This window comes from Primulina tabacum, chromosome 2 (genome assembly GCF_025594145.1).
Source record: "Primulina tabacum isolate GXHZ01 chromosome 2, ASM2559414v2, whole genome shotgun sequence".
NCBI lineage: Eukaryota > Viridiplantae > Streptophyta > Magnoliopsida > Lamiales > Gesneriaceae > Primulina > Primulina tabacum.
Window position 1 is genome coordinate 26,261,824 of NC_134551.1, and position 61,572 is coordinate 26,323,395.

The window sequence follows — 61,572 nt, forward strand, 5'->3', positions numbered from 1 at the left end:
AGCCAGGGCAGGTTCCTTTGCTGCAATCACACTCGAGAAATTTCAGATAATGGCTTCTTTGGTGAATGGACGCAAGCTAAACAGGTCAACCATACTGTTCAATATTTTGAAGAACATGCTTCAATTATAAAAACAGTCCAAAGGATTTGTTGTACCGATCTGTTTTATTTTAAAGCACAACGGTTTGGTGGATGACTCTTTTGAGAATTCATCCAAGTACAAAGTCTTCTCTGCCAAAAATGTTCAGTCTCCGAATACCAAGCTGGACATATCTCCTGAGCAATTTGTCCAAATCAAGAAGGAGATTGGGACGCAGGCACCTCCCACATCAGTCAATGAGACCAATAACTTGGCTAAGAAGAAGACAATCAAGAAAAAACTGATTGTCAGTGAGGCTGAATCGGAGAAAACCCCTTCTCCAAAAATTTTGAAGAAGCAAAGGACTCAAAAAAACCATAACCGCAACTATTTTGAAAATCATCTCTACAGATAGATTGAGGGAAACTGGAGCTCAACAGCCAATCAGCGCAATACCAATCACGGTAGTTCCAGCTGCTTCCTCAACTGAACAGCAATTACTACCTCCAACTGCTAACTTAGAAAAGACCATCACCGAATCTGGTGATAAAAAGAAAATAGTTGGAATAAAAGCACCACTGATCACCATCACCGGCCCCACTACTCTTCCTTTTGCCAGACCAAAGGGAGTGGTGATCCGAGAAAACGTGGATGCAACTATTTTAGGGTTGGGCATTTCTCATGTCCTATCTGACCCGAAAGTTAAGGGCAAGATGATTGAAGAGCCCAGACCAACCAAATCGATTCTGACTCATATTGATTTAATATGGGAAGAAGTAAATAAGTTTTCTGAATCAAAGTTGAAAACTTACAATGAATGGGTCAGATACAGGACTGAAGTGTTTGCCAAGCGACTGCAGAAAAAATTGATTTTGAATAAATTCGTCGCTTTGGAAACCATAATCTTGAGAATAGTCAAAGCTGCAACAATTGTCCAGGCACTGGAGAGAAGGTATTACTTCTTTGATTTAATTCGTGCTAAGAAGCTGGATCAAGTAATAGCCGAGCTACACAAGAACTATAATCCCACCAGTCCAACTACCTTCAATGACAAAATAGTTTTTGATCAGTTGGACACGGATCTATTATCATTGCAGATGAAGATCAAAGATTGATAAATGGGTCAAGAGATGAATATTCCACCGAATTCCAAAAATTTTTCCTCAAAAGAGCAGGCCGAACAATCAACTCATCAGCTAGAACCATCCTAAGAATCAGTTGCTGAACCGACTGAACAAGTAACTGTTACTTCTTCAAAGGATGCTCAACTGTCACCTTTTGCTCTTCAATCATCTCCTAAAGGTCTTCAACTCTACACTGATGCTGAGTTATCACTGGCCAATATCGATGAAGTCAAACAATCAGTCGCCGCTGATATCCAGTTGAATGTTCTTAACGAGAGAAGCGGTTGAAGGACCAAGCCTAACTGAACAACCAGCCTCAGAGGCTATTTCGCAAGAAACTGAAGAACCAGTTCAGTCTCCTGCCATGACTGAACAGGTAGTTCTAGCTGAAGCTGAACTGGCTCAGTTGCACTCGAATCCAACTGAAGAAGTTCCAACTGAAGTATTAGTTGTTAGACCAAGTGAAGAGCCTTCGAGCTCAACTGGTGTTCCGACTTCCACTCCTCCTGCATAACTTCAACGGGAAGTAGTTACAGACATGGTTACCGTTGTGACTGAATCAACTGATCAGGCCTTGGTGATTTTTAATGAAGAAGAAAAGGAGCAAGAACCAGAATTCTTTGAAACTATGTCTCCTGAGATAACAATGGCTACTGATTCAATGATAGAAGAGATTCAGTCAAATTTTCTCCATTTAGTTTCTTCTATTTACGATATCAAGTCAACCCAACTGTTGCACACCTTGAAGATTGATTATGAAGGAGAACACGATGAAGAACCTGCACCAGGTCACAAAGGATTATCACTTCTTTATTTCTCCAGCTAGATCAATTAAAAAAAGACCGAGTGACAGTTCAAGCACATTTCCAAACCCAAGACATTTTCAAGAATTGCATTGAATTCTTGGAAACTGTAGTGACAAAGAGAATGAATCTGATGCAAGAACAAATAATGAATACCATATCTAATGTCACCTCGAAAGTTCGCGCTTTATCCAACAGATATGTAAGTTTGACAAATACGGGGAAGAGGTAGAAGAACAACAAAAGATATCCAAGAAAAGACCTAGTCAACTGACTGATCAAGAACCAGCCGATAAACGAGCTAAGAATTAAAGAAATCCAGATCAGTTAGAAGACAGTGTTCATATTCAATTGAGAAATTTGGCAGATTTTGAGGATTTTTAGTCAGTAGAAGATTCTTTTATTCTTTCATTCTTTGGACAAATCTGTACATTAAAAGAGTTTTCAATAAAAGATTATTTTATCTACGAGGAGTTCAGTTTGATCAGTTCATATATTGTAAGTTTTGTCAAACACCTAAAAGAGAGAAATTGCTGGAAACTTAATTTCGAAGTTTGACAAATTGAGCGTGAAAAGGATGAACAACTGATCAAGAAGACTGAGAGTAACTGAACTAAAAAATCGTAAACTGATAGTTGCCCGAACTGAAGATTAGTGTGTATATAATCAAAGGCAACTGAACTAAGCTAACTGAACTACGTAGTCAACTGATCGATCAGTTGGAACTGATCAGTTAAACTACAATCAGTTGAGAGCAATTAGTTAATCATATTGGCTTTGTCAACTGATAAATCAGTTTGACACGTCATCAGTTATGAAACGTAGCTATCAACCGACAAATGTACAAGAGCAGACTGCAACGCATAGTGGGAACTCCGCATTACAGAAAAGCTACAGTGTACGATTGTCAGAAGAATGTTGACGTGGCTATACAACGGATATAAAGATTCAAATGGATTTATTGTTACTGTTGAAAGCAAAGATTATAAATAGCTGAGAAAATCAGGTGAACAAGTGCAATCCAAAAATCGAGCAATCAATTTATCAAGAAAAACAATGTGCATACTCTTTCAGTTATAAATCTCTCAAAATCTCACGCTTAATATACATATTCTTAGCATTCAAGGCTATACTTCGAGTTTAAAAGCACAAACATTCACTAGTGTATTATTCGATCTTGTAGAGATCAGTTGTGCTAAGTAGTTACGTATCAGTTGAGTACTGATAAATTGTATTGGAACTAAGAATTTCAGTTTTGAAATTGTTAAGTCCAAAAATAAAGTGTGTTTATACAAATCGTTGTATAGATCAAAGTCTTTTAGTAAATATCATATCTTCAAGATAGAAGGGGTTACGTAGGAGTGTTTAAAATCTCTGAACATCCAGAATCTTGTGTCCCTCAATTTCAGTTTTTATTCTATCTGTCATTCAGTTTATTTCCGCACTTTCATTAGTTAACTGATTGATATTGACAAACAAGATTCCTTAATTCAGTTTATCACTAAACTGATTCATTATTCGAAGAATTTGTGAAAATTGTTAAGTGTTTATTCAATCCCCTTCTTCTAAACACTTCTTCATTCCCAATCGATACTAAAAACGAAGTTCTGATACAACATTCAACTAGGGTGTGGCAGACGGAGTCCAATGTGAGAGAATCTCATTCTCTTTAAGGTAGTCTTGAAACTCAGTACTCAAGTCTTCTCCATCTCGATCTGATCGTAGTGTTTTAATACTCTTTCCTAAAGTTTTCTCTAATTCTGCTCTAAATTCCTTGAACTTTTCAAAGGCTCCAGACTTGTATTTCATTAAATACACATACCCAAACCTCGAATTGTCATCGGTAAATGTAATGAAGTAGGAATGGCCAAATTTTGTGCTAACACTTAGCGAGCCACACATATCTGTAAAGATCAAATCAAATAGTTCATGAGCACGTTCCACTTTCCCTAAGAAAGGGACCTTGGTCATTTTTTCTTTCAGACAGGACTCGCATGTCTCTAGAGAGTTTAAGTCTGACAAGTCAAACATGCCCTCTCCCACTAGCTTGTGCATCCTTCTTTGGGAAATATGTCCTAGCCTAACGTGCGACAAATGTGTTTATTTAGACTATCTTGTTTTGTTTTGTTTGTTGTTGAAATTGTGTTTACCTGGACATTCACTAATCATTTCCAAAACATTTCTGGCCCAGATAATTTCTTATGTCCAGACTTCTTGCAGTGAAGTAACATGTTCTGACTTATCGGGCTTTGTCAAATTCCAGGCCCACCACCTTCTCAATAGACCCAATAATACTTACACCATACTCACGGACGAGAGCCCCATCTTAAATGTGCGCAATCATGTGTTCCTTGAAATTGGTGTGCATCATTGTATGAGTTTCATGCACCATGCAACTTTTGCATGTGTTATTCGAATGTCAACATCATTCAACATATGTGTGTATGCTATTTTTTTTAATTTAGAAAAATTTTCCCAGCCAATCTTGAAAATTAGTGTTCGGTTAGCTTGTTTTAATAATATAAATGAATTACGTGACGAAATCATAAATATACTGATATGGAAACAGAATAAACGTTATCGAATATTTTAAAATATTTTGTAAGACGTAAAATATGGACTTTTGTATTTACAAATTGCCTCCCACTATCTTGACATTTTCACCACCCTCTGATGAAAAACGAGAAATCCAATTTCTTATGTGAGTTTGCAAGGCACAATTGCGAAATTATGATCCCAAATAATATCAGCCAATCATAACTTTCAAAAGGTAGAAGCAAATTGCAACTCTTTGCAAACCTTATGTAATTTTGCCTCACGTTTGATGAAGGTCCAATAATATGATCCTTTTTCTCTTCATGTGTCGAGCCCAACCAATCAATGTTGAACCTTAGGGGATGGTCGACATGAGATCTCCCAATAATATGAGCCGAAGTCATGGAGTTCCACGTAGTTCACATCGAATATGTCAGTGGAAGTCAAAGCTTCCGGCGTCTATGCCTCCCCAATAATACGAGCCAGACACTAACTGCGGGTAGCGTTCATCATGCAATAACCATTGGTGGAAGGCAAAGAATTATTAAACTTTCTTTTAATTATCTTTTTAATGGGCTTGATTGAAATTTTGGATCTCATCCAAAATGAGAGAATTTTAATTTTAAAAATTTGTCTCATCATTAATTTTAAAACTTGAGCCATGATTGTTTGTACGATTGTCGGATTCATACAACTCTTATTATTATATTAATAACTGTGAGCCCAAATTCAGTACACATAAAACACATGCATCTATTTAAATTGTTAAATTATTTAATTAAATTTAAAATGATTTTAGAGATGCATGATTTATGAATTTGTATTATTTTAAATTATTTATGTTTTTTTGATGCATGTTAAAATGTTTTCTTGAGTTTCATGTTTTAGGCGATTATTCGATGTGGGATCGAGGAAAAGAGAATGGCGACGATTTTGACAATTTTAAAATATGGTATTTTATTTTAAGTTAAGATTGTGGAATTTTAAATAATTTATTTAGTTTTTAACATTTTAAAAGCATAATTTAATTTTTAGGTGATTTTATGATTTTAAAGTTTAGCAATTGTGTATTTTATTTTGTTAATTAGGAGATTTTGTAAAAATAGTGGGGATTAACTTTTTAATAAACATTTTAATTCTTAATTAAGCAATTTTATTACCCCTAATTACACTCACACACACACGTTAACTATTTATCACACGCACACACATTTCATCACCTTCTCATTTCATTTTTTTAAGAAAAATTTAGGGTTCTATAGCTTACAGCAGCAGCCCCTTTCTCTTCAAATTTCCCAGCAATTCACGTTGATTGTTTTTCAATAAATCGAGCCACAAATCATTCCAGATCAACCCTCGCAATCGTTCCGCTTTAGTAACGTCGTTTAACGCATTTTGAAAGATCAAGGCATGTATATTCTATTGTTTTTACATCAATCTCATCATATTACGTGTTGTGATGTTTATTATGCGTGAAAATCCATGTATGTTGTAAAAAGTTTGAGCAAAAACATTTAAAATGAATTTTTTATCAAAATTTTTAGATCTAAAAACTTGTCTGCTGTCATTTAGATTTCTGTGAAAATTCGGTCGATTTTCTGGAAAGGTTTTCAACATATAAAACGTAGTAATTTTTGAAACCTTCGATTTGATAATAAATTCGTAAATTTTGGACAAGAAAAAAGTGAGTTATAATCATTTTCAAATAATTAAATTTCTTGTAAAAAAATTTTTACCATAAATAATTAAAATCATATTTCAATTATTTATTTTGTAAGAAATTGATTTTATCAAAATTATTGTCGGGGTAAAATCGTCTGTATTTCAAAAATATCAATTTAATCCAAGATTTTGAAAAATCAGTAAATCGCCCCATAGGCCAGAACAATTCAAGCCCACGACCCAACATGATTCTCGAGACTTTTCCGAGCATCTGCCCGTGCCGCCCACCCATAGCCCGATCCAATCGAGCGTTGGACGCTGGATGCGTGCACGCATGCCGTGTGGCACCGAGCGCGGGCCGCGCGCGTCTGCCCGGAACAGTTCCTTTTAACCTAATTTTCTGGTTTTTGAAAAATAATTTTGAGGGGCATTTTTCTTAAAAATTCTTACACGGTTAGAATTAATAAACTCAACACAATTTAATTTAAAACACACGATTGAGAAAACTGGCTTTGTTACCAATGTTGGGTCATCGTATTTTCTCACCCAAGATGCAGTGGAAGTTTAAAATTTTTTTCTTAGGTGTTGTGCGTTCAAAACATTCATAGGGCATTTAGATTTATACCTTTTCCTTCTCAACGCTGGACTCCAAAAAATTCCCATATTTAGGGGGAAATAGTCCTTCTTGTAATTTCCTACGAACAGCTTTTCTCCTTTGATCGCCTAATTAGGTCTACGATCGAAAGCTCTGTTCCTCTATTGGATCGCACTAAAAATCGCAAATGATTTATGCGTTGAGATTGTAGCCTCCGAATTTTCGAAATACGAGACGAAGCTAAAAGGGGATCGGTTACGGTGCCCAGATGCGCAACAGAAATTTCGAAAATCATATTTTCAATAACAAAAATCTAACACCGCACTTAGTGTGTTGCAAATACAAAAATAAACACAAACACATGGTGTTTTTAGAGATTTACCTATCAATCACAAAGATTGATGTTGGCTCTAACTAAGTTGTTAAACAACTTTACCTATTGAATGGTAGACAAATCTACAAGCCTCCCTTGAGTACTCCTTGCTCAAAATCAAGCCCACCACCAACTAGGAAGATCCACTCTACTTTTGCACTAGAAAAAGTAAAGTACTTTTCATTGAGAAATCTATGCTTTCATCATCAAAATGAAGAATAAAAATTTAAGAATAATATGTGAGAGAATTTCGGCCCATTCATGTATAGAGGATAGAAGTAAGAGTTTTCTTGGTGTATGAAAAAGTAAAAAGTGCTTTTTCAAGGCATGCTTGCATTTAACTCAAAAGTTCGCTTCCAACATTTCACCTCCTCATGCATGCAATTTGGGTTTGTAACATTTACCAATCGCATGGACTAATTTTTAATATCTCAAACACATTTGAGATAAAAAAAATCTTACTTGAATTTACTCAAGCCCAATAGTTGAATTATTATTTTCATTTGGGCTCTACAAGACCTAATGTTATTTATTTAATTCAACATTTGAATTAATTTAATTTAATTAGGTGCATAACAATGTCTATGAAAATTACAATTTTTCAAATACATTTTTATTTGGCCAACTTTTAACTTAGGAACACCTCCACAAATTAAAAGTTTCATTCCCCATAATCCTCTTATAGAAGTCATACTTCTATTTTTCTTTACTCTTATAAACTCTTTTTATAATCCGTTCAACACATTCAACTATTTTACTTCTCAACGAGATCTAGAAAGCTAGTACTTGTGTGACCTTCGATGGTTCATTGATACGACTAGCAGTGGGTTCACATCTCAATGTGATTCAGGACTAAACATGTCCTTATATGAGCATACCTCAGTTGCTCCATTCTCTATTATCAACTCCTTGATAATAAGAACGTCATAACTCAAGTTTGATAGTCCCTAACCAATAATGTTAAACACCTAGCAGCATCGCTTACATGATTCCCTATGTATCAAATGATAGTGTCTGCAAGAACTATTTCATTATGGTTAGCGTACAATACGGTTCCTTCAACTCATATATCCCGATCGATTCAACAACTACTGGTATATCGAAAGTTAACAAAGAATCGATACTATGTGCCATGTCGTAGTTGCATCGATGGTGTAATCCAAGAAACTTCTTTCTTAATTTCCATCAACACTCTGATCAGAGATTTCAAACTACATATACATGAGATCACATAGGATATCCATACCCGAAAGTAAGCGGTGAATCCCCGACTACAATGCATCGACACCTATATGTTTCGACAAAACACCCAACCTTGCCATCTGATGACCCCATAAGAGTCGGTAAACAAGTCAAAGTACAATGCTAGCATATAGAGTCTCAATGTTGTCCCGGGTCATAAGAACTAATGGTGTACAACCATTAACTAGGACATTTCCACTCGATAAGTGAGAACCACTTAGAAAGTCCTTTATGGAGGGTTGTTCAGTGCACTCTACAAGAATCACCTATCTGCATGCTCGGACATAACAATTTCCACTACCATTGAAACATGGTACTCACATCGCAGATACTAGTCTCGAACTCGAGCGGCTTTTATCCTTCTTAATGGCGGTTGAATCGACTAGGAACTGTTTAGAATATAAAGTATTCCAAATATGAGTTTTATGATCCTCATCATATGAGCATCTCATATTCTTTCTACTATTTGTATATTCAAGGACATTATATGTGCATCTAGCATGAGTATACAGATAAAGATGTACCAAAGCAATAATTTCAAATATTATTAAAATAAAGATTGTTTATACATAGAGTTTAAACATGAACACTCGGCCAACACTTGGCTCGATGGACACATACTCTAACAATTTCCCACTTGCACTAGAGGCAACAACCCATATGATTCAAACCCATCGATTCGCGATGCTTCTCGAATAATGGTCCACGTAAAGGCTTAGTTAGTGGATCCGCAACATTATCTGCGGAGCCGACTTTGTCAATTGACAGTTCTCCTATTTACACAATCTCTCGGAAAATGTGGTACTTTCTCAATACATGTTTGGATTTCTAATGAGACCTTGACTCCTTCGCCTGAGCAATGGCTCCTGTGTTTTCACAAAACACCGGGACTTGAGCAACTCCATTAGGAATGACGCCCAACTCTTGGACGAAATTTCTTAGCCAAACAGCCTCCTTTGCTACAGCTGATGCAGCAATGTATTCGGCCTCGGTGATGGAATCCGTAGTACTGTCTTGCTTGGAACTCTTCCAAGAGACAGCAGCACCATTGTGCATGAATACGAACCTAGAGGTTGACCTTTAGTCATCGATATTGCTATGGAAGCTAGAGTCGGTATAGCCTGCCAATTTTTAGTTCTCCACCCCCATAGACCAAGAACAACTTATTGGTCCTTGTCAAATACTTGAGGATGTCTTTCATAGCTTTTCAATGCGGAAGACCAGGGTTTGATTGATATCTACTCAATAAACTTAGTGCAAAAGCCACGTCGGGACGTATAGATATCATCTCATACATGATACTAACAATTGCATATGCATAAGGAATGCTTGTCATCGCCGCTATCTCTGCATCATTCTTGGGAGACACTATATTATATAGGGACACGCCATGACACATTTGTAGATGTCCTCTCTGGGACTCATCAATCGAGAACCGCTTAACGATGGTATCAATGTATGTGGATTGGGTGAGACGAAGCAATCTTCTTGATCAATCTCTATAGATCTGTATTCCCAATACAAAAGATGCCTCACTCAAGTCCTACATCAAGAACTTACTCGCTAACCATATTTTAGTTGATTGCAACATCTCTACATCATTCCCAATGAGTAGAATGTCATCCACATAAAGCACCAGGAATGTCACAACACTCCCATTGACCTTCTTATACACACAGGGTTCCTAGGGATTCTTAGAAAAACCAAAATCTTTGATTGTACTATCGAATCTGAGGTTCCAACTCCTAGATGCACGCTTTAGACCATAAATAGATATCTGAAGTTTTCATACCATATGCTCACTTCTAATAGATGTAAACCCTTCAGGTTGAAACATGTAAATCTCTTCCTTAACATCCCCATTAAGAAACGTTGTCTTTATATCCATCTGTCATATCTCATAGTCATACCATGCAGCTATGGCTAGCAATATCCTTATAGATTTGAACAATTCAACTAGAGAAAAGGTTTCCTCAAAGTCAACTCCTTGTCTTTGATTATAGCCTTTTGCTACCAATCGCGCCTTGAAGGTCAATACCTTCCCATCCGCCCCAAGTTTTCTCTTGTAAATCCATTTACACCCTATGGGAATAGTTTCCCTCAGGTGGATCCACAAGATTTCACACTTAGTTCGAATGCATGGAATTCATCTCAGATTCCATATCTTCATGCCATTTGGATGAATCGGCATCAGATAATGTTTCCTTGAAGGTCATTGGATCACATCCATGGTTAGACTCATCATGGCCCTCTTCAAGAAGTAGACCCTACCTTATAGGTGGTCTCGAGACTCTCTCAGTTTCTAGTAGTTTGTATCTCATCTCATGGCTCTTTGGGTGTGGGTTCACTACAAGAAATTCAACATTTAACAACACTCAAAAGACAACGGTTTTAGCAGATAACGTTGTCTTTTTACTTTTAACAACGGTTTTAACGAAAACCGTTGTCTTTGTGAATTTTTTCCTTGTCAAAGACAACAGTTTTTTTAAAAACCGTTGTCTTCTATGGTTCAACGACAACGGTTTTAGTAAACCTGTAACGCCCCAGATTTGACGACTGTCCTCACTGTACCAAGACGAGTCTTTCCAGCGTGCTTATGTCCTCACTCACACGCACCCTGGGAACATGAATGAACCGACCCACACGCGAATGAGAGGGATTCGACGACTGTTCAATGTAGTGGACTGTACAGTTGAAGAGGGCTTAAAAGATTTGATTGGTACTACTCATATCGCGAAGGTGCATCTTCTTTTCGGTAGCTCATCACATAAGAACTCCAAAGTTAAGCGTGCTTGACTTGGGGTAATTTTGGGATGGGTATTTCGTATTCATAATTTTGCGGAATTATTAAAATTTTTCTAAATAAATAAATAACTTGCCCAATTTATAAAATAAACATGTAAATAATTTTAACTTTAAAATAACAGCGGAAGTCAACATTGTATTTCAAACAACAATTTAAAAATAATCCAACATGTTAAAATCGATTTTGAACGATAAAAGGTGCATAAACTAAATCATGAGGTCCTCAGGTTTACTACTGCTGCCCAAGATAGCTCACTAGTCTCCGCCCGCAGTCTCGACCTCATCAATACCTAAAACAATCAAGTCTAGTGAGTCTAAAGACTCAACATGTATATATCATGAATAACAAATAAATATATCATAAAATCGCATGCAACGTAAAAATATGGTATAGTAAAACGCATGGGGAAAATCGTATCATGAATAATTATAACTACGTGCATATCTGAAAATCATACGTAAAAGCTTTGCTCAATAGAGCTCTGTCATGTCATATCATAATTTTCTGGTAGAGATAATGTTTCTAAGCAAGTGGCCCATAACATAACGTGAGCGCCTGATCAGACTAAACCACAGTATACTAGGCGGTAGAGATCAATCACAGCCCTTGGACTGGATGTCCGTACCCATACATAATCATAAATCGGTCGTAAATCATCGGGTGGAGAGGTCCTCGGTTGCGCCTACCGACTTCCAAACCCATAAACATAAGGTGGCCACAAGACATATTGCATATATCTCAAAAATAAACATTTTATAATTTTATGCACGTAATATAATTATAACCTTATTTTTACCGGATGAGTTGGATCATTCCCAGGCTTCCTGCGACTTATTTATAATATGTGACACATGCAATAAATCTTAACTTGACAAAAATTTAACAATAGAACCAAAAACGAGACGATTCGGACCAACAACTTGATTTTTAACCATAGCTTCGTACCAACCTGAACCAACATTAAACCGACGTTTAACCATGATTAAAAATACCCCAAACGTACTGAAAAATATGCATAATAACTGTAAAACACGAAAATGGGTGAAAAAAATCCAAAAACATAAAACACTCTTTTGAGAGTCATTTTGGCACCTTTCACCGTAAATTCTCGTACGACCTCTAAACTCAACCAAATCACAAACGGCCAAAAACTTGACTTTCCTAACTCATTGGGGTACTGTCCAGTCCAAGTTCATGGGCTAAAAGCCAACCAAGAACTCAAACAAGCACTAAAACCGAACAACAAGTTGCTGTCAAATTACAGCAGTAGCAACTTGTGTGTTTGTGAGGTGAACTCTGAAATTTAATGACCAATGGCTTGAACCACCGCCCAAGGACTCTTACCAACATCCTAAGGTATGGCTTGGACCATGGCTAAGGGCTAAAAGCCAACCACAACCCAAGCAAATACCTAGGACACCGAAACATACCAGCCGAGAACTCAATCTTGTGCAATGAGATGTATCGAGTTGTTCTATTGTCTTGTGTCGTTCCAATGGCCATTTGATTGACCATGACTCGATCTAGACATGATGGAGTGTTGTATGAACCATGGCTATGGGCTAAAAGCCAACCACAGCCCATCCCAACACCTCAAAACTGAAGTTAATCACACAAACTAGAAACAGAAATTTTCGAGTGATGTTTGTGTTGCTGTTTTAAAATCTGATGGAACCATGAACTATTCTTTGAAAGGACACTTTGGTCACGTCCTAGACATGATAAGGAAGGGTTATAACCATGGCTAGAGTCCCTAGGACAGCCATGATTCGAACTCACTCCTTAACCAACCAAGAGAGAAAAACGTGATTCAATTCTGCACTTATGAAGAACTTGCTGTCATTTCTTTGTTCTTGAGTGTATGGACCGAAACAATTGAACAAAAAACACTATAACACATTCTAAATTATGCCTAGAAGCAGCCTTGGTTGCCTGGAAACGAACCACATCCTGAAACCACAAGAAACATCTCAAACAAAGACATAAGCCAATGGAGAGAACCTGTGCAGATTTTATTTTTTCGAAATTGTTGCTGTCAAATTTTGTTTTGCCTCATGAATCTTGAACATATAATGTTTTAAAATATCTATAGGACTTGATTGAAGAGAAAAGAAACAACATATACATGCCTGGAATTTGTTTTGAAGAAAAACAAATGAAAACGACAATACGACGCGACAGAACGAAGTTAGATTTCTTTCTTTGTTTCTGCTGCTGAATTCACGATCCTAAGCTTCTGGTTTCCTGCTAATTTCGAAGATAAGGGTATAGGAAATGTAGGTGATGTAGGTGAATGTTCAAGGGGTGTTAAAGGTGTCATTATATGCCTTTAGTTTGAGAGTTAAAAGTCAACAAGTGGGATGGTTTGAAATGGCTTCTCATTTCCTTTGCTGCCGTTGATTTACGCTTTTTTTTGCTGCATGTTCTCGTTGGTTTACTAGGTAATTAGTTGAAGGAAATTATGTGAATTATAATATTTGAATTTACTAATAGCTATTGAATTAAAGGTGAGGCAGTTTATTCATTTTAAAGGCCATTGAGGTGGCTTGAATGAGGAGTTATCACACCTTCAAAATGGCTTGACCGAAACTTATTACTACTTTTTGACATGGTATAATATTGTTTTAGTCTCATATTTTAAATGATTAAGGTTTAATACCCCCCATTATATTTTCTAGTGAATTAACAATTCCATTTAGGATAAAATCTAGCATAGCATACATGACCTCAAATTTAAATGTTTAAATGCTATATTTAAATTTTTTGAATATATTTGACCTTTATTAATTCACCCCCATTTGTTTACATATTTTATTTAATCTTTAATTAAATATTAACCTAAAGAATTCATTTAGTAACTAAGCTCTAATTAATTTAATAAATCCTAAAACATTCTTTTTCTTTAAATTAAATTATTCCTTGACTTACATTAAATTTAGGAATATTTTCTTATTATTAATCTTATCTCTAATCTCCAAACTCCGGTCCGGTCTCGCGTAAACATCTATCTTTAAAATAAATAATCATGACTTAAAATTATTAAAATAATTCAAACACTTCATATTTATATAAAATATTCATTTTTTTAATTTAAATAGTAGCAACTATGCATGGCTTATACGTAAAGTTAATTATTTTATGCAGTAGTTTAATTTTTATCTTTTCAGTTAATTCAGTGAGGCCGGACTGGAGTTGGAGTTTTGAGATAAAATTTAAGATTTAAGAAATCATTCCCAGAGTTTATTTTAGCTAGCTAGTAAGTTGATTTAAGTTAAAAAAGAGGTTTAAGGAATTATTTTAGTAACTTGAGGTGAGTAGGAAATAAGTTCATTTAGGTTCCTTAATTGAGGTGTTAATTCACTAAATTATTTAAAGGATAGGTAAGGCTCTTAAGGTTTAAAAATTTACTAACCAAACAATATTTTCCTTCCATTTATTGAATAAATTTCGGCCACCCCTTAGTGAGACAACAATTCTATGCCTACTCACCTTTTGACCATTTCCTTGTCACTCCTTAGCATGATAATCTTTTCACCCTTAATTAATTAATATTAGAACATTATCCTAGTCTAGATTAGCATGAGAAATCGGCCACACCCCATTCATTTATCCCTCCAAAAAATCATTTGATATCAACCAATTCAAAATTCAAAAGAGGGAGACTTGGTCATACCATTTGTATCCCTTTATTATTGGATCTCCCTCACTCTCCTAACCATCACCTCCCGTCCCCCATGACCGAGATTGAGAGCATTTCAGAGTGAAAAAAACGTGAGCATCATAGAAAGAATTAGGAGAGAAAACCGAGAAAGAAAACAAGGAAGGAAGAACGCTCCGTCTCCTCCGCGCCGCGTCGTTGCGTTTCGTTCATTTTCTTTTCAAAACGAAACCAGACATGTTTATATTTTTTTAACTCTTCAATCAAGCCATAGTAGTATTTTGAAACATCATAATCATGATTTATTTAAGCTCAAAAACCGAAATCTTTTCATACCATTTTCGAAAATGAAGTGCAGAATTTTGTTCTTCTTACATGCTTCACGGTTTACTTGTTTTTGTGAGTACAGGTGGATGGTTTGATTCCAGGCTCCCAATGCTACATCTAGACATGTTCTAGGATGGATTAGGACCACGTTGATCCATTAGTTCAGTCCCCATGCTTGTTGGAAATCGAAATGACAGCAACTCCCCAAACATGTCCCAATTGCATTCGATTTTCTTGTTTGAAGTCAAAAGGAAATGGATCTGATCTTGGCTGCCCTAAGGGCTATATGTTAGAGTAGGTGCCCATCGAGCCAAGTGTTGGCCGAGTGTTCACAATGAAACTCTATGTATAAACAATCTTTATTTTAATAATATTTGAAATTATTATTGGCACATCTTTATCTGAATACCCATGCTAGTTGCATAGATAAAGCCCTTTAATATACAAATAGTAGAAAGAATATGAGATGCTCATATGATAAGTATCATGAAAATCATATTTGGAATACTGTATATTCTAAACAGTTCCTAGTCGATTCAGCCGCCGCTAAAAAGGATATAGGATGCTCGAGTTCGGGACTAGTATCTGCGATGTGAGTACCATGTTTCATTAGTAGGGGACATTGTGATGTACGAACATGCAGATAAGTGCTCCTGGTAGAGTGCAATGAACAACCCTCCATAAAGAACTTTCCAAGTGGTTCTCACTTATCGAGTGGAAAAGTCCTAGTTTATGGTTGTACACCATTAGTCCTTATGACCCGGGACAACATTGAGACTCTATGTGCTAGAATTATACTTTGAATTGTTTACCGACTCTCATGGGGTCATCAGGTGGCAAGGTTGGGTGTTCTGTCGAAACATATAGGAGTCGATGCATTGTAGTCGGAGATTCACCGCTTAACTTCGGGTATGGATATCCTATGTGTTCTTATGTGTATGTAGGTTGAAATCTCTTATCAGAGTATGATGGTAATTATGAAAGGGGTTTCATAGATTACACCATCGATGCAACTACGACATGATACATAGTATCGATTCATTAACAACTCTCGATAAACCAATGGTTGTCGAATCGGTTGGGATATATGAGTTGAAGGGACCGTACTGTACGTTAACCATAATTGAATGGTTCTTGCAGGCACTATCATTTGATACCTAGGAAATCATGTAAGCGATGCTGCTAGGCGTTTAACATGATTGGTTGGGTACTATCAGACTTGAGTTCTGACGTTCTTGTCATCAAGGAGTTGAGTAAGAATGGAGCAATTGTGGTTTGCTCATAGAAAGACATGTTTAGTCCGAATCGCATGGAGATGTGAACCCACGGTTAGTTGTATCAATGAACCATTGAGGGCCACAGAAGTGCTAACTTTCTAGATCCCGTTGAGAAGTTAAAATAGTTCAATGTGTTGAACGACTTATAAATGAGTTTATAAGCGTAAGGAAAAATAGAAGTATGACTTCTATGAGAGAAATGTAACTTTTAATTTATGAATGTGTTCCTAAATTAAAAGTAGGCCAAGTGAATAATGTATTTGAAAATTGTGATTTTCATAAACATTATTATGGACTAAATTAAATTAATTCAAGTGTTGAATTAATTAAATACTAGTGGGCCTAGTAGAGTACAAATAATTAAATTAATTCAAGTGTTGAATTAATTAAATAATATTGGGCCTTGTAGGGCCCAATCGGAAATAATTATTTAACTAGTGGGCTTGAGTAAAATCAAGTAAAGTTTAATTGGGCTCAAATATGTTTGAGACAATTAAATTAAAAAGTCCATGGGCCCTTTGTAAATGTTACAAGCCCAATAGATTTTGCATGCTTGGGAGGTGAAGAGTTATGGATTACTTTTTGATTAAAAAATTGCATGTCATGCAAAAAGGTGTTTCTACTTTTCCCACAACCTAGACAACTCAATCCTCTCTCCCATAAAAAATCACAATGGACGAAATATTGAGGAGTTCTACCTTCCAATTTTTCTCTCGTTTTGTTCTTCAAGTTGTTGAGGAATTGATCTCTTCTCTTTGAAAAATCTTCTTATTTTTCTAGTGCAAAATAAGAAGGGTTCTAGCTAGTTGGTGGTGGGCCTAATTTTGGAGAAATGTGGAGGCTTGTAGATTTGTCATCCCATCAAGAGCTAAGGTGTTTACACCTTAGTTGGAGCCATCATCAACCTCAAGAGGTTGATAGGTATAATTTTTTTAATACCCTATGTATGACAAAGGTGTTTAGTATATGTTACACACTAGTACTAAGGTGCTCGATTTTTCTCTTGCAAAAACCGAAAATTTTGTACTTTCCGTTGCTCATTCGGGCACCTAAAATCAATCCCTTTCAAGTGGCATCATGAGCTAAGGGTACTAGTTTTTGTAGCATATACATAATATTATATTGAGATCGATTTCTAACCGCATGAGAAATATTTTTGCAACAAAAGCAAGGCTGAATTTTGGGGAAAATTCGGGCAGCTTGTTGCTGCCCATTTCGGGCAGCTCAAGCTGCCCGTGGGGCTGCCCATTTCGGGAAGCAAGGGCAGCCTGAGGGGCTGCCCGAACACCCCCTTTAAAAATAAAAAAAAAAAATTTGTTGTTGGCCAGAATCCGGCGATGGAGCTCCGGCGACGGCGATGACGACTAGGGTTTTCAAAAGGTGTTTTGAAATATCAAAGTGTCATGGGCCTTGAGTTGTTGGGCCATTGGATGGCTAACATATTTGTGAATTTTAAATGGGCCAAAATGTTTTTGGTGAAAAATGAGTTTTTTGGGCCCTTAAGTTAAAAATTACAAAAGTTGCAAATATTTTCTCATAAAATAAATAATTGAATTTGGACTTTAATTATTTATAGTAAATTGTGATTTACAAGAAATTCAGTTATAAATAAATTAATTGGAAAGTAGACAAAGGTGTTTGTATACTTTGTTAATTTAGTTTATAATCGTGGCGGTTAGTGATTGGTTCAAGATATATAATATTGGATCAATTAATTATTGTGATAATTAATTGATGGTGTATGATATGTGATATTATACATGAAGGATGATCAAAAGCCCAATCCCAATTTGCTAGGTGTATGCTGGGATATTTTGTGTTGAATGATTGTAATAATTATAAAATTTAAAGTGGGCTTGGTTTATGGCTCGTTCCCACCCCCATGAGATGTATCCCTATTTGCCATCGATATTTATTTGTAAATATTAGTATAGTGGATGATCAAGATTGGAAGATGGTGGCCGTGATGATTATGAAGACGAAGACATGTAAATATTGGAAGCTAATGTAATAGTTACATTTGCATCCCATGCATTTCCCTAGGATTGGACCTAGGCCCGTGTTTAGCTCACACGGGTCATTAGTATTGGGGCGATTGATCATCCTTGTTTGTTTACTGTTTATAATATATGCATGATATGTTATAAATAATGAGTATGTGCGTTATTATTATGATAATAACAAAGTTGCATGAATCCGGCAAACATACGATCAAACATGGCGAGCTTTTAAATAAAATTAATGATGAGACCTTTCAAAATTAAAAAACCCTCATTTTGAATAAGATTCAAAATTAATATCAAGCCCGAATAGGGGAATTATAAATTTGTTTATAATTTTCATGTCTTCCATCGACAATGGGTGCATGATGAATGCTACCCGTGCTCGGGGCTCGGCTCATATTATTGGGGGGGCCCTGGGTGCCGGAAAGCTGTGACATCCATTGACATGGTGATGTGAACTACGTGGAACTCCCATGATTTCGGCTCATATTAACTCATGGAGACCATCCATTAAGGTTCAACATCGATGGGTAAGGCTCGACACGTGAAGATGAACGACGTCATATTATTGGGTTCTAATCAAACGTGAGACAAAAGTTTACGTAAAGGGTTGCATGGTGATGCAATTGGAAACTACCTTTTAGGTATTATGATTGGCTGATATTATTCGGGATCATAATTCGCTAATTGGACCTTACGTACCTACTGAGGAAAGGAGTTTTCCGTTTTCACTAGAGGGTAGTGAAAATGTCAAAATAGTAGGAGCGAAAATTTATAAAGTAAAAGTCCATACTTTATATCTTACTAAATATTTTAAAATAGTTATTAACATTTATCTGTTTACTTTTCAGTACAATTTATTGACAATGTCTTCGATTCGCAATCCGCTATCTACAATACTCGACAAACACGTATTAACCGGACCTAATTACCTCACTTGGCTAAGAAACCTAAAGATCGTCTTGAACTCGGAAAAGGTTGCATATACACTGACTGAGTCGCCCCTTGTTGAGGCTCCGACTAGCTGCACTCTTGAGGAATTGTAGACCTACAAGGATTGGTGTGACCAAGACTTGAAGGCCAGGTGTTATATGCAGGCTTCTATGAATGATGAGCTGCAGAGGCGTTTTGAGGATGCAAAGAATGCTGCTGACATTCATATGCATGCTATCATCAAGGAGCTGATCACTATGCGCATGCGAGATGGGGCCTCGGTCCATGAGCATGGCCTGAAGATGATTGGGCTCGTGGACAAGCTCGTTGGCATGGATTTGATATTGCCTTCGGAGCTGACCACCGACGTGTTGCTATTGTCATTGCCTAGCTCATTTGATCCTTTTGTGGTGAACTTCAACATGAACAAGATGGAGCCGACCCTTGAGGAGTTGGTGAATATGCTTGTGAATTTTGAGTCCACTATCAAGAAAGAGAAGCCGGTTCTTTTTGTGGGCTCTTCATCTGGTACGAAGACCGGTCCACCTGGGAAGGAAAGAAGCGTTCTTTCCAACGTCCCAAGAAGAATGTGCCCTTGGAGAGGCAGACTCCGGGTCCCGTTGTGGCAGCCACACCAGTGAAGGCTGACAAGACTGTTGACATCTGTCATCAATGCAAGAAGCCTGGACATTGGAGTCGTAACTGCAGGGAATATCTTGCCTAGAAGAGTTCTGGAAACTGTATGTTCTAAATTGAAGTAAACATTTCAATTAACTCTACTTCTTGCGTATTAGATACCGGTTGTGGCTCACATTTCTGTAATGATTTATAGGTGATGGGAAGATGTAGGAAGTTTAGGGAAGGTGTGACCTTCTTGAGGATGGGCAATGGAGCAAGAGTTGCTGCCAAGGCTGTTGAAGATGTTTACTTATTGTAGAACAATAGTTTTAAGTTAATTTTATGAGATGTTTTTTTTTAACTAATTTTGTGAAAAACATTGTTTCCATTTCTATGCTGATAAAAATGGATATTCTTGTTTATTTAGCAAAGATGTTTGCAACATTTACAGGAATGAATGTTTGATTGGTACTGGTGAACTTGAAAACGATCTCTATAACTTAAAATTGAAAGATATTCCACTAAATGTCCATTCAAAGACAGACACCATATGAGATATGGATGGGTATGCCTCCCAAATATTCTTATCTTAGAATAAAAGGGTGCCTTGCTTATGTGAAGCAGGTAGTGGGAGATAAATTGGATAGTCGATCCATTTTATGTTACTTTGTGGGATATCCAAAGAATTCTGTTGGATATTACTTCTATCATCCCAAAGAAACAAAGGTGTTTGTTTCTAGGAATGTAACCTTTTTGGAAAAGAAATTTCTATTGGATAGAAAAGGGGAGATGATAGAACTCGAAGAGGTTCGAGAGACACTCACCGTTATAGAACCCACACCCGAAGAGCCAAGAGAGGAGAAACAAGCTCCTAGAAGATCCGAGAGAGTCTCGAGACCACCTATGAGGTATGATCTGCTTCTTGAAGAGGGCCATGATGAGCCTAACCATGGATGTGATCCAAGGACCTTCAAGGAAGCGTTATCTGATGCCGATTCATCCAAGTGGCTTGAAGCGATGGAATCTGAGATGAATTCCATGCATTCGAACCAAGTGTGGAATCTCGTGGATCCACCTGAGAGAATTGTTCCCATAGGGTGTAAATGGATTTACAAGAGGAAACTTGGGGCGGATGGGAAGGCATTGACCTTCAAGGTACGATTGGTGGCAAAAGGATATACTCAAAGACAAGGAGTTGACTTTGAGGAAACCTTTTCTCCAGTTGCAATGTTCGAGTCCATAAGGAATTTGCTAACCATAGCTGCATGGTATAACTATGAGATATGGTAGATGGATGTCAAGACAGCCTTTCTTAATGGGGATATTAAGGAAGAGATTTACATGTCTCAACCCGAAGGGTTTACATCTGTCGGAAATGAGCATATGGTATGCAAACTTCAGAGATTTATTTATGGTATAAAGCAAGCATCTAGGAGTTGGAACCTTAGATTCGATAGTACAATCAAAGAGTTTGGTTTTACTAAGAATCCTGAGGAACCCTGTGTGTATGAGAAGGTCAGTGGGAGTGTTGTGACATTCCTGGTGCTGTATGTTGATGACATTCTACTCATTGGGAATGATGTAGGAATGTTGCAACCAACTAAGATATGGTTAGCGAGTAAGTTCTCGATGCAGGAATTGGGTGAAGCATCTTTTGTATTGGGAATACAGATCTATAGAGATAGATCAAGAAGATTACTTGGTCTCACCCAGTCCACATACATTGATACCATCGTGAAGAGGTTCTCGATGGATGAGTCCAAGAGAGGACATCTACCAATGTGTCATGGCGTGTCCCTATCCAAGTCTATGTCTCCCAAGACTGATGCAGAGATAGCGGCGATGACACGCATTCCATATGCATCTGTGATTGGTAGCATCATGTATGGGATTATATCTACACGTCCTGACGTGGCTTTCGCATTAAGTGTAGTGAGTAGATATCAATCGAACCCCGGTCTTCCACATTTGAAAGCTGTGAAAGGCATCCTCAAGTATTTGAGAAGGACCAATGAATTGTTCTTGGTCTATGGGGGTGGGGTACTGAAATTGGAAGGCTATACTGACTCTAGCTTCCAAAGAGATATCGATGACTCGAAGTCAACCTCTAGGTTCGTATTCATGCTCAATGGTGTTGCTGTCTCTTGGAAGAGTTCCAAGCAAGACAGTACAGCGGATTCCACCACTGAGGCCGAATATATTGCTGCATCAGATGCAGCAAAGGAGGCTGTTTGGATAAGGAATTTCGTCCAAGAGTTGGACGTCGTTCCTATGGAAGTTGCTCCTGTCTCGGTGTTGTGTGACAACACGGGAGCTATAGCTCAAGCAAAGGAGCCAAGGTCTCATAAGAAGTCCAAACATGTATTGAGAAAGTATCACATCCTCCGAGAGATTGTGGAAAGAGGAGATGTCTCGATTGACAAAGTCGGCTCCGCAGATAATGTTGCTGATCCACTAACTAAGCCTTTACCTGGACCATTATTCGAGTAGCATCGCGAATTGATGGGTTTGAAGCATATGGGTAGTTGGCAGTGCAAGTGGGAGATTGTTAGAGTAGGTGCCCGTCGAGCCAAGTGTTGGCCGAGTGTTCACAATGAAACTCTATGTATAAACAATCTTTATTTTAATAATATTTGAAATTATTATTGGCACATCTTTATCTGAATACCCATGCTAGTTGCATAGATAAAGCCCTTGAATATACAAATAGTAGAAAGAATATGAGATGCTCATATGATGAGTATCATGAAAATCATATTTGGAATACTGTATATTCTAAACAGTTCCTAGTTGATTCAGCCGCCGCTAAGAAGGATATAGGCCACTCGAGTTCGAGACTAGTATCTGCGATGTGAGTACCATGTTTCATTGGTAGGGGACATTGTGATGTCCGAGCATGCAGATAGGTGCTCCTGGTAGAGTGCACTGAACAACCCTCCATAAAGGACTTTCCAAGTGGTTCTCACTTATCGAGTGGAAAATTCCTAGTTTATGGTTGTGCATCATTAGTCCTTAGGACCCAGGACAACATTGAGACTCTATGTGCTAGAATTACACTTTGACTTGTTTACCGACTCTCATGGGGTCATCAATTGGCAAGGTTGGGTGTTCTGTCGAAACATATAGGAGTCGATGCATTGTAGTCGGGGATTCACCGCTTACCTTCGTGTATGGATATCCTATGTGTTCTCATGTGTATGTAGGTTGAAATCTCTGATCAGAGTATGGTGGTAATTATGAAAGGGGTTTCATAGATTACACCATCGATGCAACTACGACATGACACATAGTATCGATTCATTGACAACTCTCGATAAACCAATGGTTGTCGAATCGGTCGGGATATATGAGTTGAAGGGACCGTACTGTACGCTAACCATAATTGAATGGTTCTTGCAGGCACTATCATTTGATACCTAGGGAATCATATAAGCGATGCTGTTAGGCGTTTAACATGATTGATTGGGTACTATCAGACTTGAGTTCTGATGTTCTTGTTATCAAGAAGTTGATAAGTAAGAATGGAGCAATTGGGGTATGCTCATATAAGGACATGTTTAGTCCGAATCGCATGGAGATGTGAACCCACGGCTAGTTGTATCAATGAACCATTGAGGGCCACACAAGTGCTAACTTTCTAGATCCCGTTGAGAAGTTAAAATAGTTCAATGTGTTGAACGACTTATAAATGAGTTTATAAGCGTAAGGAAAAATAGAAGTATGACTTATATGAGAGAAATGTAACTTTTAATTTATGAATGTGTTCCTAAATTAAAAGTAGGCCAAGTGAATAATGTATTTGAAAATTGTGATTTTCATAAACATTATTATGGTCTAAATTAAATTAATTCAAGTGTTGAATTAATTAAACACTAGTGGGCCTAGTAGAGTCCAAATAATTAAATTAATTCAAGTGTTGAATTAATTAAATAATATTGGGCCTTGTAGAGCCCAATCGGAAATAATTATTTAACTAGTGGGCTTGAGTAAAATCAAGTAAAGTTTAATTGAGCTCAAATATGTTTGAGACAATTAAATTAAAAAGTCCATGGGCCCTTTGTAAATGTTACAAGCCCACTAAGTTTTGCATGCTTGGGAGGTGAAGAGTTATGGATTACTTTTTGATTAAAAAATTACATGGCATGCAAAAAGGTGTTTCTACTTTTCCCACAACCTAGACAACTCAATCCTCTCTCCCATAAAAAATCACAATGGACGAAATATTGAGGAGTTCTACCTTCCAATTTTTCTCTCGTTTTGTTCTTCAAGTTGTTGAGGAATTGATCTCTTCTCTTTGAAAAATCTTCTTATTTTTCTAGTGCAAAATAAGAAGGGTTCTAGCTAGTTGGTGGTGGGCCAAATTTTGGAGAAAGAAGGAGGCTTGTAGATTTGTCATCCCATCAAGAGCTAAGGTGTTTACACCTTAGTTGGAGCCATCATCAACCTCAAGAGGTTGATAGGTATAATTTTTTTAATACCCTATGTATGACAAATGTGTTTAGTATATGTTACACACTAGTACTAAGGTGCTCGATTTTTCTCTTGCAAAAACCGAAAATTTTGTACCTTCCGTTGCGCATTCGGGCACCTAAAATCGATCCCTTTCACTATAACCATGATTAGAACCTCTCCTTGGGATGTCTAAGACGTGATAAAGTCGCCCTTTTGAGGCTTGGTCCATGGTGGAATCAGTTTATAAATCAAACAACAAGAATAGCCCCTTCGACCCTTCTAAATTCTGCATGTGTCCTCTCAGTTTTGGGTGTTGGTGTGGATCTTGGTTGGCTCTTTAGCCCTTAGCCATGGTTCATACCATACCCCATGATGTCTAGATCAAGCCATGGCCAACCATAAGACCATTGGTATGATGCATGACAGCAACAAAACAAAATTTCAGAAACATCACCGTACAGATTTTTGTGTTCTCGGTTGAAGCTTGGTGTTGTCCTAGGTGTTGGATTGGATTGTGGTTGGCCTAGGGCCCTTAGTCATGGTTCAAGCCACCCCTTAGAATGTTGGGAAGAGACTCTAGTCAGTGGTTCAAGCCCCAATGACAAATTGTCTCGCAAACGAAGCAATGCAAGCGCAAGTGCAGTTGCTGGAATTTTCTGGCAGCAACTTGGTGCTTCGGTTCGGAGGCTCGTTTGAGTTCTTGGTTGGCTTTTAGCCTATGGCCTTGGACTGGAAAGTGCCTCATCAAGTTAGTAAGGTCATGTTTTTGGCCGTTTGTGATTCGGATCATTTTTGAAGTCGTACAAGAAATTGCGGTGCGATGTGCCAAATTTACTCTCGAAAGAGCGTTTCATATTTTGGCCTCCATTCACCAAAATTTCGTCCCTTATCATTTTTGGAGCAATATTTCATCATTTAAAGTGTATTTTAATCATGACTAAATGATGGTTTGGTGTTGGTTCGGGTCGGCACGGAGTCATGATTAAATACGGAGTCGTTGGGCGTAATTGTCTCGTTTTTGGATTTAATTACAAAGTTTTGTCAAGAAAATCATTTGCATATTTTTCATGTTAGATTTAAGTCGCAACGAGCCTGGGAATGATCCAATCTATGTGGTAAAATAATACAGAATATTTCATTATGCCATTTAATTATATTACTTGCATAGAAAATATTCATTTTTGAGATTTATGCGATATTGTTTATGGCCATTTCACTATCATGGGAGCATTTTATTATCCGGTCGCCAGTTACCGGTCATTTCAGTTCAGTTCAGTTGCACCCAGTATATTGTGGCATTAGTCTGATCAGACAAACAATAGTAAACCCGGTCGCCAGTTACCAGTCCGGTCGCCAGTTACCGGTCAGTTCAGTTCAGTGTAGGGGCCACTTGCGTAGACCATAATCTCAACATAAAATTATTACATGCTATTTCAGTACAGGGCTCCAAGGAGCAAACATTTTCACTATGATTTTCGGTTCAGTTATGCACGTATTATAATTGCTCATGACAAGTTATTTTCACATTATGCCTCATGACATGATATTTTTATCCCATGCAAATTTTACTATATTATTTACTCGTTATTTACGATATATGCATGCCGAGTCTTTAGGCTCACTAGACTTGATTGTTGTAGGTACTGATGATGTCGGGGCCGAGGGCGGGGACCAGTGAGCTAGCTTGGGTCGGCAGTAGTGGCACCCGAGGACCTCATTTACAGCACTTGCCATTTTTTTTATGCTCAAACATTTTTATCAGTTGTTGGATACTTTAACTTGTTATTTTGCGAAAAATAAATTCTTTCGCTGCTATTTGTAAACATTGAACTTGATTCATCAATTTACTTTGTGAATGAGGCATTTTAATTATTTTAAAAAGAAATTTTTTAATTTTTTCGCAAATTTTCAAACATGAATTTTCGGGCCATTATAGCTGGTATCAGAGCCAGGTTCTGTAAAGGGTTGTGCTACTACTGACCACGAGAAGCTCATGAAGTCACGTCTTCGGTCTGTAAGTTTTACATTTACGCATTTTATTCAAAGCATGAATTATTTGACAGCATGTTTTCATGAAATATTTTACTTCCAGATTTATTTTATTGTTCGGTATTTAAATTTAAATAAATTATGGAATTATGCATGTTGGTTACACATGGGTTATGTATGGAACAATATGCCCCCTAGACGCATTCTCGAGCGCACTAGAAATGAGGAGCCTCGCCAAGAGGACAGGGAGGAGCAGAGTCAGGAGAGAGACTTACCACATCGACCACCCTCTCCACCTGACATGAGGGCCCAGATGCTAGGTGGGATGACTCAGTTCTTCGCACAGTTTGCGGGGAACCATGCTGTGGCGACCAGGCCGACAGGGCCCGAGACTGTCTACGAGAGATTCATGAAGATGCGTCCTAAGGAGTTTTTAGGGACGACGAACCCCATGATTTCCGAGGGCTGGATCAAGTCCCTCGAGGTTATCTTCGAGTTCATGGAGCTTGGAGATGCAGATAGAGTCCGATGTGCCACCTACTTATTCGGAGGAGATGCCCGCTTATGGTGGGAAGGAGCATCAGTAGCCCTGAACTTGGCTACACTGAGTTGGGCGCGTTTCATGAAGGTATTCTACTCCAAATATTTCACTGAGGAAGTGCGCACCAGGTTGACCACTGAATTCATGAGCCTGAGGCAGGGAGATCTGACTGTTACGGCGTTCATCCGTAAATTTGAGAGGGGTTGTCATTTTGTGCCCCTGATCGCGAACGATGCTTGAGCCAAGTTGATGCATTTCTTGGTGGGTCTACGGCCGATCTTGCGCCGTGATGTTAGGGTGTCTGACCCTACTACTTATGAGGTCGCTGTCTCCAAAGCTCTAGCCGTAGAGCAGGATCAGCGTGATATTGAGAGAGACTGCCAGGGCAAGCGCCCAGTCCAGGTACCACACCACCCTCCTCCTCAGCAGCATCAGCAGCAGAACAAGAGGCTTTTTCACGGGCCGCCTAGAAACAGGGGTCAGCAGCAGCAGCAGCAGCGGGGACGCCCAGCCCCGAGGACTTTAAAGCACCCAGTTTGCCCTAGGTGCTCACGCCGCCATCCTGGAGCATCTATGTTTGGCTCAGGAAAGTGTTACAAGTGTGGTAGTCCAGACCACTTACTTCTGCAGTGCCCTCAGAGGAATCTGCCTACCCAAGGCACAGTGTTTGCTCTCCATGCTAGGGAGACAAACCTAGATACGATGCTCATGACAGGTACATTTAAACTTTAAATTTACATTTGGGATTTAATGTTTTTGGAATCGGGATTGAGATCTTGAACTTAGAATTGCGATAGGATTGCATGCTCTACTCAGTATTATTTTCGGGAAATTTAAGTTAGAAGAACTTTTACCTTTGCATGTCTATAAGTTAGTTCTTGTGATTATTGGGTTCAACTTAGAGTTCCGATCTTTCAGGGAGAATATTTATATTTCGTTCCGCTACAAAGGCCTTGATAGATTCAGGGGCCACTCACTCATTTATTTCGGAGGTCTTTGCTAATTTCCTCAAGGTCAAGACCGTTGGGCTACTTGTAGCCTATTCAGTAGTATTGCCTTTTGGTGAGGAGATAGCAGCTACCAATGTGATCCGAGACATAGATCTTGAGCTCCATGGCAACCTTATTCATGCGGATTTGATCGTGTTTCCGATGCCAGAGTTTGACATCATCCTAGGGATGGACTGGCTATTGCGGAACAGAGTTTTGATTGACTTCCAGCGGAGATCTGTTCTAGTCCGACCGCCTGGAATGACGCAGTTCTTATTCGATCTGGACAGGTACTTTCCCTTACCGCGCATTATTCCTTATGTCAAGGCTAGGAAGCTCATGCATAGAGGGTGTCGAGCGTTTTTAGCAACTTTTATATCTGTCCCCGAGGCACCCAGTCAGTCAGCTTCAGATGTCCCAGTTGTCAGTGATTTTCTAGACGTTTTTCCGGAAGACGTCTCTGGTATGCTACCCGAGAGAGAGGTGGAGTTTTCTATTGAGCTTATGCCAGGTACGGTCCTGATCTCCAAAGCACCGTACCGACTAGCACCGACAGAGATAGCAGAGCTTAAGAAGCAGATTCAGGAACTTTTAGATAAGGAGTTCATTCACCCGAGTTTTTCACCATGGGGCGCGCCAATCTTATTTGTGAAGAAGAAGGATGGCTCTATGAGGCTTTGCATTGATTACCGGGAGTTGAACAGGGTCACAGTGAAGAACAAGTACCCACTCCCGAGGATCGAGGATTTGTTTGACCAGTTGCAGGGAGCTTCGATATTCTCCAAGATAGATCTGCGTTCCGGTTATCACCAATTGAGGGTGAGAGATGCTGATGTTTCCAAGACTGCCTTCAGGACTCGTTATGGCCACTATGATTTCCTTGTGATGCCGTTCGGTCTGACGAATGCGCCAGCAACCTTCATGGATCTCATGAATCGCGTATTTCAGCCGTATCTTGACCAGTTTGTGATAGTATTCATAGACGACATTCTCGTCTACTCGAAGAATAAGGAGGATCACAGCAGACATCTGACCACAGTGCTGTAGACCTTGCAGAAGCACAAGTTATTCGCAAAGTTCAGTAAGTGCGAATTTTGGTTAGAGAAGGTGGCGTTCTTAGGCCACATTGTTTCTAGAAGTGGTATTGAGGTAGACCCATCGAAAGTTGCAGCAGTCAGAGATTGGGTTGTGCCGAAGAGAATGCATCAGAGATCCGCAGTTTTCTTGGGCTAGCAGGATATTATCGAAAGTTCATTAAGGGATTCTCCTCTATTGCCGTTCCACTCACATCATTGCCAAAGAAGAATGCTAAATTTGTGAGGAGCGAGGAGTGTCAGAAGAGCTTCGATACTTTGAAGCAAGCTCTTATCTCAGCACCAGTTTTGGCCATGCCGTTAGGGCCCGGAGATTTTGTTTTCTATATCGATGCTTCGAAGCTCGGTTTGGGCGCAGTATTGATGCAGCATGGGAAGGTGATAGCGTATGCTTCTCGACAGTTGAAAGTCCATGAGAAGAACTACCCTACCCACGATCTAGAGTTTGCTGCCCTAGTATTTGCCCTGAAGATTTGGAGGCATTATTTGTATGGGGAGAAGTGCCAGATCTTTACCGAGCACAAGAGCCTCAAGTATTTCTTTATGCAGAAGGAGCTGAACATGCGTCAGAGGCGTTGGTTGGAGCTTATGAAAGATTATGACTGTGACATTAGCTACCACCCGGGTAAAGCTAATGTAGTTGCGGATGCATTGAGCAGAAAAAGTCGCAGTGATGGCTCATTTGACGATTCAGAGACCTTTTCAGACTGAGATGCAGAGGTTTGATCTAGAGTCATATCCTCAAGGTAGAGTTCCCCGTCTATCTACCTTGATTATTCAGTCCTCTCTTCTTGACCGTATTCGCAGTGGTCAGTCAGCAGATGAGCAGTTAGCAAAGTGGAAGCAGAGAGATGAGGACAAGGGCAGTGTCTTGTATTCGGTTAGCGACGGTATTGTGAGATACCGAGACAGGATGTGGGTTTCCAGCAGTGGTTCTATCCGAGCAGATATTTTATCAGAGGCCCACATGTCGCCGTACTCTATTCATCCAAGGAGTACGAAGATGTACAAAGATCTGCAGTCATTGTATTGGTGGCCAGGGATGAAGAAAGACATCAGACGATTTGTATCCGAGTGTCTGACTTGCCAGTTAGTGAAGGCGGAGCATCAGAGACCAGCAGGTTTGCTCAAGCCTCTTCCTATACCCGAGTGGAAGTGGGAGAATGTTACCATTTACTTCCTGACCGGATTGCCGAAGTCAGTCAGAGGATCAAATGCTATCTGAGTGATTGTAGATCGTCTTACCAAATCAGTGCACTTCTTGCCTATTAAGATGACTTTCACCATGATTCAGTATGCAGAGTTGTATATCCGGGAGATAGTCCGACTTCATGGTATTCCAGTTTCTATCGTATCTGACAGAGATCCCAGATTCACTTCCTCATTTTGGAAGAGTTTGCATTCGACTATGGGTACGAAGTTGCTGTTTAGCACAGCCTTCTATCCGCAGACAGATGGGCAGTCAGAGCGAGTTATTCAGATCTTGGAGGATCTTCTCCGTGCTTGTGTGATGGATTTCTCAGGGAGTTGGGAGTCGAACTTGCCATTAGTAGAGTTCACCTATAACAACAGTTTTCAGTCGTCTATATGTATGGCTCCGTATGAAGCATTGTATGGCCGTAAGTGTAGATCTCTTATTCATTGGGATGAAGTAGGAGAGAGAGCAGAGTTGGGTCCAGAGATTATTCAGCAGACTGCCGATGTAGTAGTCAAGATCCGGGATAGGATGAGGACTGCTCAGAGTCGACAGAAGAGTTATGCAGATCAGCGGAGGAGAGATTTAGAGTTTGCCGTTGGCAACCATGTCCTTGGGAAGGTAGCACCTATGAAGGGTGTCATGCGGTTCGGGAAGAAAGGAAAGCTCAGTCCGAGATTTATTGGACCATTTGAGATCCTTGACAGAGTTGGGACGCTAGCTTATCGTGTGGCTCTTCCGCCGAATCTGGCCGGAGTACACAATGTGTTCCACGTCTCTATGATGAGAAAGTATATGGCGAATCCTTCGCATGTCTTGAATTTTGAGCCGTTGCAGCTTACTCCGAACCTATCTTATGAGAAGAGACCAGTGCAGATCTTAGACAGACAGGAGAAGAAGCTTCGGAACAAGCTGGTTAAGCGAGTGAAGGTCAAATGGCTCAACCATTCAGAGGAGGAAGCTACGTGGGAATTTGAGCAAGAGATGAGGAGTCGTTATCCCGAGTTATTCAGCAAGTTTTAATTTCGAGGACAAAATTTCTTTTAAAGGGGGAAGGGTTGTAGAACCCGTAAATTAGACTACGTATAAGCCATGCATAATTTTAGTATTTTAAATTAAAATGATTTTATTGCATGAGTATTTAAATGCTTTTCTTTAAAGTTAATTATTTTATGCAGTATTTTAATTTTTATCTTTTCAGTTAATTCAGTGAGGCCGGACTGGAGTTGGAGTTTTGAGATAAAATTTAAGATTTAAGAAATCATTCCCAGAGTTTATTTTAGCTAGCTAGTAAGTTGATTTAAGTTAAAAATGAGGTTTAAGGAATTATTTTAGTAACTTGAGGTGAGTAGGAAATAAGTTCATTTAGGTTCCTTAACTGAAGTGTTAATTCACTAAATTATTTAAAGGATAGGTAAGGCTCTTAAGGTTTAAAAATTTACTAACCAAACAATATTTTCCTTCCATTTATTGAATAAATTTCGGCCACCCCTTAGTGAGACAACAATTCTATGCCTACTCACCCTTTGACCATTTCCTTGTCACTCCTTAGCATGGTAATCTTTTCACCCTTAATTAATTAATATTAGAACATTATCCTAGTCTAGATTAGCATGAGAAATCGGCCACACCCCATTCATTTATCCCTCCAAAAAATCATTTGATATCAACCAATTCAAAATTCAAAAGAGGGAGACTTGGTCATACCATTTGTATCCCTTTATTATTGGATCTCCCTCACTCTCCTAACCATAACCTCCCCTCCCCCATGACCGAAATTGAGAGCATTTCAGAGTGAAAAAAACGTGAGCATCATAGCAAGAATTAGGAGAGAAAACCGAGAAAGAAAACAAGGAAGGAAGAACGCTCCGTCTCCTCCGCGCCGCGTCGTTGCGTTTCGTTCGTTTTCTTTTCAAAACGAAACCAGGCATGCTTATATTTTTTTAACTCTTCAATCAAGCCATAGTAGTATTTTGAAACATCATAATCATGATTTATTTAAGCTCAAAAACCGAAATCTTTTCATACCATTTTCGAAAATGAAGTGCAGAATTTTGTTCTTCTTACATGCTTCAAGGTTTTCTTGTTTTTGTGAGTACAGGTGGATGATTCGATTACAGGATCCCAAGGCTACATCTAGACATGTTCTAGGATGGATTATGACCACGTTGATCCATTAGTTCAGCCCCCATGCTTGCTGTAAATCGAAATGACAGCAACTCCCCAAACATGTCCCAATTGCATTCGATTTTCTTGTTTGATGTCAAAAGGAAATGGATCTGATCTTGGCTGCCCTAAGGGCTATAGCCATGATTATAACCTCTCCTTGGAATGTCTAAGATGTGATCAAGTCGCCCTTTCGAGGCTTGGTCCATGGTGGAATCGGTTTTTAAATCAAACAACAAGAACAGCCCCTTCGACCCTTTTATATTCTGCATGTGTCCTCTCGGTTTTGGGTGTTGGTGTGGATCTTGGTTGGCTCTTTAGCCCTTAGCCACGGTTCATACAATACCCCATGATATCTAGATCAAGCCATGGCCAACCATATGGCCACTGGTATGATGCATGACAGCAACAAAACAAAATTTCAGAAACATCACCGTACAGATTTTTGTGTTCTTGGTTGAAGCTTGGTGTTGTCCTAGGTGTTGGATTGGATTGTGGTTGGCCTAGGGCCCTTAGCCATGGTTCAAGCCACTCCTTAGGATGTTGGGAAGAGACTCTGGTCGGTGGTTCAAGCCCCAATGACCAATCGTCTCGCAAACGAAGCAATGCAAGCGCAAGTGCAGTTGCTGGAATTTTCTGGCAGCAACTTGGTGCTTCGGTTCGGAGGCTCGTTTGAGTCCTTGGTTCGCTTTTAGCCTATGGCCTTGGACTGGACAGTGCCTCATCAAGTAAGGAAGGTCATGCTTTTGGCCGTTCGTGATTCGGGTCATTTTTGGAGTCGTACGAGAAATTGCGGTGCGATGTGCCAAATTGACTCTCGAAAGAGCGTTTCATGTTTTGGCCTCCATTCACCAAAATTTCGGCCCTTATCATTTTGGAGCATTATTTTATCATTTTAAGTGTATTTTAATCATGACTAAATGATGGTTTGGTGTTTGTTCGGGTCGGCACGGAGTCATGATTAAATACGGAGTCATTGGGCGTAATTGTCTCATTTTTGGATTCAATTACAAAGTTTTGTCAAGAAAATCATTTGCATATTTTTCATGTTAGATTTAAGTCGCAGCGAGCCTATGAACGATCCAATCCATGTGGTAAAATAATACATGATATTTCATTATGCCATTTAATTATATTACGTGCATAGAAAATATTCATTTTTGAGATTTATGCGATATTGCTTGTGGCCATTTCACTATCATGGGAGTATTGTATTATCCGGTCGTCAATTACCGGTTAGTTCAGTTCAGTTCAGTTTCACCCAGTATACTATGGCATTAGTCTGATCAGACAAACATTACTAAACCCGGTCGCCAGTTACCGGTCAGTTCAGTTTAGTGCAGGGGCCACTTGCGTAGACCATAATCTCAACAGAAAATTATTACATGCTATTTCAGTACAGGGCTCCAAGGAGCAAACATTTTCACTATGATTTTCAGTTCAGTTATGCACCTATTATAATTGCTAATGACAAGTTATTTTCACATTATGCCTCATGACATGATATTTTTATCCCATGCAAATTTTACTATATTATTTACTCGTTATTTACGATATATGCATGCCGAGTCTTTAGGCTCACTAGACTTGATTGTTGTAGGTACTGATGATGTCGGGGCCGAGGGCGGGGACCAGTGAGCTAGCTTGAGTCGGCAGTAGTGGCACCCGAGGACCTCATTTACAGAACTTGCCATTTTTTTTATGCTCAAACATTTTTATCAGTTGTTGGATACTTTAACTTGTTATTTTGCGAAAAATAAATTCTTTTGCTGCTATTTTTAAACATTGAACTTGATTCATCAATTTACTTTGTGAATGAGGCATTTTAATTATTTTAAAAAGAAAATTTTTAATTTTTTCGCAAATTTTCAAACATGAATATTCATGCCATTATAAAACCGTTGTCTATGGGCGTGCTTTTTGGGTGCAAAGAAAACGGTTTTCAAAAACGTTGTAGTTGTAATGGTTTTTTATTTAGCTATAGACAACGGTTTTTGTTAAAACCCCTGTCCTTTATGGGTTACTACAACGGTTTAAAAATCGTTGTCTATGAGCGGATTTTCCGTTGTCTATGAGTGCGTTTTTATGTATCTAAGACAACGGTTTTAAAAACCTTAAAACCGTTGTCTATATACGTCAGTGAAAGACAACGGTATTTTTAGTATCTACTACAACGGTTTATAAAAGCGTTATCTATGTACATTTTTAGGGCATAAGACAACGGTTTAAAAAAACCGTTGTCATATTACTAAAAAAATAACTTTCAATGCAACACTCTAAATCTTTTAACAACAGTGTTTAAAAAACTGTTGTTAAAAAAACCAAAATCCCAACTTATCCCCCACACAGTACTTCTAGCATCACACACTTTACACTTAATTAAAGTCGAGAAGTCGCGACAACACACACACCAAACCCCGTCGCCCTCCTTTTTCCCCAGCCAAATCAAAGCCACCGCCCGTCCGTTCGCCGACACTGAGGACCGACGAAGGTAGCACAGGTCCGGTCGACCTTGATTGAAACGGTAATCGGAAGTTTTGAGCAAGGAAAGGTAGTGAATCTTAGTCCTATTCTGCGCGTGATTTGTAATCCATTTGGGTAAGAATTTCACTCGATTATTTTGGTCATTTGAGGTTGTTTGAGATGTATTATAGGAGTTTTAAGTAGCTGCTAGATATGGCACTGTATAAGAACAGGGCGAAGAGTGTGAAGGTGTCACGCGCGTCAGCTGGAGTTGCTTTTGTTGTGATTTCTTATGTTATGAGTATGCTCTTTATTCGCATTAAGATCCCGGCATACCTTCGTTGATTACTCGATTATTCTTTACAGTTTTATTATAAGAAAAATTAGCTTCTGTTAATTTTGGAGTTTTATAATGTAATGCGCTGAGAATTGGATGATTGCGGAACCCTTTTGTTTTCACTTTTAGTTTTTAGCTGTATTACGATTTAGAAGTAAAGGAAAGGCCTAATGGAAATTAAGTAGCTACATTGTCCATCTTCTAGGATCTTCTCAATTCAGTGATGATGCTTGATTTTATTATCAATTATGTTCCTCCTTGAAAGTATTAAATGGTTGGGAACCTGTGTGTGATTTTCTTTTTACTTCTTAAAGTAAAGTTAGTACAAATCTTGTCATCGGTACACCTTATTTTATTTGTGGTTGTTGCTTGTCATTGAAAGAAAATTATTTGTATTTGAAGTAGAAATGATTAATGTGGTTCTTTTGTGTAATGTAGATTAGATGCAGAGCGTATTAGTGTGAAAGTTAGCACCTTAATTAGTCTGTGTGATAGACCTTCCATTTAAGAAAAAAATACGAGGATTTGTAAGAAGTTGCTAGATTATCTTGTTTTAGCAGCAAGCTTATAAGATTTTTTAAATTAAATTTTAGACATGTAAGATTGAAGTGAAATAAAAGGTGCCAAAAATATATTTTTGATGGATAATTAGTGGCCCTTCTCATTTTGCACTACGTAAGGTCTTCGTTAATCACAATTTATGTTATTCAAAATTTATTATGCAATATTTTCAAAAAAAGAAAATCAAGCATTGACGAGATTATTAAAAAATATTTTATCTGAAATGTTTTATTTTTAAAACAAAAAATTTATACAAATTTAGGGATTATATTTGATGTATTTTCTTATTAGAAATGCAATCACTACAAAAGGAGACTAAGATGAAAAGGCAAAATGATACCAGCATCACCTCGGTTTATAACCTCATTTTTTTCCTTTGTTATTCAGAACAGGCTTTTATAAAGTGCTGAAATCTACTGGATTTGTTCATGAGAATGTTTTACGATTGCGAGAAAATGTATCTGTTGCTGGTCTTGCAGGAATGTGAACTACTTCCAGCGCCTTTAGGTGTATGGTGATCTGGGAAGTTCGCAGGAGTCTTACTAGCCTAATTTGGGTAAGAATTAGCTACATGAATTCAACCATTAACCAACTTATATAATATAAATATAAAGTTTAAAACATTTTTTGGTGTTTTTAACAAAATTCTCTTTATGTATACATGTGTGTGTATATATATTAAAAAGATAGGCTATCAATAAAAGATTTTTTTATATTATTTAAAATTGTTTTGAAGGGGTTGGGCTCATTGTTAGCTGAGTAGTTGTACCAAGAATGGACAAGGAATGGATGTCAAAAGATAGGCTATCACATGAATCTGATGTTTCGAGTAGAGTCACAATACAAGTGTGCCCTGATAGTTTCAACATTTTTCTTCCTTAGATTACCACATCTTGCACATGGACAAGGAATGGATGTCAAAAGATAGGCTATCACATGAATCTGATGTTTCGAGTAGAGTCTTTCTTGCAGTTTGCACTAAAAAATGCTATCCATTCTGATGCAATACCTTGTCCATGTGCAAGATGTGGTAATCTAAGGAAGAAAAATGTTGAAACTATCAGGGCACATTTGTATTGTAATGGTATGGATTTGACATATCATACATGGATATGGCATGGGGAAATATCTACGAAAGGGAACTCAATGAATGATGATGATCGAGTAGGACAAGATGAACACAAATCATTTAGCGAGGAACATTTAGATATGGTGCATTGTGTATATGAAAGTTATGCTGAGAATCCAAGCCAATTCAATAAGCTACTTGAAGATGCAGATAAACCTTTATATCCTGGATGTGCTAAATTCACAAAGTTATCTGCAGTTGTGAAATTATTTAACTTGAAGGCAAAATATAGTTGGAGTGATAAAAGTTTCGCTGATCTACTTATTCTGTTTGGAGAAATGCTTCCAGATCACAATGAATTGCCTTCATCTTTGTATGATGCAAAGAAAAGCTTAATCGCATTAGGGATGGAATATGTGAAAATTCCTGCTTGTCCTAATGATTGTATCTTATACCGGAAGGAGTACGAAGAATTTGCAAATTGCCCTAGTTGCAGGACGTCAAGGTGGAAGTTGGGCAACAAATCGAAGGTAAAGGAAGGAATTCCTGCAAAGGTCTTGTGGTATTTCCCATCTATTCCAAGATTTCAAAGAATGTTTCGGAATAAGGCGATATCCAAGGAGTTAACTTGGCATACTAATAAAAGAATTCGTGATGGATACTTGCGTCATCCAGCTGATTCGCCCTCTTGGAAATTAGTTGATCGCATGTGGCCAGATTTTGCTTATGAGCCAAAAAATCTTAGGTTGGCTATATCAGCAGACGGGATCAATCCTCATAGTTTGATGAGTTCTGCCTATAGTTGTTGGCCTGTTTTAATTATCACATACAATCTTTCACCATGGTTGTGTATGAAGAGAAAATTTGTGATGCTCAGTTTGTTGATATCTGGTCCTAGACAGCCGGGTAATGTTATTGATGTTTACTTAGCACCTCTTATTGACGACTTAAAATGCTTATGGGATAAAGGTGTTGAAGCATATGATGCATATCGAGAAGAAAGTTTCTCTCTTAGATCTGTTCTACTATGGACAATCAATGTTTTTCCTGCATATGGGAACATGTCAGAATGTGTTGTGAAAGGATATCGAGAAGAAATTTTCTCTCTTAGAGCTGTTTTAACATGTTTACGGGCTGTTTCAGAAATAGTCATTTTGCACATTTGTTGGCTCATGACATGTGGATCAAGAATACAAATGATATTGGATTGACATGTGATTTTTTTTGTTGCACGTTTGTTGGTTAATGACATGTGGATCTCTTCATTGCTTTCGGGATATGTTGAAAGAATGCGATAATTATAGGTGATAGGTGCGATGTATGCTCTGGCTGTGTAGGTGATAGGAGTGGTGTATGGTCGTATTTAAATTTATTTCGAATATATATTGTTGTTGTGTGTTTTTATGTTTTTTAGTATATCCTATTTGTGGGGAGGTTATGCCAAAAATTTTCTAGGCCCTGAGGTCCGTTTTAAAGTATTTTAAACCATTTTTTGTTGCAGATTTTAATCCAACCATTACTTTTGGTAATTAATTGTCATTAGAAACTGTTTTGGATTTTCATAACATTTAAGTAGTTGTAGTGATTTTTTACAAACTTATCTATTGCATATTGTTCTCAATTCATGGCTTAATGTCTTCTAACAATACTTTTTTATTTTTTATACATGATTTGTTCTATATGTTAATGGTTTTAATGCTAAGTTGTGTATGTGTTGAAAATTAACAATGATTAAAATTATGTGGTATTTATTTTCACATGCACTGTAATGATGTTTTGGAAGATGCACGAGCAGAGAAATTCATTCCAACAAGCTACATAAGATATTTTGGAGTTGATTTGTGCAAGTCTTGGTTGTAGGGTATTTTTATTTTTGTGAACTTGACTAAGTTTTTGGAATATGGTTACATACTTTTTTTAATTGTTGGTTTGGTAGATTACAAGTCTATGAATGACATATTTCTGTAGTAATTCATGCATGTAGTGTTTGATCAAGTATATATGTTGATGTTTGAATTGATTTTATATAAGGGTTAATTGATATATATTTCACACCCAATTTTTTTAATTAATTAAATAATTTATGGTTTAAATATAATATACAACGGTTTGGTAAAATGATTATATATATAAGAAAAAAGTTTTAAAATGATGTAAATCAAATCCAAAGACAACAGATTTAAAATGTTGTAAAACTGTTGTATATGGCAGCGAAAGACATCGGTTTAAAAACATTGACAAACTGGTGTCGAATGCGATAAAATACAATGGTTAAAAACTGTTGTCGTTGCTATAAGACAATGGTTTTTAAGAGCTACGACAACGTTTTATCACCGTTTTCTTTACGCATCAATGACAACGGTTTTTCACTGTTGTCTTTGAGCGAACCTAGGACCTTTAACAACGTTTTTCAGTTCTACGACAATTGTTTTTCACTGTTGTCTTTAGACGTCTACGACAACGGTTTTTTACCCTTGTCTTTAAGCGCACCATTTAACCACATGACCTTTAACAACGGTTTTACAAGACCTATGACAACGGTTTTTCACCGTTGTCTTTAAACGTCTACGACAACGGTTTTTCACCATTGTCTTCGAGCGCACCCTTTAACCACAGGGCCTTTAACAACGGTTTTAAAGAACCTACGACAACGGTTTTTCACCGTTGTCTATGGCCTTTTTTTGTAGTGGTTCTACAGTTGTGGGTGTCTCCCGAACCTCTTCGAGTTCTATCACCTCCTCTTTTCTATCTAATAGAAATTACTTTTCCAAAAAAGTTGCATTCCTAGAAACAAACACCTTTGTCTATTTGAGATGATAGAGATAATATCCAACTGACACTACAACAATACCGGCATAAAAATCCGTTGTCGTAGGTAATTTACAACTGCTGTAACTGATGGTATTGTTGAAAGTGCGTTCAACCACAACGGATAAAATCTGTTGTCGTTTCTATTATTTGCGACGATTAGCGACGGATTATACCGTCGCTAAATTTAGTGATGAAAATTCATATCAAATCATCGCTAATTAGCGACGGTTTAACATATCTTTGCTAAAATTGACGAGGGTTTACCATAAAGTCTGTCCCTAATTTTACTGACGGTTTTTCAAGATTTTCGTCGCTATGTTTTTCAGTAAAATAAAAATAATTACTTTTACTAATTTAATAAATCTTTAAAAAAATTACAATTAGACTATGCTAACAATATTTATGATCTTAACTAACACTTAAAAATTAACAAAAATTGAAACGAAAAAATTTACCCTAAATCTAAACTAAAATAGTTTAAGACTAAAATTTTAAGTGTTGTGAAGTGGTGTGGTGGAAAATGGAGTGAATAAGCGGATATTTATATACAATTTGCGACGGTTTTTAATTAAACCGTTGCTATTTAAAAATTGCGATAGTTTTCTCAGAACCGTCGCTAAATTTAGCGGCTGTTTTGCAAAATTGCTACAAGTTTTAAATTAGAGATGGTACGTGCGACGATTTGCCAAAACCGTCGCTAACGTTAGCGATGGTCTTGGCAAAACTGTCGCTAATTTAAAAATTACGACGATTTTGCTGAAATCGTCGCTAAATATAACAAAATCGTTGTTGTTTGTCCAAAAAACATGCTAATTGACAATGGTTTTATAAAACCGTTGTCGATTGTCCAAAAAAACGCACAAATAGACAACGGTTTATAGAACCATTGTCTTTGACTCTAAAAAACCGCTCAAAGACAACGGTTTTTTGAAAACCGTTGTCTTTGACAGTTTTTTGAAAATTGTTGTCTTTGACCCCCCAAAAAGACAACGGTTTTCTAGAAACTACTGTCTTTTGCTTAAAAAAGCGCACCTACGACAACGGTTTTCACTAAAACCATTGTTAAAAAGTCTGCGACAATGGTTTTAGTGAAAAACCGTTGTCGTATGTGTGTTGTTGATTTTTTTTTGTTGTTGTGTGAATTCCTTGGATATCCCACAAAGTAACATAAAATGAATCAACTATTCAATTTATCTTCCACTGCCTGCTTCACATAAGTAGGGCATCCCCATATTCTAAGAAAAAAATATTTGGGAGGCTTACCCATCCGTATCTCATATGGTGTCTTATAAACTGCTTTTGAATGGACATTGTTCAACAACAGTGCCACTGTTTCAAGTGCATATCCCCAAAAGGATGGCGGCAACTCCGTGAACCCCATCATAGACCGAACCATGTCCATCAAAGTCCGGTTACAACGCCCTAAAACACAATTCAATTGCGGTGTAGCAGGCGGAGTCCAGTACGAGAGAATCCATTCTCCCTAAGATACTCTTAGAACTCGGCACTTAAGTACTCACCACCTCGATCCGATAGAAGTGACTTGATGCTTCGTCTCAAATGTTTCTCTACTTCACTTCTGAATTCTTTGAACTTTTCAAAGGCTTCAGATTTGTATTTCACCAAATACACATACCCATGCCTCAAAAAATAATCAGTACAGATGATGAAGTAGGCATGTCCATGATTAGTGGTGATGCTAAGTGAACCGCACACATTGGTATGGATCAAATCCAATAATTCTTTGGCTCGCTCCACTAGGTCCTTAAAAGGAATTTTGGTCATATTTCCTTTTAGACAGGATTCACAAATCGTGAGAGAATTAATATCAAACATATCAAACATGCCTACTCCCACTAGCTTTTCATCATTCTTAGGGAAATATGTCCTAATCGAGCATATCATAATTGTGCCGAATTTCGAGTATCTTGCTTTCGCTTGTTGTTGTTGTTATTACTTGGACATTTTTTAATGGAATATCTTTCAAATTTAAGTTATAGAGATCATTTTCAAGTTTTTCCGTACCAATCAAAAATTCATTCTCTTAAATATTCATTTTATCAAGAATATAAATGGAAACAATTTTTTTCACCAAATTAGGTACAAACAAAACATCTCTTAAAATTAACTTAAAATCATTGTTCAAAAGTAAGTAAATATCTCCAATAGCCTTGGCAGCAACTCTCGCTCCATTGCCCATCTTCAAGAAGGTCTCACTTTCCATAAGTCTTATACTTCTTCCCATCGCCAGCAAATCATTACAGAGATGTGAGCAGCATCCGGTATCTAATACCCAAGAAGTAGAGTTAATTGAAATGTTAACTTCAATGTAGAACATATCATTTCCAGAACCTTTTTGGGCAAGATATTCTCTACAGTTACCCTTCCAATGTCCAGGCTTCTTGCAGTGATGATAGATATCAATAGTATTTTCAGCCTTAACTGGTTTGGCTGTCACAGCGGGACTCAGAGCTTGCCTCTTCAAAGGCACATTCTTCTTGGGACGTTGGAAAGAACGCTTCTTTCCCTTCCCATGTGGACCAGTCTTTGTATCAGATGAAGAACCCACATAAAGAACCGAATTCTCTTTCTTGATGGTGGACTCAAAGGTAACAAGCATATTCACCAACTCCAAGGGTAGGCTCTAGCTTGTTCATGTTGAAATTCACCACAAAAGGAACAAATGAGCTCGGCAGTGACAAGAGTAACACGTTAGTGGTCAACTCCGATGGCAACATAAGATCCATGCCAACGAGCTTATCCACAAGCAGAGACGGATCTAGAAATAAGAGTTGGGGGGGGGGGGGGGGGGGGGAGGGGCTTGAACTCAATATGATAAGTTATATATTATTTAAAAAATTATATTATATCGTTCAACGAAGTTGTGCCCTACGAGATTTTAAAACATAATATTGAATATTATGCTATCAAATGATAAAAGAGAATTGAAAATTCATGATATTGAATATTTAAAAATTGAAAATTCATCGTACATATTTAAAATTTGTCATTCACATCATGCAATTTATAAATATGTACCGGATGGATTCGAGTATCCTATTGTTCCTCGCAAGCGATGTCAACCCAAAAAGAAAAAACGAAACACAGTTGGTACTTGGTAGGCCATGATATTGGAAAATAGAAAAAAATTTGAAAAAATGGTTTGATTCAAGTTTTTGGAGAACAGTTTTGTTTTGATTCGAGAGGCCGAGTCTACAACACACACTTTCTTACAGTTGGATCTGCATGTAAATGGGCTAGGCTGCAATGGACTGGATTGGACTAGAACATTGGTTGGTGGGCTGAAATTTTATCGTGGGCTGGGCTACAGCCCTCCAATGTATCCGCCTCTGTCCACAAGCCCAATCAAATTTAGGCCATGCTCATGGAACGAAGCCATATCTTACATGCGTAAAGTGATTAGCTCCTTGACGATATCATGCCTATGAGGCCGTGTTTTCTCACCACAGAGCTCCTTGAGATGCAAATGAATTTCAGTAGCAATCTTTTCATCCTCAAAACGCCTCTATAGCTCATCATTCACAGAAACATGCATATAACACTTGACTTTCAAGTTATGGTCACACCAATCTTTGTAAGTCTACATTTTCTCAGGAGTGCAACTAGTCAGAGCCTCAACAGGGGGCGACTCAGTTAGTTTTTATGCTATCCTTTCCGAATTCAAGACAACTTTTAGGTTTCTTAGCCAATTGAGGTAATTTGGTACGGTTAAAATGTGTTTGTCGAGTATTGATGATAATGTATTGCGAATCGAAGAAATTTTCAAATTTGTACTGAAAAGTAAAAACAAATAAATGTTAATAACTATTAAAAATATTTAGTAAGATCTAAAGTATAGACTTTTACTTCATAAATTTTCACTCCCACAGTTTTGACATTTTTCACTAACCTCTAGTTAAAACGGGAAACTCTTTTCCTCAGTAGGTACGTTAGGTCCAATTAGCAAATTATGATCCCGAATAATATCAGCCAATCATAATTCCTAAAAGGTAGTTTCCAGTTGCATCTCCATGCAACCCTTTACATAAACTTTTGTCTCACGTTTGATTAGTTACCAATAATATGATGTCGTTAATCTTTACGTGTCAAGCCTTACCATTTGATATTGAACCTTAATGGACAGTCGCCATTAGTTTTCCCAATAATATGAGCTGAATTTATGGGAGTTTCACATAGTTCACATCACCATATGAATGGATGTCACAGCTTTCCGGCGTCCAGGACTCCCTCAATAATGTGAGCCGAGCACTGAGCACGGATAGCGTTCATCATGCATCCATTGTCGATGGAAGACATGGAAATTATAAACACCTTTATAATTCCCTTTTTCGGATTTTATATTAATTTTGAATCTTATTCAAAATGAGGGTTTTTTAATTTTGAAAGAATCATAATTAATTTTATTTAAAAACTCGTCGTGTTTGATCGAATGATTGTCGGATTCAGGCAACTTGGTTTTGATAGTAATAATAACGCACATAATCATTATTTATAATATAAAATGCATATATTATAAAAATTAAACTAACGAGGATGATCAATCGCCCCAACACTAATGGCCCGTGTGAGCCAAACGCGGGCTTAGGTCCAATCCTAAGGGATGCATGGGATGCAAATACATAATTACATAAGCCTCTAATATTTACATGTCTTCGTTCTTCAAAATCATCAAAACCTACCATCTTCCAATCTCGATCTTCCACTACACTAATATTTACAAATAAATATACATGGTGAATAGGGATACATCTCATGAGGTAGAAAGGGTCTATAAACCAAGCCCACTTATAAATTGATAATTATTACAATCATTCAATACAAAGTATCCTAACATACATCTAGGAAATTGGGCTTGGGCTTTTGATCATCCTTCATGCATGATATCATACACCATCAATTATTTATCACAATAATAAATTTATCCAATATTATATATCTATTGTTTACTTTCTAATTAATATATTTATAACCGAATTTCTTGTAAATCATAATTTATTATAAATTAAAGTTTCAATTATTTATTTTATGAGAAAATATATACAAATTTGGTAGATTTAAACTTAAGTGCTCAAAAGACATTTTTCACCAAAAATATTTTGACCCATTTAAATCTCACAAAATATTTAACCATCTAAAGGCCCAACAACTCAAGACCCATGATACTTTGATATTTCAAAACGCTTTTGAAAATCCTACTCGTCATCGTCGTCGTCGGATTCCGGCCCACATACAAAAAAAAATTATTTCAAAGTTGGGGGCGTTAATGGGCTGCCCTTGCTTCACAAAATGGGCAGCCCCTCAGGCAACCATTGCTGCCCAAAACGGGCAGCAACATGGTGTCGAAACTGCCCCTCAACCGTCCTTCGAATTATTTTGTCGAATTTTATCATACAGTTAGAAATAGTCCTCAATATAATATGAAGTATTTGCTACACAAAAAGTGACCTAAGCTCTGATACCACTTGAAAGAGGATCGGTTACGGTGCCCAGATGCGCAACGAAAATTTCGGAAATTATATTTCAATAGCAAAAATCAAGCACCCCACTTAGTGTGTTGCAAATACGAAAATAAACACAAACATAGTATGTTTTTAGAGATTTACCTATCAATCACAAGAATTTATGTTGGCTCCAACTAAGTAGCTCTTGAATGGTAGAAAAATCTACAAGCCTCCCTTGAACACTCCTTGCTCAAAATCAAGCCCACCACCAACTAGAAAGATCTACTATACATTTGCACTAGAAAAAGTAATGTGTTTTTCATTGAGAAACGTATTCTTTCATCATCAAAATGAAGAAGCAAAATTGAACAATAATATATGAGAGAATTTCGGCCACTTCATGTTTAGAGGATAGAAGGAAGAATTTTCTTGTTGGATGAAAAAGTAAAAAGTGCTTTTCAATGGCATGCTTGCATTTAACTCAAAAGTTGGCTTTCAACCTTTCACCTCTGTGGGGACCCGGACGCTAATTCATTCCTTAATCGTCTTTAGGAATAATTCAAACAATTATAATAAACAGGGTCTAAATTTTTTTTAAAAATACAAAGCGGAAACGTAATGTAATTCAATTCAAATTACATATTAAACATAATTATACAAATCTTGTATTATCTACAAGAATTCAACTAGGTTCAACTATATCTCAGTGCTGAATCCTAAGTTGCTTCGAAGCCCGGATCTCCACGCTATCTAGTCCAGCCTCTTTCTCTTCTTGACCCTGATCCTATCCCACCTGTTGCCATGCACACATACAAACAAGATAACAGCCGGATAACTCCGGTGAGAATTACATTCTCAGTATAAATCATGTATACATGCAATCATAAAGACAATATAAAAGCATATAACAGATATGTCCAACATGTATTCAGACCAAAATATAAATCCATATCAAGAATAAATCCTATTCTAAACATGTACCATCATCAGGAACATAAATCAATATGAATCAATATAACTGTCAATTAGACTCATGACTTCACATTTAAGACTAGACTCAATCCTAGTCTAGGGATCCCGGTTTCCAGAAGTTAGCATTCCCATATCGACCAACAGTAATAGAAAAGACTCCAGTTATATCCACGTCGATAGGGTATCGATCACCAGTAATAGAAGAAATACCAATTCTATCCACATCGATATGGTATCGATCACCAGTAATAGAAGAAGCTCGTATTCTATCCACATCGGTATAGTATCGATCACCAGTAATAGAAAGAACTCCGATTCTATCCACATCGATATGATATCGACCATCAGTAATAGAAGAAGTTATGATTTTATCCACATCGATACGGTACCGATCACCAGTAATAGAAGAAGCTCCGATTCTATCCACATCGATATAATATCGATCATCAGTAATAGAAGAAGTTATAATTCTATCCACATCGATAGCCAATCATCCGGTGACAGACTTTGGCACAATCGCCAATACACTATCTTGTTACATCGTGCAATGTGCCCGTGGCGATCCCACCACTATCAGACACTTCTGTCACAAGATTACTCGTCTAATACCCGCTGTCTATAAATCAAGAGAACAAGTACATCAATCAAATCAATACAATAAGGTAAAGTATGTGATTTAGGGAAACTCGAGCCAAACCTCACTCGAGTTGTGCAATCCCAACTCAATATTAATTTATACATTTATCTTCTCGGTGCGACGAAGACGAAGTATTGAAGTCAACTCTGTCCATACCCAAATCTGATAATGACAATCGAATAGATACAATATCAGTATATAACTCAGTTCAAAACCTGTTCTGATTAATACTCAAATCAAAACATAATCTGATCGATGCCAATCGACATATGATACCACAATACCATCTCAACCAATACCGAGTCTGATCCATATCAATCAACTGATGTTTCGACGGCATACCAATACAGTCTCGATAACCCCGTCAATTCCAACACCACAGATATAATACCAGAACTCACAATCAATATCGGTGCAATTCATAATTTCAATAACACCAATCTGATATCGAATCTCAGTTAATCAATTCCAAAAATCATAACAATTACATAACCAGTCCGTTTCTTAATCTGACTTCGATTCTATGATGTCTAACATTTCAAGAACATCATATATGAATTCCATTCAATTCTGGCAATATCATAATTTCAGAACATGTCAAAATGTAACAAAACTTACGTCCAGTTGTAGCCTACGTCGATAGGAACACAGTACTGAAGTCGGATTTAAAATCAGACGGGCGGATCTCGTAAAAATCGAAATTCTACGATTTGGAACCCTTTTTCCCTTTCCTCGAGCTTCTCCCTCGATTTCCTTCAAGATTTACGTTTGTAGGTATATATATATATATATCAAATCGCATGCCAATGAAACGTGGCTGATTTTTAATCTGCATGTCTCGCGCATATGCGCGACCCCAACCGGCGCATATGCGCGAGACCTACTGGTCTCGATGCGCTGCTTCACAACTTCTGGCGCATATGCGCGCCTCAACTCCGCGCATATGCGCCAAAGGTTCTGTCTCAAAACTTTGGCTACAGGACTACTCGCGCATATGCGCGCACTGACATCGCGCATATGCGCGAGACACCATTTCTCGGCGCGTGTGTCTCGGCATCTCTCGCGCATATGCGCGCCTCACCTCGGCGCATATGCGCGAGGTTCTCTGGACAAGGCATACTAAAGCTCGCGCATATGCGCGCAATCACTCCGCGCATATGCGCGGGATCTTTTGCCCAACTCGCGCACAGCTCGCGCATTACGTCGCGCATGTGCGCGAGTGGCACCTCCCTCGCACCTAATTCGTGTCTTTTCTCCTCTGTCCCGGTCTGATCTGTTCCGTCTTTAATCAACTCTCATTTACCCATAATTCGTATTAATTATTGCCAAATCATTTCAGATTAATCTGATAAATTTCTCGGGCCTTACATTTCTCCCCCTCTAAGATATGATTTCGTCCTCGAAATCACAAGCAATCAAATCAGATAAAGAAGGAAGGTATAATAGAGGTTACTTCAGCAAATTCATTCTATCAAACCATTGTGATAAAATTACTTGCAAATAGTGGATATACAACATCCGTATATACCAATCAACAGCTCACCCCAAATCAATATCATCAGCTGTTATCAACTCTGTTTATCCCAGTCAAAGATTTACTCAATCTTTGGCTTTAAATACCAATCGTCACCATCCGACGTCGGCATATCAAATCGGTTCATTCGAAGCTGGTGTTCATTCTTTTCTGAATCAGCTTCATTTTCTTTATAAAGATTTCTCCTTTTATCAAATTCAATCTCAAATATCATCGTAATATCATTCCCATTCAGAGGAAATCCGCAGTACTCACTGTACAATTCCTCGACTAGAGCTATCTCGATACTCATCTAATAGCTATTATTGTACAATAATTCATAAAGTGACAAGATCTCAGGTCACTAGTGCTAAAATCCAGCACTACAGTTCCTGGATATCCTCCAGTATCTAGATAGTTCGCTCCGACTATCCGTCAATCTATAAACCATAGATGAAAAATCATACTATACATTCCGCCAAAAGTACAAAATCAACCAAAAACCATGGTATGATATAATTAACTCTGGCATTCAATACAATCTGACCCCTTTTCTGACATACTTCTCAATCGTTTTGTCATATCTCTACGTCATCCTGTACAATAACATATGCCGATTTGAACAATCGTTCAATCATAACCACATCCTGGTACATTCTTCGCACGATTTCGGTAAGTATTACCAGATCCATAGAAATGTACTCCTATTTCTATTCAGGAATCGATAATCTGTATAACCAATCTCCTGGTTTCTATCTTCCTGTCTTCATCTGTCAGCGATTTAGACATTTCAATACAAACTCTGACATAACTGATCTCGGTTATTTACATCAAAACTATCCGTTCGAATTATCACACATCTCGTGTTATCAGAATAATACTGAATCTACTACTGTGTGCCTCTGACAATACCTGTCATTTCAAATTCGAAATATCTGGCACAAACAATCAGCTAATTATATAAAATAAAGCATTACCTACCTGGTATTCTGATTGACCCACTGTTCTGACTATCGAAATCAAGTTCTGAACAATCTGATCACTGTCTCAACTGTGCTACAATCAATCAGTATACTATCTTCAGATATCACAGACTCTGAATAAAATCTGTTACAATCTGGATTCATAGCCGAATAATTCTGTATACAACAATCTCAGTTCCCAGAATATTCAATACAATTTCAACTGTTCGATTCAATCAATCATACGCTGCGAATATATCAAAATATCATAGATAAAACGAGCATAAGATCATCAGAACACTTCGGAACATAGGATTTATCAACCCATACACAGAACTGAAGTATTTCCCAGAGAAACACATAATCAGATGTAACTCTAACTCTCAGGCAGTAAATCTTCTAACTGGCATTTCAATTCAATCAATGTCATTTTGTATAGAAGTCTACAATGAAATCCATACCTGATATCAAATCAAGGCTGAAGTCGCTCTCCCTGATATAAGACAAACCCGGATTTCATCTGGACCGACTATAGCAACTCTCCTGCTACTGACAAATCATTTCCAGATAGGCTCAACTTCAGTAATCAACTAAATACATAAGGAATTACTCCCTTCTTTTCGATAATCATCGAATCATACATAATACGGATATCAAGGAATTCAAAATCGAGAATCCTTACCGTATATCATTCGTTCATCGGCCATTTCAGGTCCGAATCTTACCATCTCCTGGCAAGAATATATAATAGTTCTGTACTTGTTAGCATATTAATATCAATAATGTAGTCAGAATCAGATAACACAAGTACAATACAATCTCATTCTCTTTTTACTGCAGTACACAATATATCACAGAATTCACTGATATCAATTCCTCTCCCCAAAAGGTACAAGGATCAATACTACAGTAATACAGACCCAGCAGGTACAACATATATCAATACAACTCAGTCAAAGATACTCGTAGGGAATGCATTAGTATATATCAATACATATGCAACATAATCATAAAAGATTATTACCTTCCACTATATCATCATGTGTGTCCTGGGTCTATTCCTCGATCACTACCACCAGATGATTCTGCTCCCTGAAATCTTCGGGAACCTCTCTGTGGACAGACTCTAGCAAAGTGTCCTTACTGTTTATAGAAGTTGCACCTACCAGTCACTCCCTGGCACTGCTCCATGGGATGTCTCCCTCCGCAAGTCCTGCAATAAACTCCAGTATAACTCGGACTAGAACCACTGGAGCTAGTTGAACCGCTCCCTAACTTCTTGAACTGCTTCTTTCGAGCTTTCAGCAAATCTTGCTTCCCACTTGTACTACCTCTATCCAATCGGAGAGGGAATTGTTGTGTCTGGGGTTGCATTGCACACAACCTTTCTTGTTGTCTAATCAGACTCGCCTCAGCTCTTTTCGCTCTACTCAAGGCATCAGTAAAATGGTAAGGTCACTGCATATTCATCAATGCAACTATCTCCGAGTTCAATCCTTTGATGAACTGATCCGCTACAGCTTCATCATTCCCTGCTACATGAGGAGTAAAACGCAGTAGAGTGGAGAATTTAGCAACATACCCTTCAATATTCAGTTGACCTTGCCTCAAATTCTCAAATTCTGCTTTCTTGTCCTCTCGGTACGAAACTGAGAAAAATCTTCGATAAAATTCAGTTCTGAATATTTCCCACGAAATCACAGTACCTATCTGTTCTAACATTCCTTTACTTGTAATCCACCAACTCCTGGCGGCTTCTCGTAACTGGTTAGGCACCATTTTAACTAGTTCATCTGTACAATCAAGTAAATCGAACAGTATCTCTATGTCATCAAACCAGTTCTCACAATCTTCAGACGTCTCAATACCACTCAGAATCGGCGGCTGAAATAACTGAAACTCTTTCAACTTTATTTCCATCTGCGTTTCTGATACATCTATCTGATCAGACGAAGTACTACACTTTTCTGGAACTCTTCTAGGAGAAATATCTGATAATCACAGATGTTAGTAATAACAGGAGACAAATCCGTCTCAATCCGAATCCTGATCAGCTTACCTCTGATCAAGAATTGGTTCTGATCCAGTTTCAAATAATACATATTACCAAATCAACTCAAATATTCAGGTAACATGTAGCTTAATATACAGTAAAAACATACTGGAATCTTAGCACATACAATGTAATTTCAACATTATAGTCCAATATGTGCCACGTAACTTCAAGCAATAACACATAACATCATGCTAGCACACACCATGTAATTCAACATTATAATAATCACATGCTAGCAATCACATGCAAGGAAAGAAAACTCAATCTACCCCGCTCATTTCCTTCTATCTCAATCTCAAGAACCTACTGTTCTGGAACCTAATGCTCTGATACCACCTGTTGTGGGGACCCGGACGCTAATTCATTCCTTAATCGTCTTTAGGAATAATTCAAACAATTATAATAAACAGGGTCTAATTTTTTTTTTAAAATACAAAGCGGAAACGTAATGTAATTCAATTCAAATTACATATTAAACATAATTATACAAATCTTGTATTATATACAAGAATTCAACTAGGTTCAACAATATCTCAGTGCTGAATCCTAAGTTGCTTCGAAGCCCGGATCTCCACGCTATCTAGTCCAGCCTCTTTCTCTTCTTGACCCTGATCCTATCCCACCTGTTGCCATGCACACATACAAACAAGACAACAGCCGGATAACTCCGGTGAGAATTACATTCTCAGTATAAATCATGTATACATGCAATCATAAAGATAATATATAAGCATATAACAGATATGTCTAACATGTACAGACCAGAATATAAATTCATATCAAGAATAAATCCTATTATAAACATGTACCATCATCATGAACATAAATCAATATGAATTAATATAACTGTCAATTAGACTCATGACTTCACATTTAAGACTAGACTCAATCCTAGTCTAGGGATCCCGGTTTCCAGAAGTTAGCATTCCCATATCAACCAACAGTAATAGAAAAGACTCCAGTTCTATCCACGTCGATAGGATATCGATCACCAGTAATAGAAGAAATACCAATTCTATCCACATCGATATGGTATCGATCACCAGTAATAGAAGAAGCTCGTATTCTATCCACATCGGTATAGTATCGATCACCAAAAATAGAAAGAACTCCGATTCTATCCACATCGATATAATATCGATCACCAGTAATAGAAGAAGTTATGATTCTATCCACATCGATACGGTACCGATCACCAGTAATAGAAGAAGCTCCGATTCTATCCACATCGATATAATATCGATCATCAGTAATAGAAGAAGTTATAATTCTATCCACATCGATAGCCAATCATCCGGTGACAGACTTTGGCACAATCGCCAATACACTATCTTGTGACATCGTGCAATGTGCCCGTGGCGATCCCACCACTATCAGGCACTTCTGTCACAAGATTACTCGTCTAATACCTGCTGTCAATAAATCAAGAGAACAAGTACATCAATCAAATCAATACAATAAGGTAAAGTATGTGATTTAGGGAAACTCGAGCCAAACCTCACTCGAGTTGTGCAATCCCAACTCAACATTAAATTTATACCTTTATCTTCTCGGTGCCGACGAAGACGAAGTATTGAAGTCAACTCTGTCCATACCCAAATCTGATAATGACAATCGAATAGATACAATATCAGTATATAACTCAGTTCAAAACCTGTTCTGATTAATACTCAAATCAAAACATAATATGATCGATGCCAATCGACATATGATACCACAATACCATCTCAACCAATACCGAGTCTGATCCATATCAATCAACTGATGTTTCGACGGCAGACCAATATAGTCTCGATAACCCCGTCAATTCCAACACCACAGATATAATACCAGAACTCACAATCAATATCGGTGCAATTCATAATTTCAATAACACCAATCTGATATCGAATCTCAGTTAATCAATTCCAAAAATCATAACAATTACATAACCAGTCCGTTTCTTAATCTGACTTCGATTCTATGATGTCTAACATGTCAAGAACATCATATATGAATTCCATTCAATTCTGGCAATATCATAATTTCAGAACATGTCAAAACGTAACAAAACCTACGTCCAGTTGTAGCCTACGTCGATAGGAACACAGTACTGAAGTCGGATTTAAAATCAGACGGGCGAATCTCGTAAAAATCGAAATTCTACTATTTGAAACCCTTTTTCCCTTTCCTCGAGCTTCTCCCTCGATTTCCTTCAAGATTTACGTTTGTAGGTATATATATATATATATATATCAAATCGCATGCCAATGAAACGTGGCTGATTTTTAATCTGCATGTCTCGCGCATATGCGCGACCCCAACTGGCGCATATGCGCGAGACCTACTGGTCTTGATGCGCTGCTTCACAACTTCTGGCGCATATGCGCGCCTCAACTCCGCGCATATGCGCCAAAGGTTCTGTCTCAAAACATTGGCTACAGGACTACTCGCGCATATGCGCGCATTGACATCGCGCATATGCGCGAGACACCATTTCTCGGCGTGTGTGTCTCGGCATCTCTCGCACATATGCGCGCCTCACCTCGGCGCATATGCGCGAGGTTCTCCGGACAAGGCATACTACAGCTCGCGCATATGCGCGCAATCACTCCGCGCATATGCGCGGGATCTTCTGCCCAACTCGCGCACTGCTCGCGCATTAAGTCGTGCATGTGCGCGAGGTGCACCACCCTCGCACCTAATTCGTGTCTTTTCTCCTCTGTCCCGGTCTGATCTGTTCCGTCTTTAATCAACTCTCACTTACCCATAATTCGTATTAATTATTGCCAAATCATTTCAGATTAATCTGATAAATTTCTCGGGCCTTACAACCTCCACATGAATGTAATTTGGGTTTGTAATATTTACAAAGCCCGTGGACTAATTTTTAATATCTCAAATACATTTGAGATAAATAAAATCTTACTTGAATTTACTCAAGCCCACTAGTTGAATTATTATTTTCATTTGGGCTCTACAAGACCCAATATTATTTAATTAATTCAACACTTGAATTAATTTAATTATTTGGACTCTACTAGGTCCACTAGTGTTTAATTTGTGTTTTATTAAACACTTGAATTAATTTAATTTAATTAAGTCCATAACAAATTTTTGAAAATCACAATTTTTCAAATGCATTATTTATTTGGCCAACTTTTAACTTAAGAATACTTCCACAAATTAAAACTTGATTTCCCCATAATCCTCTTATAGAAGTCATACTTCTGTTTTTCTTTCCGCTTATAAACTCCTTTATAAGCCGTTCAACATATTAAACTATTTTTCTTCTCAACGGGATCTAGAAAGCTAGTACTTGTGTGGTCCTCAATATTTCATTGATAAGACTAGCAGTGGGTTCACATCTCAATGTGACTCAGGACTAAACATGTCCTTATATGAGCATACCTCAGTTGCTCATTTCTTAATTATCAACTCCTTGATAATAAGAACGTCAGAACTCAAGTCTGATAGAACCCAACCAATCATGTCATGTTAAATGCATAGCATCATCCCTTATATGATTCCCTAGGTATCAAATGATAGTGCCTGCAAGAACCATTTCATTATGGTTAACGTACAGTACGGTCCCTTCAACTCATATATCCCGACCGATTCGACTACTATTGGTATATCGAGAGTTGCCAAAGAATTGGTAATGTGTGTCATGTCGTAGTTGCATCGATCGTGTAATCTAAGATAGCCCTTTCTTATTTACCACCAACTCTCTGATCAGATATTTCAAACTACATATACATGAGAGCACATAGGATATTCATACCCGATAAAACACCCAACCTTGCCACGTGATGACCCAATAAGTGTCGGTAAACAAGTCAAAGTGCAATGCTAACATATAGAGTCTCAATATAGTCCCGGGTCGTAAGGACTAATGGTGTATAACCATAAACGAGGAAGTTTCCACTCGATAAGTGAGAATCACTTGGAAAGTCCTTTATGAAGGGTTGTTCAGTGCACTCTACAAGGAGCACTTATCTGCTTGCTCGGACATCACAATTTCCCCTACCGATGAAACATGGTACTCACATCGCATATACTAGTCTCAAACTCAAGCGGTCTTTATCCTTCTTAATGGCGGCTGAATCGACAAAGAAATGTTTAAAATATACAATATTCCAAATATGAGTTTCATGATACTCAATATATGAGCATCTTATGTACTTTCTACTATTTGTGCATTAAAGGACATTATCTATGCTTCTAGCATGGGTATACAGATAAAGATGTGCCAAAGCAATAATATCAAATATTATTAAAATAAAGATTGTTTATACATAGAGTTTAAACTTGAACGCTCGGCCAACACTTGGCAGGACGGGCACCTACTCTAACAGAAGCAGCGAGGCGGTGGAAAAAAATCACATGGCCGAAATTTTCCCAAATCTTTTGAAAAATATGGCCGAGAGCTCCATGATTCAAAATCATGGTTTTATGTTAATTGATTATTAATTAATTATTAACCAATAATTATTGGTTCTTATTCAAAAATTAAGCAAACATAATTTGCTTTTGGCAAAAAATTTCTTCCAAATTTCATCATGGTGGCCGTGAGTTTTCTTTGAAATTGGGAAGGAATTTTGTGAATTTTTGAAAAAAAATTCTCTATATAATTATCCAATCTTATGGTGTATTTATAGAATGAGACTCCTAATTTAATTAGGCTCCTAATCTAATTTGCAGTTTCTCTCCTACAAGGACTCTATATTTTCATATAATTAAATTCTCATATTATTAATATATAACAAATGTATCAACTTTTGATAATAAATGATATATTGATATCATATATACATTTATTTTATACCATCATATAAAATGTATATATATTAATTAATTAAATTAAATAACCATTATTTAATTTATATAATTAAATCATATGTTAATTTAATTCTAGACTCCTCTATAATATGTATGGGAATGTGTACATGTTAGTAGTAACTACTACTAGCACAATCATTTAATCAGTAACTTCTCAATTCACTAAATAAATGATTCCGGACTAATTATAACCTCTATCGATGAATCGAGAGCACCGATGTACTAAGGATACAAATATTGTTCATATAATGAAAAATGAAAATTTCGAATATCAAAATTTTCACTTACCATATTGGGCGCCTTGCCATTTTTAGTAAATTCCTTTACAAAACAGATAGTTCCACTCTTCTTTCTTATTTAACAGTCATGCTAACTTTCATTTCTTCCATCCTATGGAATTATCATCTTATGAACTCCTTTATAAGCTTCTTGTTTGATCTCCATCAAACTAAAGTTGTTAAATTCCAACTCTTTGAAATTTGAAAATCTAAATGGGAACACAGAATTCGATACTGATCTGACCCTCAATGGTTCAGGGATACAGCTAGCCATGTGTTCACATATCCGTGTGATTCAGAATAACATTTATTCTTATTCGGGCTTACCCTAGTTAGTCCCATTCTTTTTCATCAACACCTTGATAAAGAATGTCAGAACTCATTTCTGATTGCACCCATCGGATCATGGTAAGAGCATCTAGTATTATCGCCCCATTATCCCTAGGTATCACTGATAGTGCATGCAAGAACCTTTAGGCGTAGTTAGCGTACAATACGGTCCCTTCAACACATATATCCCAATCGAATCTACAACCATTGGTATATCGAGAGTTGCATATGAATTCATAACGATGCGATTTATCTTTGAATAATAATAGTGGCATGGTATGTGCAGATAGGAAAATATATTTACCTAAAGCACATTTCTTGATCTGGCCAGAGACTCCTTGCACTATCAACTCATCATATCACATATGATATATTCACCTGTAGGCGAATGGTGAATCCTCAACTACAATGCATCTGCTTCTACGTCTTTCGAAACTACACCCAATCTCGTTACCTGATGACCCTCGATGGAGTCGGTAAATGAATCAAAGTGCATGCTAGTACGTATAGCCCCTACATTGTCTCGGTTCAAAGGACTAATGGTGTACAACCATAACTTCGGACTATTCTACTCGATAAGTGAGAACCACTTGGACAGTCCGAGGGAGGGTTGTTCAGTGTACCATCATATAATCACCCATCTGTGTGAATGGACATCTCCATGTCCTTGCCAATGAAACATGACGTTTACACCACAGATGCTAGTCTCAAACTCGAGCGACCTTTATCATTGTTTTAAGCGGCTGATTCGACTTGGAACTTGTTTAGAATATACGGTACACTTCCTAATGAGTTCCATGATCTTACGTTGCGACACAGACCTCATAGTACCTATTGTATATTCAAGGACTTTACCTATTGTATATTCAAGGACTTTAAAGCCCATGTGGTTAAAGGGTGCGCTCAAAGATAACGGTGAAAAACCGTTGTCGTAGATGTCAAAGACGACGGTAAAAAACCGTTGTCGTTGGTCTTGTAAAACCGTTGTTAAAGGCCCTATGGTTAAATGGTGCGCTCAAAGACAATAGTGAAAAACCGTTGTTGTAGCATTGAAAAATCGTTGTTAAACAAAATTTTGCGACGATTTTTCTAAAATAAAACGTCGCTATGAGCGATGACTATTATAAAACAGTCGCTATTAGCGACTGTTTTTCATATGATTTTCGTCGCAAATCAGCGACGGTTACAAATTTATTGTCACTCATTAGCGACGGTGTTTATATGCTTTCCGTCGCTAATTAGTGACGGTTTTTCATATGAGTTCCGTCGCTATATTTTTCCGTAAAATAAAAAAAATTTACTGTTATAATTTAATAAACCAAAAAAAACTTTACAATCTTACTAAATTAATAATATTTATAATCTTATACTTAGAATTTAAAATAGTTTTTTTTTTTGAAACAAGAACTGAAAAATAGTTAAAGGGAGAAAAATTTGTTGTGGGAAGAAATGAACAAAAATGTGGTATTTATAGGCAATTTGTAATTAACGACGATTTTGGTATAACCCGTCGCTAAAAGCGACAGATATAATAAAACAGTCGCTATGAGCGAGGATTAAGCTAAATCCGTCGCTATTAGCGACGGTTAACCGTCAGAAACTAAAAATTAGCGACGGTTGTTTCGTCGCTAATTTAAAATTGTGACAGTTTTATTGAAATTGTCGCTAAATGAAGCGACAGATTTTTTTAAAACTTCACAAATTTAACAATGCGACAGTTTTATGGACCGTCGCTAATTTAAACTTGCGACAGTTATTTTGAACACCGTCTCTAAGTATAAAACAACCGTCGCTGATTTGAAATGAGCGACGGTTTTTCTTAAACCGTCGCTAACTCTACCGAAGGTTTAAGAAATACCGTCGCTAATTTTAACCAATTTTTTTTACAAAATTATAAGCTACGACAACGTTTTTTTCAAAAAACCGTTGTCGTTAACCAAATAAAATTCTAAAAAATGACAACGCTTTAAAAAATCGTTGTCATAGTTAAAAAAACCATCCGAAGACAACGGTTTACATAGACCGTTCTCTTTCACCTTTGACATAATCTTATATAGACAACGGTTTTTGAAAAAACATTGTTGTAGCCCAAAAAAACCATCCGAAAGACAACGGTTTTTAAAAACCGTTGTTGTAGCCTAAAAAAATGCTCATAGACAACGGTTATTAAAACCGTTGTTGTAACCCAAAAAAAAGCTCGTAGACAACGGTTTTCAAAAACCGTTGTTGTAGCAAAAAAACGCTCATAGACAACGGTTTTTACAAAACTGAAAAATCGTTGTCGTAGACACATCAAAGACAACGGTTCCGTTGTCTATCAGCAGGTTTTTTAGGCTACGACGACGGTTTTTGTTAAAATCGTTGTTAAAAGTTAAAAATACAACGGTTTTAATAAAAACCTTGTCTTATGAGTGTTGTTGATTTGTATTTTTCTTGTAGTTTATAAAGCCATAATCGAATGAAATCGTAAGATATTATTTTAATAAAGATTGTTTTATATTAGAGTCAATAAAGCTCGAGCCATAAGTTGGCTTGTTGGACACCTACTCTAACATTATCTGCATCCGCAACCACATCCACGTCCACCTCCACACCCACAGCTCCAGTGCCACCCACAGCCCTCTTAATAAATCAACAATCTGGAGGCCCACGTGCCCCGCCTCAAACAACACCTCCTTCACCTCCTATAACTTCTGGTATCAAGTCTAGTCCTGGTCCGGCGCCACCTCCAGGAGCCGACGTGTGAGAACCCGGAATTTCCGAAGAAAATCATCTAACTTGACCTGAGAAAGTAGCTCCGAAGCTCGGAGATTATCTCAACAGAAAACTATGATATAGGAAATCGCAAGAATCGTCATCGGAGATGTAAAACCCCAGCTCAAGGACTCAATTTTTCAGCTCAATGAAGCTCAACTATGCTAGTCCTAAAGGGATCAAAAAGGGAGCTAAAGGAGGAGATAAGGGATTGGACAAATTAATTATGAAAGAAATGACCCTTTAGAAATTCTATGTGACCTTTGGTGCTTGAGATAGCCTTGACTACATTCATTTCATTTCATGAGGGAGATGAAGGGACAAAGCCATGGGGGAGAGGAAGGGACAAAGTCATGGGGGAGATGAAGGGACAAAGTTTTCCTCAATAAATGACACTCAAAAGGTGAAGGAAAAACACACCAGAAGCCATACAAAATTTCGGGTACTCCCTTCCATAAAGCAACAAAGCTTCGGCCAAGGCAAGGGAGAAAGAAGAACCAACTTCGTGCAGTTCGAGTGCTCAGGAAAATACGTCGAGGTGCTATTGGATTGACGGCATAAATTGCTCGATCAACACGCAGAATTACTGTACAAACTTCGGAAGAAAATTATTTCAAGAATCTGCAAATTTCGAAGCATACCTACGCATTTCGGTAAGTGGGTTTTTGTTATGTACTTTATTTATAATTTAAAACTTTGTATAATATATCATGACATACGTGAAAGTATGTCTTCTTTTTCAAAAAATACAGTCTTTCGTTTTAAAATTTTGATCGATGATATGCTCTTTCTGGTTTTTGACATTCTTTGATTCCGCTGTATTCGTCTAAATTTCTGATAAGTTCTGTTCGATAAAAGATTATATTCTGTGATACACTGTTACAAATCAATTTGAAATGGAACGATAATTGTAATTATGTATGGTCCTCATCAGTGGGTATAAAACTGTGTTCTGTCTGGCCCCCATCAGTGGGCATAAAACTGTGTTCTGTCTGACCCCATCGGTGGCATATAAAACCATGTTCTGGCTTCACCCCTTAGATGAATAACATATTGGGGATAAGTTGACCATAGAAATGAGATGAATAACAGTGTTGTGTTTGTTCTGAATTTTTCTGATTTGCTTCTGAACTCTGATTCGGCTGAAAACCTTTGTCTCATATTTGATTCAGTTATGTTATGATAAGTTAAAAGTAATAAGTTTAGAAAGTTTGTTAAAAATATGTTTTAAGGAAATTAAGTTCTATATGTATCTTTGGAAATCGATCGACCCCCACTTGCTGAGTGTTTCTCAAAACACTCACCCCTTACAACTTTCAGATAAGAATGAAGAGCAACTGAATGAGGAGAAACAAGAAGCTTTCTGGGGATGGTAATCGATGGACAAGATCAAGAATGAAGATTTTTACCTTTTCTTTTGTTTAGTTTACGCAAAACTCTGGTGTAATTGTTGTTCTATTCTCATTGTAAAGACAATGTTATATTTATGAAAAAAATTGGTTTATTAGGTTTTTCGATACGAGGCTTATGGTTTTCAAAATAATTGTTAAACAATGCAAGATGTCACCGAAGCTTCGGTCTCGGGGCGTGACACGGTGTCCCTCATCCACAGCCATCGCCTCCACGAGCTGGTGTCCCTCCACCACGGCCTCCATCCATGAGCTTGAAACCTCCTCAACCAGCATTTACTCATCAATCAACTTCCGCTTCAGCCGAAGATGGTGAGGGCGATGGCCCTAAAGGTAAGTTGAAGCCTTTCTTCTCCGACAAGGTGTTAGCTAATCCCGATCATTCAATGGTTTGGCATCAGATAAAATCTGGGTCGTTCCAGTAAGTCATTTTACTCCCACATGGTTAATGGTCCTAATCATACCATTTTTACCTGTCTAATGTATTAGCATATTCACGAATAGGTTCAATGAAGAAATGATAGAATCACTATTTGGCTATGCCCCTGCTGCAAAGGACATGAATTGGGGGAAGAAAGAGTCAGCATCACAAGATCCTTCAACTCAGTACACCCAACTAATTGATCCCAAAAGGTCACAAAATCTATCGATTCTTCTCAAAGCATTAAATGTGACCA

At 37.7% G+C, this 61,572-nt stretch overlaps 1 protein-coding gene across 1 annotated transcript; it reads left to right on the forward strand.

The window, feature by feature from the left end:
• Positions 1-36,757: 36,757 nt before the first annotated feature.
• LOC142537603 (uncharacterized) lies at positions 36,758-38,101 on the forward strand. The gene has a single exon (XM_075643107.1). It carries the CDS (start codon positions 36,758-36,760, stop codon positions 38,099-38,101), a length of 1,344 nt encoding a protein of 447 aa, XP_075499222.1.
• Positions 38,102-61,572: the final 23,471 nt, after the last annotated feature.

Coding starts and splice junctions, on each gene's coding strand:
- LOC142537603 (XM_075643107.1), top strand. CDS start 36,758: ATGAATCTGATGTTTCGAGTAGAGTCTTTCTTGCAGTTTGCACTAAAA.